The sequence below is a fragment of the Drosophila willistoni genome, chromosome 3R (genome assembly GCF_018902025.1).
Source record: "Drosophila willistoni isolate 14030-0811.24 chromosome 3R, UCI_dwil_1.1, whole genome shotgun sequence".
In the NCBI taxonomy this organism is placed as follows: domain Eukaryota; kingdom Metazoa; phylum Arthropoda; class Insecta; order Diptera; family Drosophilidae; genus Drosophila; species Drosophila willistoni.
The window spans coordinates 10366607-10431785 of NC_061086.1; the positions used below are offsets into that span (position 1 = coordinate 10366607).

The 65179-nt window shown below is 37.5% G+C and overlaps 7 protein-coding genes across 9 annotated transcripts; 2 read left to right on the forward strand and 5 right to left on the reverse strand.

Annotated features, from left to right (window-relative positions):
* The first annotated feature begins 13261 nt into the window (after positions 1 to 13261).
* LOC6650717 (pupal cuticle protein Edg-78E) lies at positions 13262 to 14509 on the forward strand. Its single transcript, XM_002073476.4, has 3 exons — positions 13262 to 13459; positions 13560 to 13810; positions 13888 to 14509. The coding sequence occupies exons 1-3, from the start codon at positions 13448 to 13450 to the stop codon at positions 14330 to 14332; spliced, it is 708 nt and encodes a 235-aa protein (XP_002073512.1). The 5' UTR covers positions 13262 to 13447; the 3' UTR covers positions 14333 to 14509.
* Positions 14510 to 16565: 2056 nt separating this feature from the next.
* LOC6650718 lies at positions 16566 to 17784 on the reverse strand. The gene is made up of 3 exons (XM_002073477.1): positions 17767 to 17784; positions 17452 to 17691; positions 16566 to 17390 (listed from the first exon to the last, which is right to left on the reverse strand). Exons 1-3 carry the CDS (start codon positions 17782 to 17784, stop codon positions 16566 to 16568), a joined length of 1083 nt encoding a protein of 360 aa, XP_002073513.1.
* A 3138-nt stretch (positions 17785 to 20922) lies between these two features.
* Positions 20923 to 22672, reverse strand: LOC6650719 (putative uncharacterized protein DDB_G0282129). The gene has a single exon (XM_002073478.4). It carries the CDS (start codon positions 22588 to 22590, stop codon positions 21226 to 21228), a length of 1365 nt encoding a protein of 454 aa, XP_002073514.1. The 5' UTR covers positions 22591 to 22672; the 3' UTR covers positions 20923 to 21225.
* A 3151-nt stretch (positions 22673 to 25823) lies between these two features.
* Positions 25824 to 30492, reverse strand: LOC6650721 (mediator of RNA polymerase II transcription subunit 15). 3 transcript variants are annotated; one of them, XM_023180239.2, is made up of 7 exons: positions 30243 to 30492; positions 30013 to 30171; positions 27777 to 28329; positions 27601 to 27710; positions 27116 to 27478; positions 26572 to 26994; positions 25824 to 26383 (listed from the first exon to the last, which is right to left on the reverse strand). In XM_023180239.2, the coding sequence occupies exons 2-7, from the start codon at positions 30082 to 30084 to the stop codon at positions 26045 to 26047; spliced, it is 1860 nt and encodes a 619-aa protein (XP_023036007.1). In that variant the 5' UTR covers positions 30085 to 30171; positions 30243 to 30492; the 3' UTR covers positions 25824 to 26044. The 3 variants fall into 3 exon arrangements, with proteins under 3 accessions (XP_023036007.1, XP_023036005.1, XP_023036006.1); XM_023180237.2 differs by lacking the exon at positions 25824 to 26383 and having other exon boundaries at positions 26939 to 27006; XM_023180238.2 differs by lacking the exons at positions 25824 to 26383; positions 30013 to 30171; positions 30243 to 30492 and adding an exon at positions 28983 to 29427 and having other exon boundaries at positions 26939 to 27006.
* Positions 30493 to 31249: 757 nt separating this feature from the next.
* LOC6650722 (proteoglycan 4) lies at positions 31250 to 32812 on the reverse strand. Its single transcript, XM_002073481.3, has 3 exons — positions 32502 to 32812; positions 32356 to 32444; positions 31250 to 32301 (listed from the first exon to the last, which is right to left on the reverse strand). The coding sequence occupies exons 1-3, from the start codon at positions 32771 to 32773 to the stop codon at positions 31340 to 31342; spliced, it is 1323 nt and encodes a 440-aa protein (XP_002073517.3). The 5' UTR covers positions 32774 to 32812; the 3' UTR covers positions 31250 to 31339.
* A 339-nt stretch (positions 32813 to 33151) lies between these two features.
* LOC6651402 (prosaposin) lies at positions 33152 to 38780 on the reverse strand. The gene is made up of 8 exons (XM_002073482.4): positions 38611 to 38780; positions 38381 to 38453; positions 36052 to 36334; positions 34745 to 35983; positions 34120 to 34675; positions 33587 to 34050; positions 33383 to 33524; positions 33152 to 33289 (listed from the first exon to the last, which is right to left on the reverse strand). The coding sequence occupies exons 1-8, from the start codon at positions 38654 to 38656 to the stop codon at positions 33285 to 33287; spliced, it is 2808 nt and encodes a 935-aa protein (XP_002073518.1). The 5' UTR covers positions 38657 to 38780; the 3' UTR covers positions 33152 to 33284.
* A 5887-nt stretch (positions 38781 to 44667) lies between these two features.
* LOC6651403 (cytochrome P450 4c3) lies at positions 44668 to 52351 on the forward strand. Its single transcript, XM_002073483.3, has 8 exons — positions 44668 to 45000; positions 49716 to 49831; positions 49897 to 50013; positions 50400 to 50559; positions 50637 to 50706; positions 51106 to 51388; positions 51457 to 51736; positions 51803 to 52351. Exons 1-8 carry the CDS (start codon positions 44766 to 44768, stop codon positions 52141 to 52143), a joined length of 1602 nt encoding a protein of 533 aa, XP_002073519.1. The 5' UTR covers positions 44668 to 44765; the 3' UTR covers positions 52144 to 52351.
* Positions 52352 to 65179: the final 12828 nt, after the last annotated feature.

The following is a 65179-nucleotide window of genomic DNA, read 5'->3' on the forward strand; positions in this document are numbered from 1 at the left end:
ATGTTTAATTGTCCTGGGGGCAGAGTTTCTCTACTCACTAGGAGGTTTTTTTAAAAAAATGGCGTTTTCGAACTTGAACTCTATAATCAAGCATTTCATTTAATTAAGCTGTCACACGACATATCAGATGGTTTTGGTGTGGGTGTAGGTGTGGGGGGCACCACAACCACCCAAAAGTTTGAAACTTTTCAACTTCCGGTCAAAAGGGCAGGTGGTCATCACCATCATCAGGTGCATCCGTGGAATGAAGCCATTACTATTACATATACTAGCAAGTGCGTCCATCACGCAATCGGTAAATATTCCTGGGAACTAAGTTAGTACTATTAAAAATGTATATACAGAATTGACCCAAAACGGTGAAAAGTGAAAAAAGCAGTCGCGTCATCATAGGGCGCTAGCCCATGTCCCATCAATCGAGGCCATATGTCAAAATAACAAGGCTCTGATCAACCCTAAAGCTACAACAGTTGCAACCCCGCTGCATATAGAAAGAAATTCCATAACATTTGATCGACCGAGTGCAGAGCAAATATTGAAGGCGAGTGAGCGAGTGCAGCCACTTGAATGAAATGTAACAAATCGACTTTGACAAAGCTCAAAATCTCAACCTGGGAAATTCATTCGCAAATCCACAAAGTTTGCCACTCCAATCATGCGCTTTTCAAGTACCCACTTAGCACTACGAAATACCGCACTACGCTCCCAGGATATGGGCTATGGGCAGCGCCTACTAAAAAACAAAAGGGGTAGTTATACCTACATACATATATTGGTTGGTATACATATATTGGCAAACCAATTTTTCGAGAGCTTTTGTTTCGCTGAACGAAGCGAGTAAGCCACAAAGGATCAACAATGCTTGAAAATTATTTTCTAGTACCTCTCGAGTTCTTGGGTCCTGGCTATTCAAAATTAATATTGCCCAGAAGCAACTTTGTTTCAACTGGCGACAACGATCTCAAATATTGGTCGATAATGAGACGAAACCTCAACAGAAAAAAAAGGTTATTTAAAAGTAAAAAAAAAAAAAATAATGCCAGCTGTCATGAAGCCGCAAAAACAAAATCAACTTCAATTGCAGGATTCTATCGCAACTCTCTCTCCCTTTCTCCCTCACTTTTTATCGAAGCCATTTTGTCAAATAAAAGGGATTTAGGCAATAATCCCTAAATGGGACTGAAACAGGCGACAAAAGTGCCACGAGAAGTCTGTCCAACTAACGAGACAGCAGCCACCAATTGGTGACAATTCGATACGAAGATGCAAGACAGTTCGGTCAGAGGGTGGAGCGAGGCGCCTGATTTCTGACATCACAATTGACAACAAGCTAGAAACAACAGCTGCTTTTCCAAAAAAACGAAAATCCAGACCCGAAATGGAAAAAAAAAAAACGCTTTCAATTTGCTGTTAGAGATTAAAGCGCCGCATTGCACATCACAATTTAAGCGCTTACATGGGAACTAATTTCTGAAGTGCCCTCAAACACTTCATAATGTATGTATATAGTACTATATTTGCATCAGTTTGCGGCAAGCGGCAAGCGGCATGCGACAACCCGCCGAGGGGATTAGCAGTTAAACAAACATGGCGGCAGTCAAACTCAAACCCGAAACGCAGATCTAACGGATCGCGTTAGGCCGCACTGACTCGACATGGCTTGTCAGCTTCATTGTGGGCTGGGCTAGCTGCCCCTTTCCCAAGCACAGTGTCACCAAAACGTTCCATTGGCCAATGACATTTTAAATTAGATTTATGGCTATATGGAGTAATATGTTAAAGAGAAAGCTTTATTGATACTTACTAAAAAATAGATCGATTTCAAGTTAATATATCAGATAAGTTTATCATTTTGGATGATAATCGTTCTTCGATATTGAAATTTGATTCCACGAGTAATCAAAAGGTGTATATTGAATATTTTTAAAACATTTAAATATACAACAATTATTGAATCTTTATATCCAATCTTTATTTCTAATATAGTAAGTAGAATAAAATCTATTATTAATGAAGTAAGTAAGTCGTCTCGCCGACTTAGGTATACCATACACCAGTAAAGCAAATATTTCAACTTTATTAAACAAATGCATTTTCACATACTTTTTACAAGCATATCTTAGTATCTCGCTCACTCAATCATACGAGCACCCTAGCGCCCCCACCAGCCAACGGCCAACTCCGGCCTTATGGAAAAACGTTTATATGCATAACTCGACTGTTTTTTGTCCGATTTTGATTTGGTATTTTGCTAGATATTAGTATTAAATTTAAGTGTGCCAAATTTGATTGCATAAGGTAGAAAAATACGGGAGATAATCAAGTTTTTCAAATTACGGGGGCGGAAAAGGGCGTGGCAAAATTTTTATACATACAAAATGTGTGCATTTACTAAGCGAATATACATACCAAATATGGTGTCTCTAGCAGGAATAGTTTTTGAGATAAACGCTTTTTTTAAATTGCGGGGGCGGAAAGGGGCGTGGCAAAAATTTGAAATAAACTTGATCACTCTACATACTACACGAGTCTACATACCAAATTTGGTGGCTCTAGCTCTTACAGTCTCCGAGATCTAGGTGTTCATACGGACAGACGGACGGACGGACAGACGGACAGACGGACGGACAGACGGACATGGCTAGATCGACTCGGTTGTTGATCCTGATCAAGAATATATATACTTTGTGGGCTCGGAGATGCTTCCTTCTGCCTGTTACATACATTTTGGCGACTTTAATATACCATTTCACCCTATGGGTGTATGGTATAAAAAATTTATTTTTCATTAAATTGTGTATTATCATTATTAAGAAGTATGTATTAATATTTTAACAGCCAGTAGGGTGTTAAATATATCAATGACAGGACATTGTCTAGAATCAATCTAGAAGTTTTTTCACTTAATATTTTCTCTTCAAAAAGTAATATCAGTAATGCTGTATTTCCATAAGCAGCATTTAATAATTAAAGATATAAACAAGATTAGCTTACAATTAGAACACGATATTATAGTGCTGATTAGATATTTCGCTAGTACTTAATTAGCTTTATGCATATTAGGCTGTTCCAAGTGGTCTCCAGTGTTTTTTAGCATAATTTAGTTCGACGGATATTTTCAGATCCCGGAAAGTCCAGCGGAGAGCTAACATAGAAGACCTTTTTTGCTCTTAAAAGTCAAAGTTAAAAGTCAAGTCCTTTACGGTGTCAAACCATTTCTCTAATGAAAGCTTAACATCCTTCTGTACTGAGATATCGCATTTTTTCTATTTTTTGCAATCAGATAACGTTAAGTTTCAATGTTATATTAGTGTGGAAGCAACATGAAGATTGTAGAGTTTATGGTTTAATTTAGGTTAATTCAACACATACATAGGTATACAATATTAAATATTCATCTTTGGTAAATATCGTTTTAATTATACAATTTTCTTTTATATAAATATACATTTTACAGCATATATTTCGTTCCAATTTTACACGAATTTACAAAATTTGAAGAATCCAAAGTTATGTTTGATATTATATTCATACAATTGAAAGAGAATAAAAGAATATGCTATAAATAATCACCAATTTATATAACCGGGGTAATATCACCGGGTAATATTTTATATATAATTCCTATTACTCGTATTCCAATCGAGTTTCTTTATCATTTATCATTAGTGTTTAAACAAACTCTTGCCCACTGTGCCTGGGTTGACAACGCGTGTGAGCTGCTTTAAAAAAGGATGCCCCCGGTTCTGTTTACCATACGGATCACACTTGAGAGCCGGTGACAAAACGGTTAAGCCCACATAACGAAAGCGCCGGCCCATGACAAGAGCAAGAGCATTGGGAATCCAAAGGGCGGGGGCTGGCAATTATAATGTGGCAATGTCACGTGAACAGCGGCCACATCCTGATGCTCTAACCGAGGGTAGAGTGGAAAAACACATCGATGTGGAATGCAACAGCAGGGTATAGACACGGTCTTCAATTTTAGCGGATCTAAACCAATATACATATAGTATATAGTCGAGGATGTGTATTGTGCGCTGGCTTGTTTAATTTTAATGAGAATGCGTCGCTGAGTGCCCGAGTGACTGACTGGTGCAACTGTTTCAACTGGTTTTTCGCTTTGGCTTAAGGGTGGGCCTTCTCACCCAATTTTTTTCGTTTTTTTTTACTATTCTCTAGAAATTTTTGGTGAACCCTGCGATTTGTTGTTGCCCTATGTAAATTGTCACATTATTGTCATAATTCAAAGCCTGGGAATGACAGGGAAAACGCATCATCATGAATATGCTTATGACATAATTTCCGTTTTGTTGTGGTTAATTTGTCATATTTTTTTTATGGGGCGTGAGATTTATGTTTAATAAAGTGAGGGAATGAAGTTTTCTATTTAAATTGTGTTTCTCTGCATCAAGATGTCAAAACATCTTGTAACCATTCCAAGCCAATTAACTTGACTCCATTGAGCTGTAAAATCGCGCAATCCAGAAGCCGCCAAGCAACGCCAACATGAAAGTATCTCACAGATACAGATACAAGATCTCCTTTTGGGTCTCTCTTCTTCTCTCTCTATGTCGGTCTCTGCTTAAGACCTGAAATAATTGAAACCAATTAGTTTCGAAAAACCTTTTAATTGTGTGTGTTTTCAATACATATTCATAGATAAAGATAAATATTTTCATAGGCCAGCTAAAACCGAAAGCCGAAACAATGAGAGGCTGACGGCCAAACAAAAAAAAAAGTACCAGGAAACAGGCAAGATGTGAGAACATGGCAATGACCAAAATAATCTCTGCTCATGTAAAGAATGCACAAAGTATATGGGTAGAGGAGAAAACTAGCTGCACTAGAATAAAGGAATAAATTGCCAAATAATTGAAAAGCGAAATAAAGAATAAGAAATCAACCGCAGTCATTGTTTTGCCAATGAAAGGGAGACCAAAAGAAAAAAAAAAGAATGCCCAAAAAGTTGTTGAGAGTTGTTGCCAACTGTCGATGGCTGTCAAAACTGAACTTCTTATTTCTATTGACTGACTGACTGACTGACTGACTGACTGACTACCCGGATTGTTGCCAAATGTTACGCAGGAAATATTAACTTGCCCACAACAAGAACGAAAAATAGAGCCCATTTTGCTGTTAATTGGGCCAGTTGTTGTTATTGTGTCTATCAGGCTCAAGGATCAGCGTTAAAATAAACAAATTTTCATTGCGACAGTTTCATGTAATAAGGAAATGATTATCCAAATTCAAGGCAGAAAGAAAAAAAATGAGATTTATTCAACATTTACTTTTCTGTATTATTTTTCCCAAGCCAAGCAAAATTCCGTTGGTCATAAATTAGCTAACAATTTCAAATGCTCGATTTCAAAATGGTTTTGCTTTTTATGGTTTCTGTTTTTGGCTAATTCTACTTTAAATGAAATCAATGAGCTGCCGCGCTCTACATGCTACTTAATTTCTGATTGGCATATCATTATTGGCATGCCAACAATTTTTCAAGCTTGCCAGTACACTGAGAGAAAATCTAGGCATTCAATTATAATAAGAACTTTGAGAACTGTTTCGATGTGTTTAATTTGTTAATTACAAGTAAATTATCTTAATAAACTAGTGCAAATTTAAAAGGGTTTTTGAAAGAATTGAGGAAAAAATTGTTTTCAAATTGTATAAGAAACTTTCAACTTAGCTTAGTAAGCGAATAAAAGGTGTTAAAACTTTAGTTTAAGGAAATTTCTAATGATAATAATTATACAAGGAAACAAAATATGAATCCATCATGAAATTTGATGGCCAAGTAAGTAACATCAAATCTTTAAAGCCGATGTTTATTATTATTTTGGGTTAGATAGAGGATTGATTGTCCGATCTATTAGCATCTAAATTCAAAAATGATGAAAAGACAGCTAACAAAATTTTAAACTCATTTTTCTTTTTAAATGGTTTGACTGTGATGTCATTTTACAATTCAAATTCAACACAATTATTATTATTGCATATAAGATAGTAATATAATTATCTAATTGAATTGAAACTAAAACAGTTTTGAGTGGAAAACGCTTTTCAAAATTGATGCTCTGATTAAAATCGGCTATATGTATTTATCTTTTGAACATTGAGAGTTCTTTCCTGCTTTACTTCAATCGAACCTTATTGGGTTAATAATTTAAACAGTTATAGTTTTTAATTTTCCTTCATCTTCAAGCAACAAAAAGTATTTATTGATCTGTTGGTCTTAAATTTTCTATAGAAATATTAAAATAAATTTACAAAACATTCCATGGTAACATCAGTCAAATGGATAACCAAGACTCTTTCTCGATGATAATATGTAATGCCCAACTTAGGCAACAGAATTCATACCCTTTCTTATATGCCAATAGAAAACTCTAAGTAACTCTTTTTACTATCTCAAGTATCAATGCTGAAGACATCTTCTTCACTAATTCTTCGAGTGTATGCCCCTGTTTGAGTTTGAGTCTACGGTAGGCTAATTAACCACTTTTGAGTTGCTGCCGCCTTGCCACTGCCACCGCCACCGTCATCCAAATTGTAGGTAGACAAACTAATCACCTGTGAAAATATGGCAAGACAGAAAACAACAGCAACAACAAAGAGTTCGAAACCGAAATAAACACTTGAGGTGAGGTCTAAATATCAAATCGATTACAAGTGAGCTCGTCAAGTGGGCCAACAGCAGCTGGGGGAAGGGCAAAGTGGGGGCGTGCGGCAGGCTCTTGGTATTTTGTTGTGTTTTCTTTCCGATAATATAATATTTATTTGTAATTTATTGCCATGTCATGAGCTCATGAACGGAACTCGAGCTGCTTGTTTTATATGGCCTGTCAAATTCTTGCACTTTGACGTTTGACATTGTCGCTGTCAGAATCTTTGGGCATTTTGGCATCCGGCATCACAATGGTATACAATTACCCGCAATTCGGTTTGATCATTTACATGCAATTGTTTGACTGAACGGACACAATTTGATTCGATTTGATTTTGATTTGTCGCCGCTGCCGCTGCTTAGACGGTGACGGTGACGGCGACACTGTCAAAGCAATTAATCGCTCACTTGTTTAACAGAAACAGAAAAAAAAAACAAAACAATTCGCTGACATTGAAATATAAATTTGTTAATGGGATTTTGTCAACTTGGTTAATTACTCTTTATAATTATGCCGCATAATTTTTTTTTTTATCTAAACTCAATATCTTTATGTTTCACGTTTGTGGCAAATGATCGTTAATTGAGACTATTGGACTTTGGATTAGGTCAAGATGTCTTGAACTGTGAGAATGTGATAGAAAATGAGGTGAATTATGACGTAAACTATCATTATAAAGTTTTACCGGGCAATAAACTTTATAAGGAGACTTAAAATCTCTTTTTGCTTAACCCAAGAAAATATGCTTTCAAATTTACAGAAGATTATACCGAAGATATTATAAGATTATATAGAAGATAATAGAAGTTATACCAAAATGAATTTATAAACTTACATTATTATTCGTATTATTTTCTATTTGAATGAATTATAAGAACTTGAGTTATAGTTTTTATACCCTTGCAAAAAGGGTATATTAATTTTGGTCAAAAGTGTGCAACGCATAGAAGGAAGCATCTCCGACCATATAAAGTATATATATTCTTGATCAGCACGACGAGACGAGTTCAAATCGCCATGTCCGTCCGTCCGTCCGTCCGTCCGTCCGTCCGTCCGTCCGTCCGTCCGTCCGTCCGTCCGTCCGTCCGTCCGTCCGTCCGTCCGTCCGTCCGTCTGGATCAACGCAAACTCCTCCTAGACCGAAAGAGCTACAGAGCTGAAATTTTGCATGTAGGCTTGTATATACTGCAGGCGTTGTATATCTCGGATTCAGCCGGATCGGATCACTATATCGTATAGCTCCCATACAAATGGCAAAGTCACGAACAGTGACTTTTCTTAATAACTTTGCTATTTTCTAATCTATGATCATGAAATTTAATATTGTTGAGTTAATTACACATATAAACGACTATGCCAAATTTGATTAAGATCGGGTAACTATATCATATAGCTCCCATAGGAACGATCTCTCGAAAACAGTGACTTTTGTCAATAACTTCCTTACTTTTGACGCGATTGCTTTCAAATTAAACATTTGTTAGTTTAATATATCTGTTAATGACTGTGCCAAATTTGATAAAGATCGGGTAGCTATATCATATAGCTCCCATAGGAACGATCGGTGGAAAACAGTGACTTTGATTAATATCTTCGTTATTTCCTATGGTAAGATTGTAGGCCGTTCTTTCGGACACATTAGCCCTTTTAGATTAAACGTTTTTCCACTTTGATGTGGCTATAGGTAAGGAAAAACTTACCAAAAAAGTTGCAAGGGTATACAAACTTTGACGCGGTCGAAGTTAGCACCGACCCTCTGGTTAAAATAAAAACCAATTCTAATATAGGAGACGCATACATTTTAATACACAAATAAAAAATAATTTGCAGAAAACTTCATTTAAATTTTGAATCCTTAAAAGCTTTGTATAAGCATGTAAGGAAACAGATTAAGCAAATTAAGCATGAGCATGTAAGGAAACATGAGAACCACGGAACTGCAATTTAAAGATTTAAATGAAAACCACAATCAAAATGTGCAAAAGGTGCAAAAGTCAATGTACTTTCTGTACGGCACAAGGTCAACATTTTGGAAACAACTTTCAAAAACAACTGAAAACATGACAACTTGGGCAGCCCAAGGTCAAGGTGTTAAATACATAGAAGACATTTAATTCAGGGTATGTACTAGGGCCAAGTAACTCTGTTCATGGATTACAATTGTATAGATTTGATGCTTGGAACGCATTAGGTACATACGCCGTACCTAACCCATAAAATAGTTCCAATAAATTACAGAAATTGCATTTCACTAACTCACTGACTCATGCAATTGGAGTCCGGACATTTTTCAGTCTAATGCTGTCAGCATTTGACGTCATTTTGGCAACAAATTTTACATCCATTCACAGACAACGCCCCATGCGGAAGTCAATGTCGAGTCGATGCAAAAAAAGAAACCGCTACGCATGCGCCGCGTAAACTTGTTTGCCCCGCTTCCTTTTAGCACGCAATGCATTTGCAATTTTCGTTTTAGCCTCCAACTCAGGTTCCAGCCACTGCGAATTGACCTTGATTCGGCGACTGCGTGTGTGTGTGTGTGAGTGAGTGCGTAAGTGTGTGGAAACTGGTCCAGTGACACTATAAACCAAGTTAGTTATGCGGCAATTAAAACCACTGACAAGTGCGGACAAGGCTTAGCCGTTCGAGACAAAGTCAAACTGTAACTGAGATCGAAGGGTATTATTGTAGCAAATAGCTGAAATTTCAGCAGATGTGCAATTAAAAGGCACTTACATGGGTTGCCTTCTCTCTCTCTCTGTCTCTAGCATATATCAAGTTTCAAAAATTTAGGAAAATTTATTATGGAAAATTGTCTGTCTGACTTTTGACGAAATCACAAAACTCTATGAATGAATTCCGTAGGGGTCAGCCTATCAAATCACCATCTTCCTTTCATCATTTTCCTTACTCCAATCGAGGGATTATCTATGGGGATCTATGTCGAGTTCGTATCGTGTTTCTCAACAAGTTTAGCGAGTTTCAGTTTGACTTCTGGACTATATGAAGATGGCATATCCACGATAAGCATTTAGCATTAAATTTTTCCATATACATGCATACACACGGAGTTTTTTTTTTAGTCGACACTGAAATTGACTTGGCTCGCATTTGAAAAGAAACGCTCGACTGCATCTTAAATTACAAATAATCGCAATTGTTTGGCATGGCCCTTTTTTTCCGATTCTATTATATTGTATTGGTCGCATTTTGGTGGTGGTGGTGCTAATATGGTAGTGGTGGGTAGGACGACTCTAGACAGCAGCTGAAATAATTGAGAGACAACGCAAAAATTAAGAGAGATGATACGCAATGGTACATGGGTACAGTGAATACTGGAAAAAAGGAATACCCAGGTATGTGGGTATTATTTTTGAATTATTAAAAATTTCGCTTTATATTCGCTTGAAGCGAATTCTGGCTAAAAAGACTATCTAACCACCTCCGTCTTAAATATCTATCTGTTTTAAGGATGCTTTACTGTAACTCCTTGGTTGTTGTTGTCATAGTTTTGCATGCAACCCTCAACCCTCATTATCATTTTCTATGATTGTGATTAACTCGACGAGAGTGAAAGCATAAAAATAAAGGTCTCCATACGTTGCTCACACAATCGAGTTGAGTTCTGCCCTTGGGTGGCAGTATCGTCGCATCAGTACATCAGGCAAACGCCTCGAAATCAAAAAGGCAGCCCAAGGAAACTTTTTTGTTCTAAGCGAGCAACAGCAACCCCTCTAGCACTCCTGCCACCCCTCCCTACCGACAACCCCTCATCCTTTTGGCCAGCAGCACTCTCAGTATGCACCCTCAAGCTAATCCCAGGTCGAGGTAGACGCCATTTGCTGCTGTTTTCTGGTGGTTCTTGTTTGTCAACTGATTTAATTTCCCTCCTCCTTTTCCATTGCTCGACTGCTGACACTTTTCTTCTCCCGCTGTGAGAGGGCGTTCTCTGTTTTTGGTCACACAAAATAATAGTAATAATAATAATGCCGTCGATGGTGTTGTTATTGTTGGTGATGCTGATGATGATGATGACGATGGCGACTTGCAAAAGGGCAAATGGTGTAAATGAAAATGAGTCTTTCAGTCTCATAAACAGACCGACCGACCACATGCGGCTGCTTTGTGCCACACAAATGATTTCGATTGTTTTGCCCTGTTTGTGCTGCATGTGTGGAAATTGCTCATTAAAATATCGAAAAACCGCTTTACATAAGTGGGCAAATGCTTAAACTTGTTATTCTTTGGCCATAATTACTCACTCATATACACGTGTCATGGTGTTTTGCGGCATTCCATCTAGCCATCCAATTCAATAGGTACGATATATATCCATATGAACGCAATTCTATTTTGTTGTGGGTGGGCAGTTCGATTCACGAGCAATTCTCGCAAAAGCTCCAGATGTTGCCCATAAACAAGTCCAAACAATGATTTCCATTCTCTGACAACTTTTCCATCGCAAAATAATAAATAATTGAAGCCCAAACAAAGTCAACAAGTCAAAGACATTGCAGCAACTTTTTTGTCTTACCACTTCTATTTATATAACCCATGTAGATGCTGATGTCTTGTTACCAAGAGAACCAAGACCACACCACAGAATACGATCTAGATAAATCAGCATTTAAATGCATATGCAGAATGCAAATCAAAATGCATTTAATGATAGTTAATAAAACAGACCTTCTATCTACCGATCCTTCTCCTCTCCTCTACTGGCTGTCTATTTACACAAAATTTCTTAATCTCAAGCCGATTTATTACAGCGGCATTTATCAAATTTTCGAGAGTTTATGCTCATGAGCGTAGATCAAAGGGTGGCCAAGATCAAAACTTTGATAGATTATAATTAGACTAGAACAAATTTATAAAAAATGTTCAAGAAACTTCTTGGTCTATAAGGTAGATAATAATAAATAAATAATATTATTTATTAAAAAATCAGTAAACGTTTTTTAAAAGTTTCTTTGATTACAATTGTTAGATTGATTAATAAATCAAAATTCGTTGCAAACTTTAAGTTACAAAAAATAATAAAAATATTATAAATGCGGTATAAAGAATTTGAAACAAAGTGAATTTTTGTAAACTATATATATTTATAGAAAAATCTTTTATATTTTGATTATTTATATTCATATATACTCATATTTATGATATAAAGTTGAATTGTTAAAAATTATATATATATAACCTTTACTATCTTACCTTTAACTCTTTGTTTCTCTATTACCGAAAGACCTAGGATGTAGTTTTAAATATGTGGAAAAGTGTGTCGAAATATTTCAAACAGTGTCTCAAACATATTCAAATTTTGTTTAAATCAACAATTGAATGGCCCGAACTTTTTATTGTTCGCTACGAAATATAATTTTGAAAGTGTAAATTTTTCGGTTCATATGTATGTATGTATAGTAAGACCGCTGTATATTAGTTCCAAGGATACTTAGAAAATGTATTACTTCTTTTCTTAAAATATGCCCTAAAAATACGGAAACCTAAAAAACTTCTTTCACCGCAACGGGGGAAATAGGATTACACCATGTTTTTGTTAAAAGTTTCTTTAAATACTTCGCGGAAATCTTGGTTGGCTTCAAAATTGAAAAGTTGATCCCTCCTAATGAATATTCTATGAAAAGTAAGGTATGTACATATTTTTGTGTTCAGATTTTCGTTTAAGAATAGAATTGATAGACCTAGGAGCTAATCCCCTGGTTTGTCTTGGGCTACGCCTATGATTCAAAGTACTTTAATTACTTTATTTAAGGAAAAATCGCAATAGTTTATAAAAAATATAGATTCAATCGTTAGTTCTTGCCATTTAGTTGCTTTTGACTTGCTAATTGTTGTTGTAGTCTTGCATTGTTTTAGAGGGTATCTAGTTTACCGTTATACCTCACCTTATTTTATGAGCTATTGTTGTTTTTTTTTTTTTTTTGTCTGATCGTTTGCAGTTTTGATTTGTACTTTTTTTTGGGATTGGTCATGTGCAACGCTCTGGGCTTTATGTGCAACTTGTTTATTGGTCAAAATTAAATGATTGCCAAGAAAAATTGCATCATGCTGGGAGCAGAACTAATTGTTAATATTTTATACAATTTATTTGAGATATGCTGCTGCTGCATGATGTGGAGGAAAGCATTAAACTTGTAAAAAATTGAAATGTACAAATAATTAAAAAATAGTTTTACTCACGGGGATATTAGTACAATAAGTAGATAAGTAGACTTATATACTTATAGAAAGCAAAAGTAGATACTGAGACATAAAAGCGAAAGAGTGCAAAACTGGTAAAACTACTTGCCAACACCAGCAGCAGCAGCAGCAACAACAACAGCTAAAAAGTTGACTTATTGGAGCACTTAGCTCAATTCTTGTTATTGTTACTGGTTAATACAACAACGGCAACAATAACAACAGGAGAAACAAGAGCAACTGCTGCCGATAGAGCTAGGCGGGCGGGCCAAGAGTCTCGCCACAATGAAACAGTTCCAAGGTTTTCCCAACTACTGGAGCTGACGGCAAGCCACTATAAAAAGCTTGGGCGGCGCCGTTGCGGAAGGCAGTTTATTGAAAAAATCCGTGGACGTCGGTCGGCAAAAGAAGGCAGAGATTTTCTTAAAAGAAAAAGAAGAGAAGTAAAACTCCTTCTCCCCAACTCCTTGAATAAACGGACTAAGAACGTAAAGGCGCGAGTGCTTCCCCTCACCCCCTCAGATACTAAAAGAGTGCAGTTTACGTAGTAGCTTATCAAGGATATACAAAATTTACACAAAATGTTTCGCTTTGTGAGTTTACTAATTGTGTAGATCAATCAATCCATTAAAAATGAATTGATTTAAAATGTGATCTTTATACTATTGAATTGAATGAAATATTTCTCGTTAGCTTGCATTGACCTGCACTTTGGTGGCCCTGGCTGCCAGTCAAAGTTACCATCAGGATCCAAAGACAGCGGCCATCATCAGTGAGCAGCGTTATCTGTCGGGAGATGGTAAATTCGGTGCTGCCTATGAGCAGGAAGATGGCATTAATTTCAAAGAGGAAACAGATGCCGATGGCACACGTCATGGTAGCTACAGTTATGTAGATCCTTCTGGCCAAAGACGCAGCATCTCCTATACGGCTGGCAAGAATGGGTAAGAACCGCAATATCTAACTCTCTCTCTCTGTGTTTCCCCCAATAATGGACTTTCCTATCTGTATCGTAATAAAGTTTCCAAGCATCTGGTGATCATTTGCCACAAGCACCACCAGCTCCACCACAGCCTGTGCCCACATCTGGCTATCAGCCACAGCCTCAGTATCAGCCACAGCAATATCAGGCACCAGCTCCTCAGCATCAGCCATCCTACCGCAACAATGATGATGGTGATGATGGTTCCTACGATCCTCGCTACAATGATCCATCCTTTAGCCAGCAACAGCAATCGTATCATCAACCTGCCCCCCAACCTCAGTATCGTCCAGCTCCAGCTCCACAGCCTGCCTACCAGCCAGCTCCTCAGCCTGCCTACCATCAGCCAGCAGCTCCTCAGTATCAGCCCCAACAGGCTTATTATCCCACAACCACACCCAATCCTCATCGCTTCTCGCCACCCGGAAAACTTTCGCTTAACCGTACGCCCGATGGCTTCACCTACTCCTTTAACAAAGTCTAAGCCAACAGAGAGAGAGAGAGATAATTATAGATTGATTTAAACAAAAAAACACAACACAAACAACAACAACAACTATAATTTTGCATATCTTTCATACTCTAACACCTCTATTCGTTTTCTTTTCTATTCTACACTCTCTTAAACTCGTGTTCTTTTCTAAAAACAAAAAAAAACTTTGTCATCAAAACTCTTTTGTGATACAATATTATATACGAGCACTTCCTATATCTACGTATATTTAGGAGTTTTTATTTTTCAAATCGAAAACCCAATTCTAATACAATTCCTTTTAATGTAAAAACAAAAAAACAAAAGTAATAAACTTTTAAGTGATTGTGCGGTTCGAAGATGTTAATCAAAATGTTATCTGAATCCACTATAATGGGGGCCTTTGGGACTTGAAAAGCAATTTGTATGATATCTTTTTGATTAAGATTCTTAAATAATAATCACATGTGCTTTTATGTAAATGAATTTGATTTTTTTTGTTCGATGGACTTAATTTAATTTTTAACAAATCTAGCTAAACACCTTAAGAGGCGGACACCTCCCAGTAACGCCCCCGACGATTGGATCTGGGGATTACGTAATGTAGCTGCAGTTATTTCTGTTGCTGTTGGCATGCAAACAAGTTTGCATTTTGTTAGTTGTTGTATTTTTGGACTCCCAGTTCGATTCTAGTAACAACTGACAGGGAAAGGCTAGAAACTGGTTTGCCATTGCCTCTGCAAAAATTCCAATGAAAATGAAAATGAAAAATCAAGTTAACAACGCCCAAAAAAGTTAAAAAAGAACCGGCAACACAATGGCTATCCTATGCGGAAAACTAAGCCAAAAATATGGCAAATAGCGTTGCGGGGGAGTTGGAAACTAAATCAAAATCAATGATCAAGCAAAGCTCCAGGGAGACTGAGACTTAAATTTAGATTTCAGTTAGCATTAATGACTTGTATTTCATTTAATTTATTACAACTTAATAACACGCAAATATTTTCAAATAACATAGTTTTACACAATTTCATGCCCCATCGATTATTGGTAGCCCCTTTTTGCTCTACCCCATCTTCGCTCCTCTCCATTCAAGACCTGTTGCAATCCAAATTCGAACTCAGCCTTTAGCTTGTACTTTCCACATCAATTGTGTTTGGCATTCTTTTTTCACCCAACACTTTGTCCAGCTTTCAAGGTCACTTGTTGTTGAATTGTTGGATACATAGTCCGGCTTAGCTGCTGTTGAAATTGTTCAGCCAATTAAGAAAATCAATTTTGTTTTGTCTTTTTTTTTATTATTATTTATATTGTTGTATTTGTTGCTGTTGTTGGTTTTTTTTTTCTGTTTTGCTGCCTGTTTTTGTTTTTACTTGTAGCATTCGCAATCGAATCGCATGGCTTGCTCAATTGCGGATTTTCGAAAGAGGTAAAAGCTAAGAATGTCTAGTGGGATTAATTGTATATGAGATACGATTTCAGGCGTAGAGACAGGTGTGTTCTGTAATTGAAAAATGGGAGGGGTCTATATTAAATCATTTAAGTGTCGTTTATTTAAATTCAATATCACATCACAGGTTGGGCTAAAGAAAGATATAAATCATTGGCAGAGTACATCATCTTTACTTAAAATGGAATGATATATAATAAAATATAAAATAATAAATAAAATGCAACTCACAGATTTGTTTGTCTCATTCTATCTAAAGTAAAAGATATGTATATTCTGCCGATCATTAATTATCACGTTCCTATAAATTAAATATAAAAATTTTAGATAATTTAATCATTTTGATTCTTTTAAAGTTCAATTTCTAACATGAATTTACTAAACGAGTAGCAACTTCAAAGTGAAATTTAAATTTAGCGCCCTGATTCACTTGCTCGGTGGCGCCATCTTTTTCTGAAGTTCGTCGTTGGCAATAGTAAGGTGGCTCCATCTATACTTGACCTCTACCTGATGTCGGCGCTGGTATCCAGTGTTGCCACTTGGTTCTAAAACGATTCAAAACAACCTAATTTTATATTTTATATTCTAGAACGAGAGAATTCTAGGGCGTTTTCGTAAGATTTTTGAGCTTTAATCAACTATTTCCAGCAAAAAAAGCAACTTAGGTAAATTTATAAAATAGTTCTTTAATATATACAGGCACTAGGTACTATAAACAAGGAATAACAATACATATTTAAATTAATATACATATATATTAGCGACTAACTCTTTGCACTCTCTTCTCGAATGTAGTTACACATTGATGACCAACGCTGTGGATCGATATTTGCGTTTCGGTTTGATTATGTGCTTCGGAATGGATGGCCTTTTCAGATCTGCCCTTGGAGGTGGACGGCGACGAGTACGTCGTCCTTTGGGCGGATGGGGCGGTGGGCCATTGTCGTCATTGTATTTACTACGCAACGGACCGGGACCAGAGAAATTCGGTGGATACGATTCAAAATCCTCAATATCAAGATCGGGTCTGGCATCATGAGCTTCCTGGGCTTGCTCCTTTAAGAACTTTTTCAATTTCGGATTATTTAGCAATTGCAGTTTAATGGCATCGTCCAGAAGTTTTTGTTGATCCTCCAAATAGGCTTCGATTTGCTTTTTGGAGGCCACATTTTTATAGCGATCATGGTTTTTGGGACGCTGCAATGGCACCACATCGTAATCATCGTTATCGGGTTCGAAAACACTGTAGGAATTGCTACTGGAGGCCACCGTAGCCCTCGGCGGCGGCACCAAGTGGAAGGGATCGGGTTCTGGTTCATACTGCACAGGCGTCCATTTGGTACGCTTGGGTGGTGAGAGCTCTTCCCCCGAAGCGATATGCACATCAGACACATATCCGCTTCCTCCTCCTCCCCCACCGCTGCTGCTCTTGTATGGAACAGGTGTTACATATTTATGTGGCTTGCCATATGAGGCACTGGAACTAGCCTTTTTGGGTATCGTAATGGGATGTTGGACTCGTATCTGGGTTCCAATTGTATACTCTCGGCTATCCTGCACTGATGACTCTCCAGAATATTCGGCTGAGTTGTAACGCTCACCAGAATAATTATCCTCTTCCTATTTTAAGGTTATTTTCGATTAGATTAAATTTTGACAATTTTTCTGCTCCAGAACTTACTGATTCGTAGGGTCGGTAATGGGTTTTCTTGGGATACTTTTTGGTTACATCCCGACGCTTACTCTCATTGGTTTGAAGATCGGCACGCGGATAGCTGGGAGGTCCTTGACGTATTAATCTCAAAGTAGAGCCTGGAGGAGGACCGACAGCAGCTGCACTATAATAGCTACGGCGATAATACGATCTAGGTGATCTTAGGCCAGAAACCGTTGAACCAAGCAGCAGGACGGTCGATAAGAGCTACAAGTTGAATACTTTTTTATAGTTTATTTCTTAACTGATCAAGGGATCAGATTAGCTTAGGGCAAATCTTACGTTCCAATTTAGACGCATTTCGAGTATAAAGATTCACTTTGAGCACACTTAAAAACGTTGCACGTCGATAGTATCAACCAGCAGTGGGGCCTCAACGAAACTGAAAGTTTGGCCAATGATCGCAACAGTTTTATGCCAGCTTCCTCCTCAGAGGCTAAGACAGCGACGACGTCGACAACGACGACGATGACGATGACTCCTCTAACCTGGCTTGGCGTAACATGTTTTGCAATTGAAACCTGCCGGGCCAACTACAGCTACAGCAACAACATAACCAACTGGCAATCGTGGCCAAGAGATTGAAATCTTCGTCTGCATTGCCGTCTGCGTTTTGCCTTCACGCATTTGGACGGAGGAAACAACCAACTACCAACTACTACCCAACTTAGCCAAGAAATCATTTGCATTTCCAGTAGGAAATAGAGCGCAAGCGCAAGAGGCATAAATAAAATGTTGTTTATGAACGTAATTACAAAAAGAAAGAAAGAAAAAGAAAAAAATCAAATGGCTAAAAGAAAGAAACATTTGTGATTTGTAAATGCTAAACTGAGAAAAAAGGTACAAGCTACCTATAACAATTGTTAAACTCTTAGCCAAAAGTGATATAAATGGCCCTCCAAGCACTTGTGGCAATGTCAGGAGCGGGGGCGTAGCAGAAGATGTTGTATTTTATCACATTAGTGAATCAACAAACTGGTTGTCTATTTGAAACGCTTACTCGTTGTTGGCCTAAAGTTCAGGTTCAGGCAGCAGGCAACCAGGCAGGAAGCATCATCCATCGACCATGTATTGGCAACTGGCATTTGGCATGTTTTTCCTTTTCTTTTGGCATGCTTGGACTACTTTCTATGTGGCCAGGATGCAGCATCCGTAATGCGGAAGATGTGGTTATTGGTGGTAGGTGGAAGTGGAAATGGACATGTGAAATTGCATAACATTTCATCACGCGCCAATTGCACAATTATTTTCCACTATTCACCTGTTTTAATTTAGCCTGCCAAAAACAAATCAAAAACGTAAAAAACCAGATATCGTTTGCACTGTTTTTCTTTTTTCTTGTCGTTTTGGAAATTTCGGTTATACACAAACAAAATTATAGTTAAATATCATCTAATTAAATTGATACAAGCCTGATTGATGGCTTCGCATTGGCTCTCTGCATATGTAATTGTGGCAATTTCAATATAATTGCAGCACTTGCTGGATGGGTGCCACTTCCACTCAAGGTCAAGCTCAAGTTCAAGTAACAACAACAACGACAACAACAACTCGACAAGAGATCTGGTCATAATTTCCGTTTTCCTACGACATTGTGCGAGCCTTGTCAGAAACACAAAGCTGGTTAAATTTCCGTTACCATTTAACAATGCAGCAACCAAAAGAGTTTAATTTTTTGTGATTTTGGTGAAATGTTTGAAAAAAAAATACGAAAATTTTGTGAAAGGAGTTTGGGCAGGGTTTAAAAACTGGCAAACGGACAGGTGACTAGCCAATGGCAATGACAATGGGAGCGTTGTTTGAGTGCCCAGAGACATATTAATAACATTAAATTCAATTGGGATACTTTTAGTGTACTCCATCTTATCAATTGCAATTTATTAACATTAATTTTGAAACTTGAAACTTATTTCCTAAACCTTTTTTCTCTCAAACAACCTGTCGACTTTCAAGCCAAAACCATAAATAAGTAAAACGAAATGCACTACAATGAAAGAAATGTGCACATAATTTATTATAGCAATTGTTTTACCTGATTCGCATTAAAAAAACTCTATTTGAATGATATATGCTTATATATTTAAACATTTGAGCAATAAATGGTTGATAAAAAACGTTGAAAATTATTTTTGTTCCCTGAACATGAACTCAAACAGGATATTCCCATTGTAATGGATTGCTGGATGTAACCAAAACAAAGTTTGAGAGAAAAGGTCCAGGTAGAGTGGTTTTTTTAGACCCAGCCAAGCTAATCTAAGGATCCACGGGGAGTTTGTTTGCACTAAAAATATTGCAAAATAATGGCGGAGCGACAAAATATTAAGTTAACTATTACCTTAAAACAAATCCTTGAACAAAAAGAATATGTTTTTTGTATGTAAAAGCAATAAGCTTCTGGTTGTTCACAAAAGGTTTAACTTTATATTTTGAATGTTCGAAGAGTTAGATGTTAAAAAAAACTTATACTAGCAAAAATTGCATACAGTGCCAGATTAGCCATATAGTAGGATTAGCAAACTCTACGGGCAGCGAGTGTTCAGGGGCCACTCGATTTTTAATGACTAAAAGAATGATTTATGGTTCATCTAATTACCAAAATAGAGCCTAGAAAAATAAGTAGGTTGATAAAAAATTTTAACATAAATTCTTTTTAAATTCAGTTTTAAACTGAAATGTTAGTCACTATATTTTACCAAGTTATCTTTTGAAACGAGACAAATGTCAAAGAAGAGAAAAGTATTCAAATAGACCTCAATTTTATGAAGCTCTTATATAGTTAATTCTTGGAGTATTAGAAAATCTCATGTCTTCATTTTCAAAGATTTCGTTCAATCTGCTTAAATATCTTGTCAAGTAAATTTTGGGCTAATTGATAAATTTGATTTCAAAAATCAAATAGTGCTTGGTGTCATTTTAAAAGGTGCAAAATTGCATAATTTGGTTAGAAATTGTCGAAAACACAGTCTGAAAGAAGTCGTAATCTCTCGAAATCTGTAAATGTGCTAGTTTTTGAACAACTTTCATTCATATATTATTGACAACTGATTTTTTAATTTGCTTTATAGTTTAGATTTGTTTATTTTTTTCAATTGCTACAGAACCCGAACTGACTTAATCCGGCACTGATTGCTTACCTTTTGTATTTTTTTTTTCCATTCCCAAGTAAATAAAATCGGAGAGCTACGATGTTTACAGTCTGATTGATTAATCAGTATATTTTAGTCATATTTTGCTAACTTGTCTCATTAAAAATCAAGCAAAACTTATTTTATTTGATTTTATAACATTTTTATTAGCATATTTTCATTACTTTATTACTTATCTCTCGCTGCGATCTCTTAAAAACTAAATTAATACATTGCGGATTGAATAACAAAATAAGAAACAAAAAAAAAGAAAAGAAAAAGAAACAAAAAGAACAACAAAAAATTAAGCTGCTCACAAATTAGGCAATATCATTAGCTCTAGACATAAATTAGATTCAAAAGCCAAAACGTTGATATTTAATTTGCCATACCGAATTGGAGTGATGTGGGTGCCAGAAAGTCGTCGTCGTCGTCGTCAGTCGTCGACTGTTTTTTTTTTTTCAGTTAACAATGCAGCGACGACTGCAGGCCAAGTCGCATTGCAATCAAAACAAACGACACAAATATTGAATAACTTATACATAGGTAGGGGTAAATATGTAGAGAGAGATAGAGACAGAGAGAGAGGGAGTGATGTATGGTAAGCCAAGAGCTTTCAATCGGGCAAACCCACGCTTATGCGCTGTCCGGCCGAGCTGTGCCGTGCAAGGGAAGTTGCCGTAGTTGATGTCGCTGCTTGGCCGCCCACAACCAGAGCATCGCCATTGAAGCAGAGGCTGCTTCGCAGGTGTTTACGTGGATCAGAGGGGGGAGTAGCTGCTTCCACTTCAAATGTGGTTTTTGTTGTAGTTGTTGTTGTGGTTTTTGTTGCTGCTTGTGTGTCATCAGAATATCGTGTTCTTGGCTCTGTCTCTGGCAATTTTGGCAAGATTTTCCGTGTATTATTGTTGTTGTTGTTGTTATTGTAATGATTATAGTGTAGATTTTTATTATTATTTAATGATTGTATTTCTCTGGCACTGCCACGACTAGTTTCCCCATATGGTGGTCGCTGTGATGAACGACTTCCTGTCGACATATTTGGCGTCGATGAATATTGCTGCTGCTGCTGCTGCTCTCGATGGTATGATGGCTGATGATCATAACGATCATCGGCAAACCCTTCTCCATCCTTAAAGTAGGCATACTCGGCCGCCTCTTCATTGTAGGTCACATGTTTCTTTTGGGGTGCCGGACTGCGTAAACGTAATTTACGCATCTCATTGTCCATTGCATTGTAGTCCACATAGTCTGAGCCACGTTTGGGCTCCTGATGCTTCAGGATTTTCTTGGGTAACAAGAGTACAGGACGTCGTCGCTCTGTGATTATTTGATCATTTAATGGTTTCTTAGTGATAATTGGCGGTGATTCTGATTCCATTTCCATGCTCAAACTGCGCACATTACGTTTCACTTGCAATTTGGGACTATTCTTGGAATTGAGCTCCATTTCACGTTTATCGTTCATATCCATTTTAGGTCTCCTGGCATTATTTTGCGTGGCCTCATTTACATAATCGTAGAATTGAATCTTTGAACTATACGCCTGTTGGCGTCTATCTTGCTTATCCAAGGGGGTTAACTCGCTGGACTTCTCTTCCATGTAGGGCTTAACTTCGGTTAGCTTGGGTGTCACTTCGCGGCGTAGGCCCCTCAGCAATCTGGGTCTGGCATTTGTATCTGGCGCCTGTTGTAAATTATCATAAAAATTGATGGAGGATTTGGCAAACTCCTTGTGAAACATTTGTCGAGTATCCACTGGGTTGCCATCAACTTGAACCGACGATGATCTATCCAATTGTCTGGGTTTCTCCAATTGCAAACTATTGCGTCGCTTGACACGCGTCTCCACGGCACTATCCATCTGTGTGTCATCTGGCCAAAAGAAGTGCGATTCCTGGCGATTACAACTTCTCGAGCTGGCTCCCTGGCGTTCCACCATTTTTGGTGGCAAACCAGTATAGAATTTGCCATTCAACATTCTCGAAATCTGTTTGTTCGATTGGTCAACCAACTGTTAGGTGTCTGCTCCGAAAACCGACTGACACAAAGAACCCAACTCAACTGAGCAACAGCAACTCGCAACTGGCAAACTGTCATCTCGTAGTCGGCGGCGGCGGGCATCGTCATCTCATCGTAGGCGTCGAACATTGAGTTCGAGTTTGTTCAGGTGATCAGCTGCGGGCCCAGTCAGTTCAACTAATTTGCAATTCTTGCGAAAACAAAAAACAACAACAAAAACAACAACATAAAACAACTAAATTAACAACAACAAAACCAAACCCCAACATTTGAAGTAGAAATTTATTTGCTGCGACTGCGACAAGTTTCCATTTAAGGTCAAATTGCCAACATTTTTCAATTTGGTTTTTCGTTAAACTCGCTTTTCGTGTGTGTCTCTCTTACTTGGCGCTGACCAAAAGAACAAATATTATTTTTCTTTTTTGGCAGCTTGATTTTGAGATCTAAGAACAGTGTTAAAGGCCTACATAGAAATATTTGGACACATGGTTGGCGTTAAGTTATTCAGCAGGGGCTATATCACAACCCTGTTTCACAGTTGATCTTGATCTAGAAAACAAACTATAGTAGGCCAAGCGAGACCTTAGTAACTTATTATTAGATTTTCCTTTTAAAAAGTTTTTGTTAAATCAATGCAATTAAGATTTGTTTAACAATTTAATTGCTTAATTGGCTTTAGACTCAATGAAATATTGTGAACATCGTTGATAAATCATTTTTGAAACTTTCTACAATAATTTTTGCTCACTATGAATAATTTGATGACAAACGTTTGTGAGTAAAATTATAGCTCAAAAGTTTGGTTTATATTTTCAAAGGGGTTTCAAGTGACTTGCTACTTGATAAACGTTTTCATGGGGTATTTTTAGCTTATCAAATGAGAACATTTCGTTTTGAAATTGAATCATTTCCTCACTCGTTGACATTTTTCGGCTGCATTAAAAGAATAACTTTAAATAAGAAGAGGGTGGGGTGGAGGTTTATCAACATTTCGAATTATTGTATGGCATATTGTTTCATGTCAAATTTCAAATTTCTTATAATTGTAGCCTACTACGTCTATCTCTAAATGGGATAGTCTGACAATAATCATATACGAATCATATATACTCGAATTTATATGATAACAAGTTATTAACAACAGCTTGGAAAATAATACAGATTTTGATATATCCATTAAATGTACATAGTTAAACTATGTAAAACTCAAAAACTGTTTTAAAATATATCAAACCTGTATAATATACACGAATTGGTTCCTTTCTTGGATTATTTCCCCATATATTTCTATCTTTTTTGGAGATCGTCTTCGGGCGAATACACGTTTGACTTCTGTTTTTTCCAACGTGGAGTTTGAAAACTGCAATCTGGAGATAGTCGTAAAAGTATCATTAAAAAATTAATATATTTATTGACTTCCCTATAAAAGAGTCATCAAGTCGCTAAACTTTTTATAACGCTTTCATGAAATATTCCAAATAGTGTAGCATTTATAATTCTAGCTTGAATTATTTTAGTCAAAGATTCGCCTTTAGAAATGTTCCAAATGCATTAATGCATTTATATTTAAAAAATCTTTAAAAAAGCGAATAGTGCACAAATTTAGGGGAAAAAAATTTAAAAGAAATATAAGATAGTTGTAAAAACAACTTGGAGAACATATTCAGATTAGGCGCATCATAATCTATTAGAAAAGTGTACTCTGGTCTCTGGGCTTGAGTTTTATCGGCCTGAAATATTATTTCTAAGGTTAGAAATTAGTTTAAAATAAAAACAGATAAATCGCTTGTTAAAAGTTATTACAAAACAAGTCTTTATCCTTAATAAACAAGGACAATTTTAAGGTACTCAGTTTTCCCCCTGTTCTTGTTGTTGTTTTTGAATGAACGGGCTGGTACATTCAAGAGTTAACGTTAAATTTTTGAACGATTGTTTGTAGAACTAAATGATATTTTGGTCCGATGCAGTTGAAGTCGTTATAGAAAAACCAACATACAAATTTTAACACTGACGATGAGGTTGAATAGACGTTGATTCACACAAAGAACTAGAAAGGCAGACATGGCTATATGACGGGTCTTCTTATGCTGATAAAGAATATAATACTTTTCTTAAAATTTATATAGTCAAAGACTATTCAGAATTTTGTATTACCCAAATTTACCCATTTGTAATATATATTTTTGTACATGGAATTCTTTCGCGTATTTGAATTGATTTTTAGTTAGATAAAAACACCTTTTATTGGCTAAGCCCATGCTTGTCGTCTGTGTAGTTTTTTTTTGTAGTTTTGAGTGAACGACAACAGTTGCCAATTAATGTCCACCATGAATGGATTTTGTGACTTGTGAATTGAAAGAGTTACAATTTTTTGTTTTATTTTTTTTTTTATTTTTAAGATTTTTTTTGTTTGTTTTCGTTTTATTTAATTATGTTTCATTTCGCTTGTTTGCTGTTTTAAAGTTCTATTTCATTTAGAGTTTCCATTTTTGTTTTATTTGTTTGCTGCATAGGGAATTTGTTTGTTGTTTGATGGACACTACTTAACTACTTGGTAATATTCTGTTGATGTTTTGTTCTTGTGATGTTAGGTAATTAGAAGACAAAAAGTTTTTGGATTACAATTAGCGTAATTTACAAACAATCATTAGAAAAACACATACAATGATTTCTTTTATACACATACATAATGTAAATGGCATACCGAATCGAATCCGGATACGATTTATTGGGCTCCTATTTTGGTTGGTAGTTCTAGTTTAGGTGAAGATTATTAAATTTGCTGTGCAAATCAAGAGAAAAAACTGCATCAAAAATTATATCTCAGTTTAATGGCTGTCCTATTTCGGTGTTTCCATATCTCTTTTATTCTTTTTATGTTGTGTTTGTTGATTTCGATTTTTTTTTCTTTTTATTTTGTTTTGTTTTAGTGGATATGTAAAATTGCTTGGACTTAGACTAGTTAGTTGTTGCAGTTTACAGTTTTTGGTTTTTGATTTGACTTGAGATTAGTTTGGAAACATTTACAAACTGTGCTGCTCTTGTATATGGGGAAATAGTTTATGTTTATGTGAAAATTATTACTGGCCTTGCTATGGATCTGCTATGGAAATATGGTTAAACATATAATTAGGTTTGATTTTTTGGTTTATGTAGGTTTTTTTTTTTTGTTTTTTTGGGTTTGCTTTTAGTGTTTTTTAAAAACTTTATTTACAATTTGTATTTTTGGTTTTTCGTTTTTTTGCTGCTTGCAGTAAAACTATGATGAGGCTTGATCGTTTTTCACCTGCGGCTGCGGGCAATTTGCGGCCTTTCTTTGGCCTTTCACCGGCCACCTTCAAGTGCCAGCTATGATTGACCATCAAGTTAGCCTTGAGCCTGGCCAATCATCCTCATCCTCGCCTCATTGTGACTTACTGTAGCAATTGCTGTTGGTGTGGTGGCTGATGCTGCTGCTGCTGCAGTTGTTGCTGGTGTTGTTGTTGATGTTGCTGCTGCGATGGCAGCAATTGCATGGGCGACATGACTATTATGTTGGTTGTCGCTGTGGCGACTGGAGGATTATTGGCCTGGCCATAGTCCAGAGGCTTCTGGATATCAACATCGACGGCATCGGGTGCTCGGGTTATAACACAGTATTGATTGCCATTGTAAGTGACAATGGGCATGTTGCTGGCGTCATTTAGCTGGGCCTGCATGTAGGTGGCCGCTGTCGGTGAGTTCGCAATGATGTGGGAGACGGGCACCGACACCTGGGCAGGGTAGAAAAGTTATGGAAAGGGGATAACAGACGAAACAGACATAGAGAGAAAGATACAAAAAGAGGGTTTTGCAAAATGTGTTGTTATTGTTGTTGTTGGGCTGTAGGTGTTGTTGTTTTTAGATGTTCTTGTTGTTGATTTGAAATATTTTTTTGTTGATTTGGTTAATAGGTAGTTACTTCTTGGCCCTGCTGTGTGCCGTTGTTGCCGGTGTTGATGTTGTTGTTCTGGTGGCTATTGTTGTACATAATTTGTTGGTGTTGTTGCTGGTGATGATGTGGTTGCTGCTGCTGCTGCTGCTGCTTGCGGGCTTTCTTACTAACAGACACATGTTGCTGCGGTGTCTGTTGCAGCTGCTGTTGGTGTTGTTGTTGCTGTTGTTGGCCATTGAGTATCATCTGATTTTGTATGATTATCTTCTGCTTGCGTGTGTGAGCATCCATTTGTATTTGATTTTGATTTGCATCGATTTGATATAGGCGACTATTGCTGCTGCTGACCTTAGCAATTGCTGTTGTTGCTGCTGCTGCTGGTGTTGCAACTGTTACTACTGCTGCTGCTGCTGCTGATGTTGGTTTTGTTGACTCTACGACTAGCCGTTCCTGTTGTCAATACTGAAAAATAAGAATTTGCGATTAGTCCAATTCTTAACCATTCCTAACCCAAGTTAAATCCATCCATTGACTAGGTAATAATTTCGTTCAACCGACTTCTTTTTCTCACCTCCAGATGGCTCTTGGCGTGAATCGACCATTCATCCCGGCTCGAAAACATTCGCCCACACAACTCACAAGTCCAGGACAACTGTTGCTGGTGATGTGGTATAATGATGCCAGGTATGGCCGCCGGCGTACCTTGGGCCGATTGCACTATAATATTTTGAGCGGCCACCTGGACGGCCTGTTGCTGTAACTGCAATTCCAGACTCTGTTTGTTATCCTCTGGCGGCGGATCCGGTTGCTCTTTCTTCTTGACCATATTATTCAGCCGCTTGCCAAGCGGTGCTATATTTGTCGGTGTCACATGCTTGAATTTATTCATGTGGATCACAAGTTTATCGCGGCGTGCAAAAGCCTTATTGCACACCTGCATTAAATGGTTGAAATTAAGGAGAAACAGAACGAGAGACAGAGAGAAAGAGAGAGAGAGAGAGTGGTTAGTAAGTGCCATTCTTGGGTGAGAGATCAGGGCTCTGGGTTAGTTTATACTTCACAAATATAGGGCTTCTCGCCAGTATGAATACGCATGTGAATGGTCAATTTATCCTTGCGGGCCAAACCCTTTCCGCAGACAGTGCACTCAAATGCTTTGTTGGTGGCTAAAACGACAGGGAGAACAGTTAGAGAAACAAAGCAATGGTTACTACTTCTTCGTCCTTGCTTACATTTTGAGGGATTTGTTTTGCGTATGCCGGAGGATGCCTGCTGAACCTGTTGTAGGGCCTTGAGGCGACTGGCCGGATGCATTGATCCACCCTCCACATATGGCTCTGTGAATGGTATGAGGTTCGGTTTGGGTATATTATACGATAACTGCTCTGCCGCCGACCAAGTCCCAAGGCTCTGTAGTACTCGTACTCCACCTTCGAAACCCATGCCATCGTCGGGCACGGTGAAGGTGCTTTCACCTGATGCTGCAACCGCAGCTCCAGCTGAACTCGAGGAACTTATCTGTGGCACCTTAATGGTGGCATAGTGTTGTTGTTGCTGCTGCTGCTGCTGTTGTTGTTGTTGCTGCTGTTGCTGTTGTTGCTGCTGCTGCTGCTGTTGCATGCCGTTTTGGTTATTATTGGTCGTAGGTGAGTTCTGCTGCTGCTGTGAAGCCTGCTGTTTGAATTGTATGGCCGCCTGTGCCATCTGCTGCTGAACAGCCATGTGAGCCTCCAGATATGCATTCTTTTGGGCCACCGTCATCTTATCCATGTTAACGGTGCCGTCCTACATGAAAAAAAAACCACAACGAGAAACCGAAACACAGTGAAACATTGCGGAATGAAACAGTATTGAGTGGTCACTGAGTGTTTCCACCCCTAATAATACGAAGGGTGTTCGCGAGTGTTGCGAAATTTAACGTCAACCCCTCGCTGCCAACTGAATTATTGTACTTTAATGAGGGGAAAGGGAAGACGAAGAGACGTATGTACGTATTGTAGCATGCCCACAAAGCACTCAACTCGGCAGTTACTGCCTGCCCTTGCGCAAAAATTTGTGACTTGAGCTTTTTTTTGCTTGGATCGACGGTTATGTGTGTATGCCGGCCGCTCTTGGTTCCCTTTTCCTTGTTTTTTTTTCTCCTCTGACTTTGGCGGTATGAGGGTTTTCCGTGTCTGCTTGAATTTATTTTAGGCGCGGGCCCAACAACAAATTTTGTTTTTTGCACAAAACACTTTAATCAAAACACTTTTAATACGGGCAACTTTGAAGTCATTTTGCCATTTTGCAATACATTTTGTTGCCCCCCACGCCTCCCGTATATATGTATATGTTGTTGGCTTTTAGTATTGACACTTTTCACTGCCAGTTTTCGTTTTTTTTTTTTTTTTTGCCTTTGCTTTTGTTGGTTTTATTTTTTGCCTTTTGCTTTTGCTTACCACAATTGAAAATCAATAAGAAACGGACCGCTTTCAATTTGCAGCCGTTCGATTTGAGAATTTTTTCGTATAATATTCGCGGCAAAATTTAATATTTCACTTCCGTATTTTATTTTATCTTTTTCAGCTTTCCTTCTTTTTTCTTTCCTTGTTGCAGGAAATTAATGTAGAAATTTCAGCAAAAATTCGTTTTGCCGTCTACTTCCTTTTGAGCCAGAGCCCAGCACCTTTTGTTTGTGTATGTATTGCGAAACTGATTTGGAGTCGACGTCGACGCGCAGTCGAGTAATATTTGAGTAATTATTTGTTATTTTTTTTACTTTTTTTTTCTTTCTATTTCTACGGAAAACAGGACGAAGACTGTTTGGACTACGTACAAAAACGTCGGCAACGACGATGGCAGCAACGGCCGACAGATACTGAACTCTGGCACTGGGCACCAGCTTGGCCTGAGCGAAGGCGGAAGCGATAAAAAGCATTGCATACCATACGGCGCCATAGCGTCGTAGCACTGAGATTCGTTGTGAGAGCTTTTTTTGGCTTTTATTTGGTTCTCTCGCTCTTCTCTCTGCATAAGATTGTTTATTGTTGGTGGTGGTGGTGGATATTGTGGTGCTGGTGGTGGTGGAGAGATAATGGTGGTTGTTTTGGAACGAGAGAACAAATGGAACGGTTATGAATTGAAACACCCGAAATCCCCCCATTTCAAATTTGCGAGCCTAACAATGACAATCTGTTGTTGGCGTTATCAAACTAGTTTCTACTCAAGATCTCTGGTCATTACTGATGAGACAAGAGTGAAAAAGAACCTTTATGATATTATGAGTTAAATTTTGGTATAAATTTCATTAGAGAAACTTTTTATTTGTTTGCTTACTTTAATAACCAATTAGTTTGAAAAATGAGTGTAGTAAGTATTGTATCGTTTCTCTTGAATCCACTTTTATAAATAATAGTATTAATTACCCATTGCCACTGCCAATTGCATTTAAAGCTAAGCCATTTGTTTACCTATTTCCATTTCACTCACCTGAAAATCTATGGTGGCCCTCACCGTTTGCATGGAGACAGCATAATTTCTGAGCATGCTTTCGTTTTGCATGCAAATTTGGCGCCAATCATCAAGCCGTTCCAATTTACCCAGACACGGCTCACAGATATACTTGGGCAGGTAGTCATCCTTGCTAACCTGCCAAGCAGTCAGTCTAATAAACATGCAACAAATACAAAGTTTTTGGTGTTTATTCGCTGTCTACTCACATTCAACTGCAGCAGAGTTCGCAATTTGTAGAGAACTTGAAATTGTTCGGCTTCTGATTCGAATATATGGATTTTGGGTGGACCATTGTGGATGGCACAGAGACGACATAGCTCCGAATATGTGGTAAAATTTAGATCGGTACTGAAATTCTCAAACGAATCGTCCACAATGATTTGGCTGACATTTGTTGCATTTAAATGCAACAGTTGCTGTTGCTGCTGATGTGTTGTTGTCGCCGTTGTTGCTGTTGGTGTGTGTTGCAGGTGAATGTGCTGATGTTGTTGTTGTTGGTTGTTTATTTGCAGCATTTTTTTGTTTATCTAATTTTGTCTCTTCTTGTTGGACAGCAAACATTTACATATTAACTGGAACTTTGGTTGGGCTGGCTGTACTTTGATGCAATAGAAAACAGAAACAAAAACTTTCAGTCACTTGTATACACACAAATTATTTGTATGTATGCCAAATTCATTTGGGTATTGCAATCTACTGACCAACTACTCGTTGACTCATGCTTCTTTTTCTCCTTTCATTCTATTTGTACTTAAAGTTTTGAAAAATGAAAAATCGATGCCAAAAATAATTTACATATTTGATTTATTAATAAATTTTTAATTGGGTTACTTAGGCAAATTGATGTCTTTCAATTTTAAGCGCGCAAAAGTATGCTAAAATTTGCACACGCAGCGACAGTTAGTCCATAAATTATATTTGACACTATTTTTTCGGACTCCTTCCAAAAGCAAAAGCAAAAAAATTGTGGGTAATATTGCTTACTGCGCTTCTGCTGCATTCCTGGCGGGAACTCGAATTCACTCTGACCAAATCGAGCTTCCGCTATCCCCCACTTTCGTGAGTGAAAAACTGGTTTCTGGTTTCGGGTGAGTGCAAAAATTGCAAGGGCGCCTCCACCGCCCCGTGCGAATGCGCATTGCCGGCGATGGAGGAGGTGCAAGGGGCGTAGGTGTAGGTGTAGATGGGTGAGAAATAAACAAAAACGAGTGCATTGTTTTTTAGCAGTTGCCATTTTTTCTATACATAAATTTTTTTGCCAGGCAAGATTTGGGCCAAAACATAAACGTAAATTCAACAGGTGTTAATCAGCCTCTTCGAGAGGGGATTCCCCAACAACCTCATCCTCACCGGCAACAGCAGCCTCTTCCTCCATTGGAGCTGCTGGTTCTGCTTCTACTTCTATGGGAGTTGGCTCGGGTTCTTCTGGAGCGGGTTCTGGCTCAGGTTCTGGCACAGGTTCGGCCTCAGGTTCTGGCTCAGCTGCGGGCACAGGTTCTGGCTCAGGTACTGCCTCAGGCTCTGGCTTAGGTTCTGGAACTATTTCCACTACAGCTTCTGGTTGAGGTTCAATTTCTAACTTTGTCTCCTGTTCAGGCTCAGCTTCAGGCTCTGCTTCCGGTTCAGAATGTCGCATAGGTGAACCACCAATACTGTGAACTGATTCTGTATCCGACGGCTGGCCAGAATCTTTGTCAGCTTCTCCTTCACCCTCATCTTCATCGATTACGGCTAAAAAGTCACGTGGCTCGGGCTCTTCCTCCTCAGGCAGAGCTTCCTCATAGACCACAATCTCTTTCCATATGATTTCCTCTTCAGTGCATATTTTCTCAACAGTCTGCGGCTCCAAGCGTTTATTTAGATCCAACTCAGAGATGCAGGGTTCGGTGTGATCGAAACCGCCGCAGGTCACACACGAGGACGTGGTCAGCAACATGGAGGAGTGTGGCGATGTGGTGGACATAACTGAACTGCTATCAGTTTTGTGTTCCTTCGGCTTGGCCCCTGCCGCAGTGGAGGCATATGTCATTTTAGTTTGCTGAGCCTTATCCTGTATCATGGCGTCGGGACGCACTTGACACTGATTGCTTATCTGGGGCAATGTTGGATTACTGCGGGCCAAATATTCCGCTACACGGGATTTCCAATTCTCCTGACTGCAATCGGCATTCTGCAGGATATCATAAATTTCAGCAATTAGCGGTTTAAGCATTGGACGATTACAGAATTCATTGCGATCAAAGAATGTCGTCGGCTCATGGATATCTGCGATCATATAATATATCATAAAATGTTTCAAATTTCACTTATTGAACTTACAATTGGGATAAATGAAATTAATTTCACGAGCCACACTCCTGCCATGTTTGGTTACATGTATATTCCGCTCCAGCTCCGAGGCAGAGCCACTGCAGAAGATTTCCATTTAGCCGATAGCCTGGGAATGAAATAATTCTAAAACTTACAAATAACAAATCATAGTATTAAGTAGATCCTGGACTCCATTCTCTTTTGTCAATATAAATGCTTCAGAGACTCCTTTGGAGAGCAATATGACCTCTAGCATAAAACCTTTCTCATCTTCAAAATCGGAATAGAACTCGGCGGCCGATTCTGGGGAAAAGTTTAGTTTGCGACTTCCCTGTATAAGGAATCCTTCGGCCAATAGTTTCAGAAGCACCGGACGACGCTTGTGCATATAATCTGGCTTAATAATGAGCAGCGAATTCTCAAACATTTTTTTTTTTTAAATAGAATTGTATTTTATGTATATTTTGTTGTTTCAAGTTTTATTTCTCTTTTATGGTTTTTAATATTTTACACATTTTGACATCTTAAACTTAATTCACACACTTTTCAGTTGATTTCATAGATGGATAGTTGCAAATACATACATTGATGGAAAATTGAGATAATTTTGCTAATTTTTGTGGTTTTCTATTAGATGCCAGCTTAGATTTAATTTCATCCTATTTCGTGTGACTTTTTTTTTTGGTGTTTGTTTAGTTTTTGCTATGAGAAATCATCTTAATTATTACCACGAAATTCCTTTTCATTTTAAAAAAATTGTTTATAGGGGAGAAAATTAATCAAAAAAAATGGTAAACTGCAGAAATTGTAAGTAATTGTCGTATAAACAGATATATTTATAGTTAGTTATGTATATATATAAAGCCTGGATCTTCTTCCCGACACATCACAACGCGGTTTCCGCGAATCACACTCACACACAGAAATCGTTCAAATCCTTAAGCTGTAAATAGATAAAGAATATTTGTTAACAAAAAGGTTTTTCGTAAAATTATGAATTAATAATGCCTATTTAAATTATAATTAATTAACAAACCTGTAATTCTGGCAAAGGCAAGCGAAGACTTCTCATTGTCGAAACACTTTCCAATCTCAGAGCACACATGGGACTGATCCATGTAAGGTTTGTCGGCCAAATGTTTGATGCTGATGCCATAGATCGAGATCATTTCGGAGCACTATAAAAATGAGAGTTAATTATTTGAATTATTTATCTCTTCTTCAAGCATAAATTACTTACAATGCTATAGTATTTGGCTGGCAAATCACCGCAAGCCACCTCAGTCATATCCAAAGTGGTCAGCTCAACATTTTTGTCTTTTTGTGAGCGGATGTGAGACAACAAGGCTTGTGAGGCTCCATGGCAAACGCCACACTCGATCACCTCATCGGTAACAGCTTGATTCATGCAGAGCATTAATTTCTGACAGACTTCCTTGGGTGGCACTTTGCTGAGCAGATCAATGACGGCCGCTGCATAGCCATTGACAAAGCTATCACATTGTTTGCGGACTGTGTTGGGCAGATGATCGCAGATTTGAAGCAAGACACTCTTTATCTCCTCTTGGTCGGATTTGTTCTTCAATTCGGATTCCACTTTGGTCATTACAAATTCACAGAGCACACAGCTGGGTGTATCCTTGATCGTTGAGGTCTCGTGGGGCAGGGCAATCACGTCGTATTTCAAAGCTTCATCGACTTCAACTGAATAATGCAAAGAGGAATATGACAATTAGCTGGTTATTATGGTAATTTTACAAAATTAATGCTTACGATCTTCTTCGTCGTTAAGCAGACAGAAACCGAGTTCGAGGCAAATATATTTAGGGTCTTCTGCTGCAATCAAGAGATCAGCAATCTTATCACCATATTTATCAACGATTTTGTGACATTGATGGGACGCCGCTTTCTTTAATTTATCACAAACTTGACTTAGTTCCTTCTCGATATCTGCCTTGTTGGGTTTAGGGCCCAATTTCTTCTCCAGCTCCTTGATCAACTCCTTGCAGAGCAGGCAATTGGGTGCTCCACTAACATCTTTTTTGAACGAAACCTCAATGGGGAATTCGTCACTGGAGCCAATTTCATTGAAGGAGATCTCCTCGCTGCTTGATTTGTCTTCCTCCTCGAGGCTAATACCAAAGTCACTTAACCTGTTCTTGGATTTGGGGCAAAGTTTCAGTTGCACGCATATTTCCTGAGGCTTGAAATCCGTAATCAGCATATCGATAAGCTCGTTTGTATAGGTGTCAATGAAATCAACGCATTCGCTTTTCAGTTTCGTGGGCAGATGACTGCACAGTCCATCGAGAACCTTCTTGATGTTTTCCTTTTAAAGAGAAATTTCATATTAATTCGCTTCGCAAAGGACAAAATCAATGCTAATTCCATTTCATACCTTGGACTTGTTGTCACGAATTTTAATCTGGGCCTGCTCGACGGCAAAAAGACACAATGGGCATGTGGGTTGATCCTGTTGATCGCTTGGCAACGGAGCCGGGTGGAACACCTCGATATCCTCTGCCTTTTCAATGTTGCGTGGACACATTTGCATCATTGGGCAAACGCTGCGTGGATTTAGGCCTTGGATAAGCAAAGCAATCACAGCATCGCCATACATCTCAACGAAGTTGCGACATTGCCCAGCAACACCTTGTGGCAGCTTGCCGCAAACGTTCTCCACAGTGTGTTTGATCTGGTCATCTGTGGCCGGGGTGGCCAGCGATTCTTGAATAAAGTGCAGCAAGTACTCACAGATGGTGCAGAGTTCACCACCCTCCACAAGCTGACTGGGATTGGCGGCACCCATCAGATGGTCAATCGGCAATTGCATGTTCAGAATCTGATCCTGAGTAAATTTGGGTTCATTGGCTCCAAGCTTCTTGATGGTCACCTGAACATGGGCGGGTTCCACAACTGGCAGCAATGGCATGATGGGAGCAGCATCATTGAAGATTTTCTGATTCTTGGGGCAGATGCCGATAAGGAAGCATGCTCCATTGGCATCCAAATTGTTCACCAATGAGCTGTAGATCACATGATAGTACTCATCCACAATGCTGATGCATTCATTCTTGAAACCGCGAGATTGCTTGCAGAATCCTTCCAAGACTTGCTTGAATTCCGTCTCTGTGGTATTAGCGACAAGGACATCACGAAGATGTTTGACCAACTGTTCGCACAGCTCACAGGGAATATCATCGCCAGCATCTAAAGCCACCAGAGGTTCGGGCTCCGGCTCATCGTCTTCATGCTGATGATATTTGGCCGCACACACTCCCGACAAATGGCACACGGCCTTGTTGCTCAGGTGCTCCTTGACATGATCATAGATATCATTGAAGTAGGTCAACACAATGTTGGCACAGGCATCCGAGAAACTGGACAGACTACCGCAAACATGGAGCAATTGCTCAACCATATCATCCCGATTGGTCGTTTCAAATTTATGATGGATCATGCTCGACAACAAATTGCAATTGCCGCAGGATAATAGATTGGGCTTAAGTTGTACACTTGTCACCTCTTCCACATCGTCGTCATCTGTCAGGGTGCCATCCAAAACCGATTGGTAGCTCTTTTTCATCAGCTCATCGATCTTGGCGCTATTACAGAGACCGGCCACAGAGCACACTTGCTGTTAAAATGAAGAGAAGAATCCGCAAATTAGCATAAGTAAAATGTAACTTTGAGTATTTCACTTACATCGGGATTCATTTCCGACGACAAAGCTTCGACCAGCTCGGGAATGAAATTATCAGCCACAATTATGCATTCCTTCTGGACAGGCTTGATGGGAATCAATTTGCATGATCCCTCAAAGACTTCCTTAATCTCCTCCTCGGTCTCATTGCTGCGCAATTGGTCACGAGCCTGTGTCACCATATCCTTGCATATCTGACAAATCGAGCCCGTATCGACTGGAACCTCACGATTCACCCACACAGTCTGGACACAGTGACGTGTTGCTCGACATTCCTTTGAATTGCTGGGGGCGGAAATAAAGAATTCATTACGATTAGCCCTCATCCGCCACAATAAATTGTTTTTGTTTTCAAATCTGTTGAACCCGCACGATAAATTAAATCGCTAACCATGCAAAAAATCTTTTAATTCAAACGGATCAAATGACCCGCATTCATAATCGTTCGTCAAAAGTCGTCGACGTCGAGTCAGCAAAGATCAGAGTCCACTAGAGACTAAAGAGGAGAGAACCAACCAACAATATGCTGTTCCATGTGACAGATGAATGCACCCGCTGCTCTACTGCAGGGAATACAAAACTTTAATTTGGTATATGTACATATAGTCTTTCATTCCGCAGAGCATTACCACCGAATATGACTCAAAATATCAGATTATCAACGAGCTGTGAGGAAAAGCTGGCAGGGGGATTCGGCATAGTCAAGTGTTGATTTTATTTATTAACAACACAAAATGCTCGCAAAATAAAGGTAAAATGAGAGTAGAAAACCCAGCAAAGCGATAAGAGTTGCTATATATTTACATGTATAGTATATACACACACACGCACACACATATATATGTCTAAATGGTTGTTGTGCGTACGTGGTTGTTGTAGTATCTAGTGGTCATTCGATAAGCTGAACAGAAAAATATTGAAATCAATTGATTAGAAATATAATTTCTTTAAATAATTTAATATTCTGTCTATCGACAAATAAAAGAAAAATTTAAATCTTTACATGTAGTTTACATTTACAAGCAAAAGTATTAAAATCTTTTTTAAAAACTTAAATTTTGTTTTTAATGCTGCATTTAAAATTGAAATAGATTACTATTTAATAGATCTTCTCTTAACTAGGAAATATGTACTTTTAATTAATAGTAAATGTAAATAGCTTATTAGTAGAATTCTTTTAATCGCCAGTATTACAGTTGCTACAATAAATAAATACGTTTTCCTTTGTTTACTTGCATTCTATAAATAGACGAGGATTATTCCCTACCAATGCCACTTTCAAGCAAAGTTTTCAAATGCTTTTCAAATACAGTTTGTTGTTCGCTATAATGAGTCTTCACAGTACTTGTTTATAAGTAAACATATATTTTTTATATACACTAAATTTTTGTTTTTTTAAATTGCAAGCTAAAATGGCGACGTCTTTTTTTTTATTATTATTTTTCATTTTGCCAAACAAAGAAAGAGTTAATGTACAAGAAATTTTTTGCGTTTCCCGGCACTCTAAGAGTATAAAAATAAATCAATCAATAAACACAAAAGCCTCTATGTCTGCGATAAGTTGATATGGGACAAATGCGCGGTTAACAAAGGTTTTTTTTGTTGTTTCATTGAAATTGCAATGGGAAATTCAATCCGAAAACTAATCGGATATCAAAGTAAGCTGATCTGGTGCGGTGGTATGCCGATATCTAAGCTTGTTATGAGTCCAATACTTTTGGACTTTCATATGTAGGTTTAGACAATGATAAGGCTATGACTAACGCCTTAAGTGAGACTTAAATGAGTCAGAGATGATGGGGATTCTCTGTATCTTTCGGAATGCCTAATTAGATTTCCTTTTCCTGGCCATCTGCCAAGGGGGTCTTAGTCACTGCTATCAACTAGTGTCACCTCATGAATTTAGTTGTTGAATTATTAAATTTTGCATTGGAAATGTCAATGCGAATAACAGAAATAGATGAGGAATTAGAGCAACTGGAAGTGGTTGGTCATAACAAAGGTTATCAATAACTGTTGGGTGCTTTGCTCTTCGGTCTGATTATAGTTGGATTCTTATCACCACCTCTCAGTCAGTCGACTTATTGGCAAATGGTGGAGAAGTCTTCTTCCAAAGCAGAGAACAATGAACACTTAAAGGAAGGGGGAAATGTCTGAACATTTGCGTAGCGGCCATTGTTTTTTTTTCTTCTTCTACTCTGCCCACCCACTTGCATTCGTAGGCAGGCGGGAGAGGAAGTAAAGAGACGATAAACAGTTCGAGAACATTTACTCAGTCGATGACAAAGCAATTTTCCACAATTTGTTTCCAATCTTTTTCTCAAGACTCACCTCAGATTGTCACACCAGTATGAAGGTCCCCAGGTGCATTTCTGGCTACCGAGGGGCGTTGCACTGATAATGCCTAAAACACATTGCACAATGCACAAACAAAATAAAGGAAGAAACAATAAAAAAAAAGCCAAGAAAAATCAGATGATTAATTTGTTAATAAAGTCAGAAGGAGAGAGAGCTAGAAATAAATGAAAAAAACAACATAAAATACGCAGTAATTAACATACCACAAACGCTTAATGCCAAAATGGCCAACAGGCCAGCTCTAATCATTGTGATGCTGTTTAAATTAACACTAATACAAATTGTTAAATGGTATTAATTGATGTTTAATGTTTCTGCTCAAAGCACTTTTTTCTTGGACTTTTCAACTGCGACTGCAACAATTTTTTTCCCGTTCTCTTGAAAAAAACAACAACAATAACAATAGAACGCCTGAAAATGCTAAAAATGCTGGTCACACTAATATAAAGAGGGCGCCACTAGAAACTATCAATGACACTATCGATAAATCAATAATATCGAAAATTGCCCCCTGGTCACACTATGATAGCAAGGTTGCCGTACCTAATATAAATTGTGACTAACCTTGGCGGGACATTTCAAATTAATAAATATAATAACATTTGTATTTGTTTTTCAAATAAAAGACTGTAAGATGGTTTCTGATCTTAAATCTAAGTTAAAATTTACTAATTACTTTGCTACTGATGACTACTAATATGACTGAAAAATTAAATCAATAATAAAAATAATTTTTATTGGCCAGTTTTACTTTACAATTTAAGTTTGTAATATTTCTCGATCAGTGCTATACAATTATGATGTTAACAATCAAAATTTATAGATAACTTTTGAATACATTTTCCAATGACAAACATTTTTAATTTAATGTTATTTTTTGACTTTCGTTTTTAAAATATCGTTTTAAAATGCAAAAAGCAAAATGTAATTTTAATCGATTTTCAACATTTAATTACAACTCATGCCAAGTAATTGTTTAAATTTGTAATTTTTTTCTTATTTTTCTTCTGCTTATTGCAACAAACTATGACAATAACCATCAGTAGGTGTTCTTGAACTTTTGCTTGCCTATGAAACTCCCATAAATGTTTAGCCAAACACTAAAGCAAGTGGCCAAATGCTTGAATACATACCTTCCTCTGCATACCCCTTCCCCTGCCTACACCACCTGGCTAGGCCACATCTCAATTCTAGCTTGTAAGCATATTAAAAAATAGAAAAAAAAATATATTACAAAAAATTCTATTGTAATTAATGCCTACAGCTAAAATTGATTGATGTCAGCGCATAGATACTTTTGTATCTATGAGAACCAGATACACAAAATACCCACAGAGATAAATAAAAGTTCTCATCTTTCATCGTTTTGAGAAAATGCATTAACATAAATTAAGTGGTTGAAACTGAGCAAAAGTTTTTAATGCTTCGTCTGATGCGAAGTATCGCAAAAAAATCAAATTGAATTGAGAATTCGTTGAGGCAAAAGGCATTCTTGACTAGTCGCTTCAATTGAAGCGGATTCGAGCCGAGAGTCGTCTATTGAAAGTCGAGGTCAGCCAGTGGCTGCAACCAAAATGCCAAATGCAGCCACCGATCTAACCAATATGGCCATAATCTGTGTCAAAACCAAACATTTTAGAAGGAAACTTGAAACCGGAGGCGGTTGGCCCTGGTGGCTAAACGCTTGTATTCAATATTTGGGTTCTTTGGCATCGATTTAATTGCATATACTTGTTTAAGCAAGCAAATTAAAAATGCACTTGACCATTGACAATGAAGTCTGACGTCTGAGTGATAATTGGTGGGGCAGATCTTAAGAACTTGGCAATAGCCATTTAGCCTTAGACAATCAATGTCAAAATAATGTAATTTCTCTCTCTCTCTCTCTCTCGCTCTCTACTTCTCTTGGCATAAATTAGGTTCACACGACTAGTAAGCAGAGCCCATAGAAGGGGTGGGCGGTGAGGAGAAGGGAATTGCGTGACCTAACGGAGAGATCGTAACTCTAATTGCCAAGGTAATTACCAACAAAAAAAAAGAAGGAAAACCAAAAACAGAAAGAAAAGTGCGTCACATAAAGTTCATTTAATGAATAAAATTGTTTTGTATACATAAGGTAGATAAACTGACCTCTCTCTTGTGCAACTTCCTTGGACATAAACACTGCAACAAACTAAAAAAAAAAATAGAAACACTGCCACACCAGGCTAGCTGGCAAAATAAACGTTAGCCATCGTGTGTGTGATAATCTTAGTCCCCCAGCTAATGCGGAAATGAACTTGACCTTATCGAGAGTTTCAACCAAAAAGTCGAGTTAATCAATTCAGAAATCAACTCCGAACAACAACAACAACACAGCAACTAGTCACAAATATCCACGTTTTGCTCTGTGTCTATAATTTGTGAGTCAAATTGTTGCTAATGATAATAAACGAACGGAACACAGCATCGCACCAATACAAACAACAACAATAACAAAGAAAACCAAAAACAGTTAACATACAAAAACAACAACAAAACGTAGAAACAAAAACATTTATTACCCTGCAAAAATCTTCTTCCGCACGTAGTCCAATCTTTATGGCAAGATTTTGCATCAAGATCAAGTTCAAGTACAAGAAAGAAGTCCAAACTAGAAGTCAACGTTAAACAAAGGCGACCTACTGAAAGAAACCTTATTCATTTATGGCTTTGACCCAATGAGCCAGCACACTAGCAAGTTAGTAAGATCTACTAACTGGTTTGTATTTAGAGAATTGAACACCGATTAACGGCTATAAAAATAATGTTAAACATGGGGTCAATCGAAGAGGTCACAAGTGCTTGAGCCTCGCCTCTAAAGATTGCCTTGTTTATTTTCAGTTTTCATTCTGACTTCAATCGTTTGAAGACTGCAAAAGTATTTGAGATTTATTAGATTTTTGTAAGGATAAATGCATCCTTGAATATTTGTTCTGTGACTTAATGCATTCAATTTCTAAATGAATATTCCAAAATCTTTTGCTGATGTTCATGGCAATAAGTTGAGATTGATTGGAAGTATTTTTGTTTTAAGTGTTAGTCACGAATCTCATACTCAATCATACTCGAGTACATTCGATTCTTCTGTAGGTTATAAAAACTGTAAAAATTAACTTGAATTTCCTCTTGATATTTTTATTTGTCTTCTTAGGGCTAACTCTTGTATATTTCCATGAATGAATCTGCTTAAAGATTTTAATGTTCTTGAACTTGAAAATCTATGTCATTGTGTGAGTGTTCTGCTCAAAACCTGTCCACACGTAGACATAATTTAACATAAACGAAGATCAAATAAATACATAACTAGACGTCTAAAGTTCAACTTTAGTTCGCGTTGTCCGCCAGTTTACATTAAAGATTTGATCCCATTTCGAAGTACATACTACGCAAAAAATTAACTAAACAGATGATAAAATGGTAAATGAAAATTTAAGTGCATGACTTGGCAATTTCTTGGCAATCCGCTTTTACCTAGAGAAGCTGTTAATTCTTCTATAATTAAAGAACAAGTCTGTCTTGCTGTCTGTCTGTCTGTCTGTGGTCAGTTGAGTTACTTCCTAGACCTAGACAACGGCATTGTTATTGAAGCCTAACAATGTGGTTCTACTTCTTTTTGGTCGACGTGATGGAAATGATTACGTTGATACAATCAAATACTGATGGTACAGCTAAATATATTCATTTATGTATCTGTATATAACTGAAAATTTACAGAAAATATACGAAAAAAAAGTGAAGGTAACATTGAGATATATATCCAATTGAAAGTATACTGATCTAGTTTGCATTTAAGATATATAATTTGCCATTCTGAGTGAGCGAGGGGGTAAGAGAGAGGTTAAGAGTACTTCAACCTTTATCAAGGTTTCTTTTGTATTTTAGATACATTCTCGCTCGGAGCATTGGAATCTCTTTGGAAAGTTAAGTCCGGTTTTATAATTTATTTTAATCTATTAACAAAAAACTCACACATACACACACATATAACCACAATAAAAAAAGTATTTATGTGATGCAAATTTGGGGTATCTGTTTTTATATGTCTTATGTCACAGGTTCTGTTGAACCCGCGGGCTAGTCTGGAATCATCTTTTACAATAATTCCAACATTTTGTGGCCATGTCCCAAGGTTTTTGTTTGCTAAAGGTTGGCACATGTTCTTGGAGAATTAAGAACTGGTTCTGCTCACACACAAAAACGAAACCCAAAACCCCCCCCAAAAAATAAATAATGAATATAATTTGATTAACTAAGAACATTGAAAAAACAAGTTGTTCTGGTTTCACTTGGACCAAAAGATTCAAGAGATCGAAAATTTTGATACGAAGTTGAAGTTCTATTTGAAGCGAAACCAGTAATATACCCACATATACATAGATATATCTATGCACTTGTGATGTAGGGCAGGAAGCTGAAAAGGAAACATCATGACCTTGGTCCACACAGCCTGTTTAGCACATGAGTGCAAATTACTTAAAGTTATCCATGAGTTGGTTCTAATTAAAAATTGTTTGTCACTTGCAAATTAATTCAGAATTTTATGGTCCCTAACAATCAAAATGACAAAAGCAACAAAGTTGGCAACAAAGTGTCTTATGAAATTCTGACCACTTGAATTAAATGCTCCCATTTCCTAAGAGTACCCTAAGAGTACTGGCGGACATGACGATGCGTTTCAAATGTTGTTTTAATTGCACTCATATAATGAAATGTGTACCTAAAATACAGTCGGTTTATGACCTGGCAAATTGTTTCTATTATTATTATTATTATAATTATTGTTTATAGAATTTTAGCGAATTCATCTTAAGCTCACTTGCTAATTGCATACAAAAGGCCATGAAATGAAAAACCAAATCTGCAACTGTAAATCTGCAAACTGTCATACATGATTGTGGCATTGGATAGACAACTCACAGCCCACACAAAAGTTAACAGTATATTTTTGGATAAAGAATTTTCAGTAACAAGGGCAAATGATCATGCAAATCAAACTAGATGATCGATTAATGCAAATACCTATGACAAAGTTTCTGTTCACTAATTCTACACTAAACTCAGTTGGGTTATTAAACAATTAAACAATCATAGTTGTTAAACGATTGTTTAGTTGATTACTTGGAACACAGTAGCGGACTTGAAGGGTAGCCAGAGATTACCCTTTATAAATGTTTAATAAAGCTTTTTCACCTTAAATGACTTGTTTCAATCGTCGATTGAGTCCTAGATTTGTAATCTCAGGTATAACAATAAACATTTAAGATATTATTAATTTGACATGTAATTAAGTTAAAGTTAGAGTTTGATTTGGAAATAATTATTTTAAGTACTTATTCCATTTCTGTTGATGTTCGACTGTTCAAAAAAAAAAATTATAAAGAACTATTCACTGATTATCGTTTAACAGAAAATTAATTTCCAAAATATTTGCGCAATAACTATATTTAATTGAAGTGAAAATAGTGTAATATCTTTTAAATGTACTTAATATTCTATGACTTCTAACTTGGTTTAATCGATGATTATTTGGATGTTATAAAAATGAGTTAAAAACCAAAATTTGACAACTAATTTCCAATGACTTTAAATTTTTTTAATATCTTGAGTTTGCTTACAACTTACAAGTGATTTTAAAAGCAAATATATAGTAAAGTTTAACCAAAACTATTAAATTTTTCAAAATAAGATATAAAGGTATTTTCAAAGTATTTCCAAAGTTAAGTACAAAATATCTTTAGTTCTTTTTAGTATGTGCTTACTTCTGGCCAACTTTAATATGCCTTGTTGTTTAGCAAGGGCATAGAAACCAAAAAATATAAAAACTTAATAATTGAAACTTTATGAAGGCAGCTCTCAAATGCATCTATATGTATATATGCAGCACAGATACTTTGTAGGTCTCATAAATAACGAATTGTATAAAGAAAAGCATCAAGTCATCTTAAGTGCAAAGAAAATGACTGACAAAATTGCAAATTGGTAGTAGATTTTCTACTACTATTTGACACAAACACACGCTTAGCCGGCTAAAACTCACACACACAGAGTCAAACATCAAACGGCTAACACACACACACAGACAGAGCCCAGGCGGTTGGCATAGACAAAGCCGAGCTCCATACACACGACGAGAGCTCCGTATTCCGAAACGCTGACCCGAAAATCATTTTTAGCACTTCTTTTTAAATTTTGATGCATTCACGGATTTTTGATCAGTCGAGTAATCGAGTTCGCGGAGTTTAAATCGTCGTATTTGTTTATCAATTGGGATCGTCGTGAGAGTGGTTATGTTTATCGTTTTTCTAGACTCAAGACTGTGTAATTAAAAGACAGAAAAATGTCCTCCAAAGTGTTTGGCTCATTGATGGCCGAAAGCGTGTTGCTTACGAAAACGGCTAAAGTGATTTCGGGTTATTCGCCGGTAACAGTTTTCCTTGTGGCCGCCATAACCCTTTTCCTAGTGATCTATAATAAAAGGAGAGCGCGTTTGGTTAAACATATCGAAAAGATTCCGGGACCAGCTGCAATGCCATTTTTGGGCAATGCCATTGAAATGAATGTGGATCATGATGGTGAGTAGCAGTTGAAGTTCTATTTTAAAAAAAGTGATCTACATTCCACTTGTGTCTACATATGTGTATACATTGTGATATTGACCCTGATTCAACTTGGTTTTGGGATCTGATTGATTGTGCAAACATAAATAAATCACAAAATCCAAAAAAAAAACCTCATAGATACTTTCCGTGGGTGCTAATTTTAATATTCAACCATCTAGTCTTTTGGATCGTATTCTACGTGACTTAATCTACAAACTCACTAAAAGTTAATGAACTTTATTTTGCTCTTACTTTCGTTTTATTTGAAAAAAAAAACCAACTAATATACAAATTTGTAGAAATTTGTAGATTTTTTTTAAGCAAACTTATCGACTAGTTTGGTTTTGTGTGAGCGTGAGTTTAAAACTTAATTCAATTAACAACATTTAGCTCTGTTTGTTTTACACAAATAAATGGAAATAAACAAAACATAATAATTAATAAGAAGACGCATAATTTGAAACGATTCAAGCAACACGATTTCAATTAGTATACAGAGAAAAAATGTGTTTAATGATTGAAATTTAATTTTAAATTATCAGTTTTAACTTTTAAACGATAAAATGTAACGTAGGATCTTCAGGATTTACATTTCTTAAGCAGAATAGTGATTCTATTAAAAAGAGGGCAGTTTGATTGATTCGTAACAAATATCATTTTTTATCTTTATATACAAACGATTCCTTTTTAAAAATAAATAAGGATGTTACTTCTTGAATTATTAAGAAAGCTTAAACAAATTTTGAATATCTACTTTAACTAAACACTTTTTCTTTTATTTCTAAATTATTGAAGTTAGATTTTTAGAGACTCTTTCAAATTATTCATATAATTGTTAACTAAATGCTAAAAACAACTTAAAATCCAATAAATACATATAAATCTAAAAAAACTTAATTTCGCAATTTCGGGATATCTTCAAAAGGAAGAGACTGGCAATTATAATGAAATAATCATATTAAAGAAGAAATAATGAGTGGCCAAATTGCCAAGTAGAAATTTTAATTTGCAATTATTTAAAACTTTCACCCTTCCATAAGGGCGGAAATATTTAAATTGTATTAAGCAATTGGCTTAAAATTATTTAACAAATTAAATTGTGGCAGTAATGTGAATAACTTTACACAGAACCAAAAAATAGAAATCAAAATAGCAGCAGCCACAGCAGCAGGTCATAAATCATTAAATAACAAGCATAACAAATACTCGAATAGTTATAAAAATAGTCATAAAGTAGTTTTTTTTTCTTGTCTATTTCTTTTTCTTCTGTTTTCTTAAAACTTGAGACTAAAGAAAAAGAGAGAGAGAGATAAAAAAGGTATCGAGCCAGACAAAAGATCTCAAGACTTTGATTTCGAGCCAGACTTTGCGGCCAGCGGCAACAATTTTTGAGGCGGACATGTCTCTTGCTCTTGGACTTGATCTTGACACTGAAACGACGACGAGGTGGTTGGTCGAGGGGAGGGCGGACCCATAGAATAGACTAATTTGGACTAAATTGCAATTCTACTAAAGTCGTTGATTAATATGAATGCTTTAATTCCGTTGCCCGCTTTGAGAGATTTTGCAAGAAATATTCAATAAAACAAAAGCTACAAAAATACGAAAACCAAAAGCAACAAAAGATACAAAAACAAATTAGCATATATTTAAATGCGGAAACAAACTTGTAGATACTTTTATATCAAAACATTGGCCAGTGCATTTGATTTCGCATTGTCTGACTAGCTTGGTTGTTGCCGATCTTCAGCTGGTGAAAAATCGTTACTCATTATGCTGGATTAAACATACTTCCAATTTATCGATTGGCTTTTGTATTTCCGTTTCGTTCTTTGTCTTTGAAACATTTTTTTTTGCCCAAGTGGTGGTTGAAGAATTTTGATTAAAGTGGTTTTTCTGGCTAGATTGGTTTCTGGTGATTTTTTTTTTTTTTTTTTTGTAAGTTCTTTTGTCTGCCGGAAGTAAATTTCCAATTGATTTGATCTATTGTATAACATGTTGGAAGAGATGGAGATGAGTTAAATGAAACTTTATTACTTACCAACTTCTATAATTTTATAGCCTAATGACTTTATACATGTTCTAAGACTACATAATTTTTATTTGGCAAAAAAACACAAGAATATATTGTTAAAGTCATTTGATGATTCAGTTCAAGGCATTCGAGGAGCCCATGAGCTGGTCGAAAAATTAAGCGAATAGCTTAAAGTGTAAAATACATTGAGGAAAAAAAAGCATGACTAATTATTATGAAACTAAAAGTCTTAAAATTATAATTTTATACTTCTGCTAAATGGTTATAGAGGTGTTAAAGTTCTTAAATGAAATCTTTCAAGTGTGTGAAATAATATTATGAATCATAATATTATGTTTAGTCCATGGAATCAATCTACATTAGATTTGAAATTTTAGTAGAAGAAACTAAAAGTAAATACGATTCGATTTTATTCTTTGCTTTTCCTATTACCTATTTCTTACTGTGTAACATTTTGAAGTGTTAAATCAGAATAACAAAAAAAAAACTAAAGAGGTTTTTATGCAATTAAATTCTGGCATTGCAGATAGCAAATCAGATTTGTTTAATCATTTAGTTATTGTAAAATGTAAATGATGGTGCAACAATTTTTATTTGGCCAAGGTCAGCAAATCTTAAATTGTTGTTGCTTTTGCATCGAATATGTGAAGTGGTTTATAAGCCATGGCCAAAACTGGTTTTGAATTTTGAAGTTCTTAAGAACATTCAATGATGCCTGCTGTTGATGGCTTGTTAGTTGGCTGTTGTCTGTTGGCATTGAGGAGAGTCATGAGTCGGTGGTCGGCTGGTTGGTAACTACATTTTAATGTGCAACAATTTATGACACCGCCAATGTCACATGGAGGAGACCTAATTGCTGGGAGAAAGACATAGACATAGAAATAGTCAGAGGTAGAGGCATGAAAATTATGCGAAACATAAATTATTTCAAATTGTTAACGCAATTTTTGAGCAAAAAGAAACTTGCGCAAAAAATGGGGAAAAAGAGAGGAAGAAAAAAATACCACATCTTATATCTGTCACCATCAACGGCTGAAAATGATAATGAAGAGCCCGGTATGCGATGTTTTGTTTTGGCATTTTTTGGAAGTGTATGAAATTTGCTGCCCAATTTGATTGTTGTCTTTTCTACTGCCCTGCAGCAATAGCAATAGCAACAACAACAAGAGCAGCAATAGCAACAACAATATGCAAACTTCCGATGAAATGGTCAACTCATGTGTGAGTGAGTATTTGTGTGTGTGTATTTGTGTGTGTGGCTTCAAGTCAACATCGTCATCATCAACCAACAACCATGCGGTGTTTTTTTTTTGCTTTTGGGTGCTGCTTTTTGGTGTTACATAAAACCGTTATTAGACATCGTTCACTGTGACGAAGAGGGAGGGGATCTTCACACACAGACACACACCTCCATGATAGTGATTTTAATTAATGCAACAGCATCGAATGTTACCTCTATGTAGGGCCAAATGAGTGAGCAACGTGAGTGAGCTCAGGTGAGTCGCGATTAAATGTGTGAAAAGCCCGGCACCGGCATTCATTCAGTCAAGTACACAAACACAGGTGGAAATATAAAGAAAATTAAAGCGACCTTGATTTCATTTTTAAATTTGTCTTTTTTTTTGTTTGTATGAAAGAAAATTTTGTTCAATGTTTTAATTGGTGTCGTAAATTATACATACACTGCTGGTCAATGGATTAGTCGCATTCCTACATAGATCGTTTATTACTTTGGTTTTTCAAACAATTCAAAAGTAGTTGATATTCAAAAATCTTGGTAACTGAATTATACTTTAATTAATTAATTATAGTATTTTACAAGTCTAAATTTATAAAGTTATTTTGAACTTGACACTCGACTTATTGATTGGTGTTCGGTGGTTTTTACTTTTACCGGATGACTTTTAGTACTATCGATCCAAGAGAAATTTCAACAGAACAACGCTCCGATGCACAATGTTTAAATATTAAAGTAATTTGTCTTTGGTCAACATTTGAATTGTATGACTTTATTTCCACACTTTGACGTATTTAAAAAGGATTAGTTTTGAAGAGAAGTAAATAAAACAGGAAAGTAGTAGGTCAATAGGGAAGTATTAATTGCAATAATTTAACCAGCTTATAGTAAGATTTCACTCAGCTTCCTTGCATCAAACTATGAAGGACGGGATATAAGTAATGACTAAGTAATGTAATGACAAACAAGAGCGACAGCACCCATTACTAAAATAATTTTTTGTACTCTTAAATTAGTTAAATATTCACACTAAACGAAAACAAAGTTCGTATAGAAATTCAATTTTACAAAAAAATTAATTAAATTAAGTATGTCAATATTCAAATAACATGATTTTTTTAAATATAAATGACTTGCCGACAATTACCGAAATTTTCGCTTATCAACTACTTTTTAATTGTCTGTAAAACCAAAGATTTAAATAAAATGTATGTCGAAATGCCTCTAACCTATTGACCAGAAGTGTATTTCTCACACTTAGCACTCGCTGGGATCACAACATAGACCACTTTTATTTTTCGTGATTTGTGTTTATTAATTGTTTAACACTCTAGTGTCTGGCCAAAAAGGCGAGACAATTGCCAATTGACAACTGGTTTTTTGTTAATAAACAATTTGTTTTTTTTTGTCTTGCAGAGTTGTTCAATCGTGTTATTGGCATGCAGAAACTATGGGGCACGCGTATTGGTATCAATCGTGTCTGGCAGGGCACTTCCCCACGCGTTCTACTCTTTGAGCCTGAGACGGTAGAGGTGAGTTTCCACGTTTGAGAATTACTCTAAATGTGACAAGAAAATAATGATGATTAATATTGCAGCCCATACTAAGTAGCCAGAAGTTTGTGAACAAGAGCCATGACTATGATTACTTGCATCCTTGGTTGGGAACAGGATTGCTGACCAGCACTGATCGTAAATGGCATTCCCGGAGAAAGGTAATTATTAATTCTTAATGCTTTAGTATAATTCCTGTTTAAAAAGCTTCCAATTTAATCAATGAATCCCATATTTCATTCATTTCGTGATATCAATCTAACCGGTTTTGATTGCTTACACAAACTCAAATATTTTATAAGGCTAACAGATTTTGAGTGTTCAAAGATTGCTTTATTTGTTTGTGTGTCATTAAGAAAGTATTATATTAATATCTACTGAGAATCTAAGGGCTTAACCACATATACAATATTTAGGTAGTCCGTCTTTTAAAAGCTTATGAGAAAATTACTCTCCATTATTTCTCTCTCAAAATATGACCTAGTTTTGTCTAAAACTATGTATAATTACTAAATAATCTCTTGATTTAACCCTTTTCAATTTACAGATTCTAACACCTGCCTTCCATTTCAAAATCTTGGACGATTTCATTGATGTCTTCAATGAGCAGGCGGCTGTTTTGGTTCGCAAGCTGTCCGTTGAGTTGGGCAGTGAGGCATTCAATATCTTCCCCTACGTCACACTGTGCACCTTGGACATTGTCTGTGGTGAGTGTCAATGCTACAAACATACTGACTGACATATCATATAACTATAACCCGTTGCTAATTGCGTCACTCGACAGAAACCGCCATGGGTCGCAGAATCTATGCCCAAAGCAACAGCGAATCGGAGTATGTGAAGGCAGTCTATGGGTAAGATGAAGATGATGATTGAAATAAATAAATATACATACATACATATTATAAGCGAATTCAATTGCTAAGGAAAAGTTATCAACATTGTGGCAGAAGTTGTAATATTGAGAGCTGTCAGTGCAACTGTCAGGCATTCTCACACATTCCACTTTCACATCCTACCCATCACATATCCACCCCATCCATGAGCAGCCAAGCGAAAAATATGCCAGATTAAGATGTCAATGCGTTGCTTGAAGTGCTGCTGATAACACACAGTGCCACGCCTCATAAAACACACCCATACACGCACACAAACACACATATATACACTTGGCAACACTTGACTAACTTTCAATTTAACGCAACCCTCCCCTTGGTGGGCCCCATTGTCTATTTATTCCTTCCCTCCTTTAGGATTGGTTCAATTGTACAGAGTCGTCAGGCCAAGATTTGGTTGCAAAGCGATTTCCTCTTCCGCCTGACCGATGACTATAAACTGCATCAGAGCTATATCAATACGCTTCATGGCTTCTCCAATATGGTGATTAGGGAACGCAAAACGGAGCTGGCTTTGGCCAATGATAATAACAACAACAATAATATGCCCGATGCCTACGATGATCTGGGTAAAAAGAAGCGTTTGGCCTTCCTTGATCTACTCATTGATGCCTCCAAGGAAGGAACCGTTCTATCAAATGTAAGTACATAGTTTAGTACAATGATTGATGGTATACAGTGAACTGACTTGTTGCTCTGCATTAACAGGAGGATATTCGCGAGGAAGTGGATACATTTATGTTTGAGGGTCATGATACCACATCGGCAGCAATTTCCTGGACTTTATTCCTTTTGGCCTCACATCCAGAGTATCAAGAAAGGGTTGTGGAAGAAATGGAATCCATATTTGGCGATGATAAAGAAACGCCGGCAACTATGAAAAATCTATTGGATATGCGTTACCTAGAGTGCTGCATCAAGGACTCCTTGAGACTGTTTCCCAGTGTTCCCATGATGGCGCGCATGGTAGGCGAAGATGTTACAATTGGTGAGTTGCCTCTATTCCAGTATATTTTATCTCTCAACTTATTTTGCTTAATGTTCACTTCGGTAGGCGGCAAACTGGTTCCCGCCGGCACCCAGGCCATCATTATGACGTATGCCCTGCATCGTAATCCACGCGTTTTCCCCAAACCCGAGCAATTTAACCCAGATAATTTCTTGCCCGAAAATTGTGCCGGCCGTCATCCATATGCTTACATTCCCTTCAGTGCTGGGCCACGTAATTGCATTGGCCAAAAGTTTGCCATTCTCGAGGAGAAGGCGGTTATCTCATCGGTTATACGGAAATACAAAATTGAAGCTGTCGATCGTCGCGAGGATTTGACTTTGCTGGGCGAACTTATCCTGCGGCCCAAGGACGGTCTGAGAGTAAAGATCACTCCGCGTGTTTAAAAGAAAAATTCTTAACACAATCAAACCATAATCCAAAGTATTTAACTTGTAAATAATTTAGATTTTAAGTTAATGCACTATAAATTAGTTTATGTTAAACTAGTTAATAGATGGCTAATATAAGTTTCTGGGCTGCAAAATGAAAATGATATAAAATGTATCAAAAAGTTGCAAATTGATTGACTTAATCGATATTCAAACTACTAAAACTAAGCTAAACTTTTAAACTCAGTGATTAAATGTGTTTTTCTACTTTTATAATGATAACTTTGATATTTGTTTTTATTTGTCTAAGTGGTTAAAGATCTTATCATTCAAATATGCCAAAAAAGTGAAGAAGAAAGTTGTCTTTGAAATAACATCCGTAATTAGTTCCACAGAAATAAAGTTTCAGATTGCCAATAAACTAGTATGAACCAACTTAAGAACCAAGATACAACCGAAAAATATTTTAAAAAACTCTGCGTTTATTTCTGAAGTTTATTTAACGATTAATGCAAACATGACAAGTGTCTTATCTCGAGAAAGATAAAATGGTGAGTTTTTTGGCTTAGCATAGACACAAACCTATATATACCGCGATCAGCAAGCTCATGATACATATGTTGCTCAACATTGTAGGTTGTCAACATGTTTGCCGACAGCAACATGTTGCATTAAAAATTCTCAAATTTGCAAGAGATCTAGATGAGATGAGAACGATTCTGTTTAGAGGCATAAAGGGAGAAAAAATCTTGGCCTTCTAATTATTTGACACATCCACGTCTCTAATAATGACAATATAACAAAATGGCCAACGCCAACCATTAACCATCAACAAATGGCGCCATTTGGCTTTGCTCCCTCTGGCCAAAGTGTACCCATTTCTATATTTTTTCTAGTTTTTCCGTTGCCATTTTTCTTTTTTTTTTTGCAAAATGGAGCGGCGCCAGAGCTTAAAAGCAACTTAAGTGAGCTTACAAATTGTAATGCACAAATAAATGCGCCAGGCAAACAACTGGGTAAGTATATATCGAAAGGGAAGGGGATGGAAAAAGGGCACTGAGTGCTGGTTCGGTCATTGGTTATATATCTAAATGGATATTATGCGCATATTTCCAGAGGCAAGCAAAACTATGATAACTCAAATCGGAGCAAAAATAGATAGCTAGATCGATAACCAGTCGATGATAAGCGAAAGGTAAGAGAGAGACAGAGAGAGAGAGAGGGAGAGAGTCCCAAACGGGTGTGGGTAAAGGGGGTAAATTCAATGGGTTACGACGCCAAACGGAATGGGGCAAACAATCAATTAGAATGGCAAAATCTTGGTAAATGCAATAAAAATCCGCAAAACGCAAAAAAGGCTTAAAAAGTAATTCCCCTTAGCGAGACCTAGACAAGATATCTATAGGAGAAAATAAAAACAGAAAAGTCAACTTCAATTGAAAAAATGGCGAACAATTTGGCACGGCCATCCACTTTCAGCACGTAGATAGTTTAGGTACATATACTCATGCTTATTATTGCAACTATTGGGATGATGAGTACAAACCGATGTGGCCATGAAATCAATCATTAGTCGATATCTACCACTCAATTCAACACTCAGTCAATACATTTGTATGTATGTATATGTGGCTAGTTAGAAATTGTGGCAATAAATCGATTGCTAAGGCAATTGCAATTGGAATTGCAGTTGCAGTTGCGTTACTGCTAGTTTCAAGCATTTATTAATTTATGAATTTACAATAGCAACGATTATTATTTATTTTACTTTATTGATAGACTTAAAAACCAATCGATCAAATAACAAAAGGTATACTACCAAAGAAAACAAAAACAAAACCGGAAAGCCCCCAACTGTTAAATAATACAACCCAGATATTAAACTCCTAAAAAGTTAATTCTAACCTTCATCTGGGGGTGGAAACTGTAGGGCTATAACACGATGGTTACCTAGTCTTTGGCTACTAATTTGCTTTATTTGCCTTCCTTAGTCTTTTTCACTATGGTCTACATTCAGCTACCTAAGTTCTCTCTCCTAAAGTTCTCTCAAAATCAAATCTTTGTTTGCTATGTTCTTTCTTATTACCCAACATATGCTTGCCCCCTCCACTTTGGACATACGTTACTAACAAAACACTTGAGTAATTATGCGAACTGGTGACTCCTTTTGGCCCTGCTCTTCCACTTCTGAAACCCAGGACTCGAATGTCATTTAAACGGATTGTGCGAGTGGCACATCAAAACAAATTTGAACTCCCTTGTGGATAGCTCAAACTGAAATCTGATTAGAAAAACATTTACAAACGCAAATCGCAAGTTAGTGTTGACGTTAAGCGAGAGTGTGAGTCGGAAAAGGGGGAGGATGCAATGAGGTGAGGAAAGCGTACACAAGGTGGCCAGCGCTGCCAATCCACCACCTCGGGCATAATTTGATGTGTGAACTTTTTTCTTTCTGCTTGATAGTCGCTTTGTAATTTGATTGACGGCATCAACAGAAAACAGGACAGACCGACAAAGGGAGATGAAGCCAAAGGAAGTTGTGGGAACAAGACAAACGGAAGAGGAAAACCGAGCAAAGCAAGTGAAAGTGGCTTTGACAGTGGCTTTTGGGTCAGGTAGCATTTTGCTCTTTTGTGCCCAGCCATGTCGAAATTCTTCTGGTTTGCCTTAAAAATGGAAATGATATCCAAACAAACTCAATTTGGTTTGCTGCCAACGCTTGTGATAGATTAGCAGGCAAAGGAGGCGCGACTGGGCCACGTGACCAGCCGCAGCAGCCGCCACATTGGCAGAACATGTCAGAGGAGCAATTGAAGGCACATCCAAGGCGTGCACAATGTCACAATTCGTATTCCATTTGGGAGAGCATACAAAATTGATTTGCTAGCAAAATATTTGCCATAGGCAGCATCCATTAAACAGCTGGTGATGTCTACTCGCTCCTCCGGCTCCTTTTTGCCCCAGACACGTGCCGCATTCTGCACTTGCCGATGTTGCTGTCACGTGGCAGTCAGGCAAATTAAACAAAACGCAACATGAGATGGGAAAAGTTTAACAATGCAGAAAATTGGAAAACAATCAAAAATGCAACCACAGCAGCACAGCAAGAACTAAAGCAACAGAAAACGATATGAAAAGGGAAAGTTAAGTGTTGGTATGCAACAAACCAATGAAAAGATACCCAACACTCATATATATAGAGAGAAATTGTTGTTCCATGTTGCTGTTTGTTCGGTGCACGCGTTTCATTTCGTTTCACTTTATTTGGCCATAATTAGCTTAATGCGCAGAACAAACAACCAGAAAGAGGAACTGACACCGTAGCAGGAGCTGATATCCTCCACAAAAGTCGTCCTTGCTGGCACTCTGTCTGGCCAAAAGCAAAGCCAACAAATGTGAACAGAAAAAAGAATAGCCACACCAACGAGACCAAGTCATGAGTGAGTTTTTCCCATTTTTCCCCATTTTTTTATTTATACTGAATACGAATACCCTTAAAGAGAGTCCATGTGCTGCTTAATAAAGTAAAAAGCAATAGAATAACTAAAGTGATGGAACATTGTTCAAAATGTTGTCAAAATAAAAATCTTGTAAGATAGTCTGATGGAAGTGATATAGCTAATATAGCCTCTTGAAGAAAGTGTGTATAAAAACAAGAGCAGACAACACAATGCACGGTGAAAAAAATTAAAACCATTAATCCCTTTAAAAGGTTCTTAATCTGTGGCTGTTGTTGCTGAATTTTGTTGGTTCATTTAATGGCCGAGTCAAAATACACTTCGCCCCATTACTCATACGCCGTGTGGTCGCTCAGTCTAAGGTGCGTATTCTTTGCTTCATTCTTTTGATTATTTTCTGTTTTTTTTTTTTTTTTGCAAGACCTGAAACTGTCAATTAAGTGTCGTGTGCTATCATCATATGACTATGACTCAGTTCAAGTCGGACAATCAGCCTGTCAATACCTGATTTGTGATGGGGAAACTGTTAGTTTAATTAATGGTCTGGTTTTCTCAGGGGGAAGTTTGGGGTTCCGAGTTCAAATCTGTTAGAAAAACTGCTGACCCTGACTGACTAACCAAAGGCAACAAAAACTCAACAGTTGTTACCTTCTCCATCAGCGCTCTAAGGGCCATAAAGTGAGCAAACATTTCATGTTGTTGTTGTCGTCGTCGTCGTTGTTGGATTCAATGTTCTCGTTAACGTTCACGTTGTGGTTGTCGCTGTCAATTGCGTGCAATGCAATGCAAGTTTTATGACACTCTCCAGCTCTGCCAGCCAATTGATGATAGCAGCCCAAGCAAACAGTTCACTTTATGACAGCCTGGGCAATGCAAAAAAAAAAAAACAGAAAAAAAAAACATAGAAGCAAAAAAAATGTACGAAGGAATGAAAATAACAAACTGGCGCAATAAGCAAAATGTAAATAATTTTCTGCTAGCTGGCTGACAATCAAGAGACAAAAAGCAAAAAAGAAAATACAACAAAACGAACAAAAAAATGGAAAACACAAAAAACACAAACCTGACGCAAATAAAATAATAAATTTTATACAAAATTGACAAGCCGGCTTAGCCGTTTGCCTGTTGCTGATAGCAGCAAAACTGGACAGAATGAACAATGCCATAGTTATAGCCATAGCAATCACACTATTACTATATGTGCCTGGCCATCCGTTGTAGTCCATGGACAACAATGCACACACAGTAGCCAAATTGGTAGTCAGTTTGCCGGCTTACCTCAGGCTGTAAAAGTTAAGCATTTAATTGCGAAATTAAAGACAGCTGATGGTTCACTTTAGAGAGGGATTGCCCCTGGATGGTCGACTGATATGTTCTATAAATAGTTTCGATTGTGGGTGGTCAGAGAAGGTGGCGAAATATTTATTAACTACATTTTATTAAATTCAAATATGATTTAGATGAGATTACCCAGAAGTCAAAGAGTTGAATCAAGTCATAAATTATTGTGTAAGTCAGAGTAAAATAAATAACTTTTCACCGTATTCAAATCAAAATTTTGTGGTTCCCACACAGGTAGTCACATGTTGCTTATCTAATGAAAGACTCCCCAAGTGAAGTGGCCTTGCATTTTTAAGAATTCATAGCAACATTTGGGGTTGGAGTTCTTTTTAAAAGGGTAGAATATATAGAAAACTCAATCATTTTGAGATTCTTTGCTCTATAACAGTCTATACACTTAAATGTCACACAGGACAACACAAAATAGTCCTAATCGAAACTGAGGGTGGCAATTCCTTTAACATGTATCATGAATTAGTCATTAAACTTGCTTTTTGGGACCTTACGAAAATTATCAACTTGTGAAATAATGATTAGGTGAAAAAAGTACCTAAACAGATAGTATGAATTGAATTTCACCAGGTCTAGCTAAATGTACTTATGCTTTGAATTTTGTTCAATATAATTTAGTCGTCAAACATATTCAGAGTTTGGGGGAAAATCTCACAATTTGAATTTCACGATAAGCAATGGAAAATGTTTGCTTATATATCGCTTTGCCTCTGTCAGATAAGATGCCGCCGCCGAAGACGCCGACGACGACGACGATGACGACGTCGACGACTTCCCCGACTGATTTACAAGCCTTGCTATGGCATCCAGAACCCATCAGATGACGATATTGTTGGGGGGAGGGGACAGCGGTTGCTTGGGAGTACCGCCTCCGACTGGGACTTTGACATTTGAATACAAGTACACGCCGAGTGCTGAGCTTTGTTATTTTTATATTTTTAAATTAAAAAAGCAAAAGCGGGTGACTTTGTTTTTGTTATTCTCCTTTGGCACAATGGATGGGTAAATGTTTTTAGCGTTAGTGAAGTCGTGGAGAGGGGAGTGGAGTGCCGAGCGTGAAGTGGAGTGGGGTGCGCTGAATCATGGGCATCATGGCATGGGTTAGATATACATACATACATATATATATATAGGGGTTGGGACTTGAGTTAGTCATTGGTTCGGGCGCGTGAGAAATCCTTGACACGCGCGAACGCTTTCAAAATGCAAAAATAAATAATTTCAATTTAAATTCCTTGTTGGTTTTTCTTTTTGCTCAGTTAGTGTGTGTGTGTGTGGTGTGTCTGTGTGTGAGACAAATAGGCAAGAGGATAAGTGGGCGGGTTATGATGATGCGACACTTGGCAACTGTCTGCTATTGTTTATAGAAGTGAAACATAAGTTTTCTCTATTGTTTTCATTTTGATTTCGTTGAAATAATTGGATTAGAGTACGGGAATATATAATGAATTCAAAGATTAGCCGTAAAACTATATACTAATTATATATAACTGTTTCCTCAATCAGTAAACAAGTTAGGCACACAATATTTCCAAAACAAATTTTCAATTTAACCAAAGGGTTAAAGAGTTTTCATAAAACTCTTCCCACGCCCCCACCACACACATCTGCCATATAAATTCCAAGTAAATACAGTAGTTAACTCCAAGACATCATCTTTTAATCCAATGCACACACAATTGTAAACTAATCAAATAGTGTTGCACTCCAAATCCCAAAACTCACACTCACTGCACACTCTCTCTCTCTCTCTCTCTCTCGCTCCCTTTCTCTTTCTCCTTTAAAATTATCCGTGAGAATAGGCAAGAATTTGGACACCTGCCTGTCTAGCCATATATACACGATAGAGTGGAATATGGAAATACTTATAAACAGATCTTTAATTCCACATTTTCATACATCAACGTCACAAAGAAAGAGACAGAAAGCGAGAGGGAGACAGAGAAAAGAAACAGCACCACCTTGCTGGGAGTATTTGATCCAGAGGGCTTACCAACTTGAACCACTGGACTAAGTCAGTCTAATATTTCTCACGTTCCACGCATGCAAACCATAAATCGGACATATGGCCGGGAATTGTAATGAAGTATGAGGTCTCTACACATTCATATGTAGGGTCTGTGGCGGGAAAGGCGTCTATGGGTAAATATAGGAACTCGACGGAATCATTCTGACTGGTTGGCGGCTGGCTGCTGTCGTCGTTGTCTTTTGCTTGCTATAAATCATTAGCAAACATTTTGATATTGTAATCCCCATTTTAATCCGTACGCATAAAAAGCCGAAAATCAAACTTTTCGACATTGGGCGGCGGTGTCTCTGATGTGACTACTCGTACTATATATTTATTTTTTTTTTCGCCTATTCTCACTCCTAAAAAAAAGGAACACGAACAACAAATTTGATGGATTACATTGGCCGCAGTAAGCAATCCCCCCAAACCACCCCCCTCCCAAAAAACAAAATTTCACCCAACCCCTGCCCATCCTCAGGTGGGCTGGTGGCAGCCATTTGGGACCCGTTGATAAGAATTATTTTACTCATCGCTGCCCATGATACGCAATGATGTGGCAACTATGTTGGTGTGTGTTTGTGTGAGTGTGAGAGAGTGTGTGTAGTTGCTGTTGTTGTTATTTTGATTTATTAATTAATTACGGAAACTGCGTCAAACATTGCTTGGCTTCTTTAAAGGCTATACGTATTGATAATATCGAAATATTGAAATGTACCTATGTCTGAGATCCTACTAACCAAGTAGTCGGCACTTTTCATGCCTGGCGGCAACAGTCAAAAGTTCTTTTATACTTTTTGCTTCTCTCTGTATGTTTGATGTTGGCTTGTGCATTAAAATTTGTTGAGTGGTGAAGTGGTTGGGTGGTTGGGTGAACTTTGAAGTTGTACCGACCAGAAAGTTGAGCAATTCATTGACTCAAAGATTAACAAATTTACAAATACCCTTTTTTTGTTGTGTTCACAGCGTCCACAATAGCCATTGCCTAGAATGATGGCAAACAAAAATCAGCTGTTTCACAATCATCAAAATCTTGGGACTCGATTTTGGTCCCAAAAAAAATCATAAGCAAAGGAAATGCAACAGCCAAGAGGGGAAATCATCTTGCTCTGAGAATGCGACCTTTTGTTTTTGCGCATGTAAAGCGCATCCCACCAAAGACCACACCCTTAACAATAGCACCGCGGCTCACACACACACGCAAGAGATGGGCGTGGCCTACAAGTAACGAGTAGCCCACTGCCATAGCCAATAGAATGAGCCCAAACCAAACCGACGAGTGGCTGAATGCAATGTGGAATGGCTGGAGATAAGAACTGTGTGAGTATGAGAGAGGCACAGGCATAAGTGGGTGTGCGTGAGATGATGATGATGACGATGATGGCAAGGATGATGATGAGGATGTAGTTGTAGTAGTGTATGGTGGCATGGGTCCTGCTCCTGTTGCAGGACCTGCTGCCGCAGCACACCCACACACACAGACACATTCGTTTACCACGTGCGGCGCATAAATATGCCAACAATCGATGTAACTTTGGTCGAGAGTTCCGCAGAAGAAAGAAATGTCATCATATATATATATAGCTATATATATTTTTTTCCACGTTTGAAATTATGCGGCTCCATGCCGCATCCATCCGGCGATATGTGTCGCTTAATTTGTTTGGCCTGCTGCCGTCTGCTTTTACACCAACTCCAATACCAACTCCTGCCTCTTGCCTGTCGCTTTAGCTACATCTCCAACTCCAGTTACAGGATTCTCTGTTTTTTTTGCTTTTCTGTGTCGCGTCCAGCATACGTATGCGGAATCATGAGAGGACCAAGCGACACCCACCATTGGGGACTTTGTTACAAGTACTTTACGGTAATGGAGGATTTTCGCTTGAGCATCCTCTAACAAAAATTAATTTAAATCGATATGCTGCTCAGGACGTGGCTGTGGGCAGAAGTTGATTGCCATGGCGGCCAATTCTGTTCTCTCTTTTCCCATCCGTTTTCTGTTTTGTTCTTTTCTGACTGGCGTTTATTAATTAGTCATGTAATTTATTTTGGAAATTCTTTTAAATTGTTGATAGTTTGTGCAGTACGAAGGGAAAGTGATGTCCTTAGAGCAAATGGTCATAAATTGCCTTTATAATTAAATGACTGAAAAAACATTCCTAAATTTACATGATTCCTTTTTAGAGCAGATATTCTAATATTAACCTAATGATAAATGAAAGTGAAGGGGTTTAAGTGTCCAATGTTCAAGATGAGATGGATAGATTTATTTCTTTTAATTTAATAAATGCAGACAATCTTTTAAAAACATTTCTCTTTCAAATTTCAGTTTTAGTTTACAAAAAATCCCTGATCAATATTGCATGTCATTTTGCTTAACTTGAAAATGCTTTTATCCTAAAAGATTAATCTAATTCATAAGATTAATGCCATTAAAAATGTCCAAAATGTCCTTAAAATATGGATAATGTTTATGGTAGAATAACAACTTTACATTTTCAAGCAGAGGAAGAGTTCCTTCCAATCTGATTGTTATGTTAAGAAAACGTTTAAAATATATATTTCTAATAACACGAGTTTGATTTATTTTAAATACTTTTATTAGACTTTTATGCTGAGGAAATTCACAAAATTTTCAGCTCATTCAAACAAAGAGCGTTTGACATTTCAGTTGGCAATGTCAACCAGAACAAGGACTTGTCACGCAAACTAATATAAAAACCAATGGACACACACACCACATCCTTGGATAAAATGAATCTCTTTCTCAGACGACTGTGTGTGTGTGTGTGTGTGTGTGCGTATATAGTTTATTAACTTCCTTGTGGGAAGTGCTTTCTATAGAGATTTTTACTAAAGAATCTAAGGCCGTCAGCAAATCCTGAAAATTGACTTCGCCGGCAGGAAATCAATGCCGCCATTTTGTGAAAGAGTTGCCTTCCCCCCTTTAACTTTGTCCCTTACCCTCTTCCGTTTTCCCGTTTTCCCGTCTCCCTCGCCCTTTTGCACTTTCTGTTCTTTTACATGGTCTCATAAGGCATACAAAATTAGTTCAACGGTGAGGGGGAATAGCGAACATCTTTACATCTTTTGTTGTCGCACAACTCCCTACGCACCATCGTATTTCATTTCGTCATGTTTCGGGATTAGGGCCGGATTAGTTTGGCGACTGAGGCAATGGCTCGGCTCTGCTCAGCTCCGCTGTGCTCTGAACTTTGCAACTGTATGTGACTGGGGGCCTGTGAACTTTTCTTTTCTCTTTTTCCTTTTATTTATTTTTTTCTTTCTTTTTGGTAGTTGCTTAAAATGGGGAAAGCGGTGGGTGACAACAACAAGGGCGAGGACGCGGACGCGGACGCGGGCGGTGACGCGAATATGGAATACGGCTTGGATGATGGGATGATGGGGATGCCACGAAATATATATATATATATGTATATTGTATACATGCTTTGGGAGAGCACTTTTGTAGATCTGACACTTTCACCGCCTTTTGCATATGAAATTTTTAACATGGGTGCGTGCGACTTCATGAATGTGTGGCATTAAGTTGTTGAAAGCATCAAAGGATGAGCCAGTTAGTTTAGTTTGCCTCTTGTCCACTTGACACGAGGCAGGGAATTGTCATCTCCTCTCCCGTCCGCTGTCCTCCGTCTGTCAGACTGACACATAGACTAGTCGAGTGGCTCCACCATAACTGGCACAGTTCGTGGCACGTCCCATTTGTACTGGGACGCCATTTTGCTGGTCTAATTGCTAGATAACAGAAGTAAAATGACAAAGCCTCCCCATGATATCGAAAAGTCGAAAGTCTAATTTTGCTGTTCGTTCTGTTCTCTTATAATTGAAATGTGCCCCGAGTAAATCCCATAGGCAGTGTATGGCCAAAAATAGATATAATGTCATCCAAGAGTGGTAGGGGAAGTTGACTCTGCGTTGATTATGGGATTTCGGTTGCAAAAAGGACCCAAACAACATACAACCACCCAAAATGGCATAATCATAAACACGAATTCCCGATAGAATAACCCTTTTTTTTTTGTTTTGGGTCAAAACAAAACCAAACAGGTGTTTCCCATCTATAGCCAGTGAAAGTAACATTTCATTTGTCCAAATGATTGCCTCGATATGTGCCTGAGGCTTGTCCGAAATCCAATTAACTGTGCGTACGTGTAGCCACTCCTGCCGTAGTCCATCTCGAGTGATAGTCCCCGATAGTCGAGTGAAGGTAATCGAAAAATTTAATAAAAATTTATATAACTACAAAGCGAATTTGCCGCTTAAAATCAACTCTTGACAGTGTCTAAGAAGTGAAGTGTTGAAGGCTTTTACAAAACTTAATACATAGTAGAAACTAACTAACCAACTAACGAGTTTTACTTAATTAACAGAGATATGAAATCTTCAAGTTTAATCAATGTGAAAAAGCATGTGCTGAATGAAGAGCAAAAATTCTTTGCACGTTAGAAAATCGTAAACTGTTATCTCTTTCTAAGTGGAATGGCTATCATTAATTGATTAAGTTATTTAGAATCCTTTTATCACCATACGAACTCATATATACTTGGTCCAATTTACTCTGGAATGGTTTGTGCTATTTAGCAAATATATTTACATGATGAACACACATTTTTATTTGAGGGAATTGATTTTTATATTTCCAAATTGAGATTAATAAAGATAAATATGCATATTTTTATATAAAAAACGTTCATTGACCCTCAACTAATTCTGAAGTAGTCATAGATACATTAGGAGTCAGTTTTTAAGTAACTTTTTGTGAAATTAAAACGCTAAATAGTTTCTAAAGTGAATGAAAGTAGAGTTAATTTGCTTATCATATAAATCTGATAACTGTGTTAAGGGTTAAAGTTGTTTTACTTTAGTCTTCAAGTCTAATTGCCTGACATTATATAAATATCTTCATCTCATATGCTCGGGACTTAAAGTCTAGACTAAGATAATCAATCTATATGCATATATGTACGTATGAATCTCTTGTTTCTCCAACTTTGCGTTAAATAAACATAATTTCCAAGAAACTGTATTGCCTTGAGTCCTATGCATGTGCATATAATTGGCTATTTTTATCTGCCATTTTCATCAGGCGGCAAGTGTCTCCCCAATAGCATTTACCGGAGCGAGCGAGCGACCGACCGACCGACCGACAGCCAACCCAACCACCCACTCCATGCCAAACCACTTCAGTGCACAACCTCTCCACTCCACACCACTCCACTCCACATCGCTCCATTCCATTTCATTCTACTCGAACCACTTAGGAAATAAGAAACAAAAGCAACAAAAACAACAACATCAAGAAGAGTAAACCGAATAAAAACACAGAGGCAGGCAAATGCGAAATAAAAACGAAAATTATGAACTGCACAAAAGCTGTTGTGAATTTTAATAAATTTTGTTGTTTGGGCCATGGCATTCGAAGAACGGAAAAAGTATCTGCCAACTGCGGCAGAGTGAACAAATCAAACAGGAAGGGGGGCGGCGGAAAAGGCATGAGGGGGGGAAGGCAGAGGAAGTCACAAGCACACACACACACAGACACAGACGCACTCACACACAGGCAGCACAGACAATGAGAATACGTCAAAAGGAACAGGAGTTATTTATTTATTTGTGCGCAATCGAGAGGACGCACCCTGTACCCGCCCGCCCGCCTCAAGGCAGGCACAAGGGAACGGTAATGGAACAACAATGGCGGGCTAACGCAGAATAATGGGATAACAAAACGCCCTTGACACCCAGTAAAAAGACAGCCAGCCCTCAAAAAAACAACAAAACCAAAAATAAAAAGAACAAAACGAAAACTGTGTGCCATAGAAGTAGCCTTATTATTATGAACATTGCTGGCTCGAAGCACGTAGCAATCCTACATACAAACGTAACGTGAAAGGAGATGAGGAGGCCGCAAAGGCAAAGGCAAACCGGGGGCAAAGGGTCGCGCTCACACACAAAGGACCCACAAAAGTACAAATCAAACCCTCGAGAGAAGCATAGCGCCTAAATAATAAACACTGAAAGAGCCAAACCGAATCATTCGTGGTTGTGTCCCCGTGGGAAGTGAAGGAGACAGAGAGACAGTGAGAGAGAGCGACCATGAAGTGCGCGCGCAGGGAAGACCTCAGCAATGGCGCACTGTAAACATTGTGTGTGACATGAGAGCAACAGAGATGGAGACACCAAAACTAGAGGGAGAGAGAGTGAACGAGAGAAA

Excerpts from the sequence above, each read along its gene's own strand:
- LOC6651402 (XM_002073482.4), bottom strand. The coding sequence starts at position 38,656 with ATGATTAGAGCTGGCCTGTTGGCCATTTTGGCATTAAGCGTTTGTG. Across the intron at positions 38,454-38,610 it reads TTTGGCATTAAGCGTTTGTG|GCATTATCAGTGCAACGCCC; the intron begins GTATGTTAATTA and ends AATGTGTTTTAG. Across the intron at positions 34,676-34,744 it reads TTCGTGACAACAAGTCCAAG|GAAAACATCAAGAAGGTTCT; the intron begins GTATGAAATGGA and ends TCTCTTTAAAAG.
- LOC6651403 (XM_002073483.3), top strand. The coding sequence starts at position 44,766 with ATGTCCTCCAAAGTGTTTGGCTCATTGATGGCCGAAAGCGTGTTGCTT. Across the intron at positions 50,014-50,399 it reads AATGGCATTCCCGGAGAAAG|ATTCTAACACCTGCCTTCCA; the intron begins GTAATTATTAAT and ends TTCAATTTACAG. Across the intron at positions 50,560-50,636 it reads CACCTTGGACATTGTCTGTG|AAACCGCCATGGGTCGCAGA; the intron begins GTGAGTGTCAAT and ends GTCACTCGACAG.
- LOC6650722 (XM_002073481.3), bottom strand. The coding sequence starts at position 32,773 with ATGTTTGAGAATTCGCTGCTCATTATTAAGCCAGATTATATGCACAAG. Across the intron at positions 32,445-32,501 it reads AATACTATGATTTGTTATTT|TGGCTCTGCCTCGGAGCTGG; the intron begins GTAAGTTTTAGA and ends AATCTTCTGCAG. Across the intron at positions 32,302-32,355 it reads TAATTTCATTTATCCCAATT|ATATCCATGAGCCGACGACA; the intron begins GTAAGTTCAATA and ends ATATGATCGCAG.
- LOC6650718 (XM_002073477.1), bottom strand. Across the intron at positions 17,391-17,451 it reads ATTACCGACCCTACGAATCA|GAAGAGGATAATTATTCTGG; the intron begins GTAAGTTCTGGA and ends ACCTTAAAATAG.
- LOC6650717 (XM_002073476.4), top strand. Across the intron at positions 13,811-13,887 it reads TATACGGCTGGCAAGAATGG|TTTCCAAGCATCTGGTGATC; the intron begins GTAAGAACCGCA and ends ATCGTAATAAAG.
- LOC6650719 (XM_002073478.4), bottom strand. The coding sequence starts at position 22,590 with ATGTTGAATGGCAAATTCTATACTGGTTTGCCACCAAAAATGGTGGAA.
- LOC6650721 (XM_023180239.2), bottom strand. The coding sequence starts at position 30,084 with ATGCAAAACGAAAGCATGCTCAGAAATTATGCTGTCTCCATGCAAACG. Across the intron at positions 27,711-27,776 it reads CAAAACAAATCCCTCAAAAT|CCACCAACAAAGCATTTGAG; the intron begins GTAAGCAAGGAC and ends CTGTCGTTTTAG. Across the intron at positions 26,384-26,571 it reads GCACACAGCAGGGCCAAGAA|GTGTCGGTGCCCGTCTCCCA; the intron begins GTAACTACCTAT and ends TACCCTGCCCAG.